This window comes from Toxorhynchites rutilus, chromosome 3 (genome assembly GCF_029784135.1).
Source record: "Toxorhynchites rutilus septentrionalis strain SRP chromosome 3, ASM2978413v1, whole genome shotgun sequence".
Classification (NCBI taxonomy): domain Eukaryota; kingdom Metazoa; phylum Arthropoda; class Insecta; order Diptera; family Culicidae; genus Toxorhynchites; species Toxorhynchites rutilus.
Window position 1 is genome coordinate 290310919 of NC_073746.1, and position 72089 is coordinate 290383007.

A 72089-nucleotide genomic window follows, 5' to 3' on the forward strand; every position below is an offset into this window, starting at 1 on the left:
TTTCATTCAATCATACCCTCTTTCTCAAATGAATGCCAAATAAGCCTGAAAAATACACAATGGCAACATTACAGAGAAGTTCAATTTTCGGTCTGTGACACCGTGCGCGAGTATACGTGTTATGATTTTGCACGCGAGTACAGGAGGGTTAATAGATACGTAAATCTACAACAACTATTCAATACCTGACCGACCGATCAAGATATTTGGCTATTGTTTGAGAGCTGTTGTTGCTCTCTGAATTGAAACATATTGTATTTGACTACAAAAACAAACTGAAAACTGTTCCTTAGCACCCAAGGGCCTCCATAAATCCATTTCTACCCGTTATTGATTTTTTCTATATCTGCACACCAAAAAAAATTTAAATTTTCGAGAAAAAATCTTGAAAACGTATTCGTTAGAAAGACACTTTTTCCTAAATATGTACAAGTTGCGATGCATGGATGAGTTGTAGGGCACATAAAAAAACGTAAAAAATTTAACAATTCGATCGTTTTATATGATTATTAGCAACTAAAGATTTGGGGCTGTTCTACAAACCCAATCTCGTCTTGATTGCATATGATTTTCATGAGTAAAAATCAATTACTAGTATGCGTGAAAACACCCAAAATCGGACAAACGAGAATCATTTACCTTATATCAGGGGTGGTCAAATTTTTGGGCATTACGGGCGACTAATTGTTCAAATGTTAGGCCACGGTCTACCAATGTTGACTGCATCAAAAAGTCACCAAAAAATGAATGTAGTACTATAAAACAAAGTTTTAACTTTTCTGTACTCGCGCGCAAAATCATAACTCGTATACTCTCGCACGATGTCACAGAATGTACTGTAATATTGCCATTGTGTATTTTTAAGTGTTATTGGTATTTATTCATAGCAAAGAAAAATATATAATTATATGAACAAAATATTTTCTCTTCAATCTCAGTTTTCGATAGTAAACGACTATTCAGCCTCATCAAAATAGAATTATTGATTCTCGCTCTGTGAAGCCATATGCTCGAGTATAGGAGGATGAATTAAAGTAAAAGTATAGGTCATATTTATAAATATTCATTAATAAATTATTCTATAAAATAAAAATAATTTTAGGTTACTAAACAATTGATAAGTAATACTTTATTTTCTGTAAAGTCTCATAAATCAATATCGTTGATTTTTTTAAGAAAATTGACATTTCTGGACATACACAACATTTATTTTCCATTTGAAATACACCCAACATGATTATTTAGTATATTCCTCATTTACAAAGAACTATCTATCGGGAACATTTGCCCCTTTTATGTAAATTAAATCGAACGATCAATTTGATCCCCATGACTATCACACGAAGCAAATTTTCGTATTTTGTAAATTGATAGAATCTTATCGAATCGAGTTCTTTCTCGAACGTCATGTGTTGCGAATTACATATTTTGAAATATTTCCAAAATGTTTCCCATAACAAAATATCAGGAATGCCACAAGCAAACGTAACAGCTCGAAAAATTATGCCGACAGCTTTCACCCGACTGTATCTGTTTACAAACAACCTAGAAATCCCAATATGGAGCATAAAAGTGAGTGTTAGAGTGTTGCCTGCTTGCAACTTTCTCTAAACTTTAAGTTAGTAGATTATGGCATAATGTACGAAGGCCATCCCTATAATAGCAAAAAGAGCTAACGAGCAAAACTCTGTTCAACTAGGATTACAAATTAGGGCCCGATATTCAATTTCAGAAAATTCTAATTTGTAATCCATCACTGTTGTTCTATTCATGGCTTTATTTCTTGAAAGAAATCTGCACAATTAATTTACATTACTTATCATGGTTTTAAAATAAAATTAACAATACTTCATTGAAACTCGCATTCGCAGTCTTCGAAGGCGAAGTTTTCTCCAAAAATTTCGTTTTGTTTCATTTTCGAAACTTTATGCCGGATGTTTCTAGTATTTTCAATTGATCATTTCACATGATATGATATGTGCCTGGAGAAAATATTGTTGAAATTATTCATAGTGTCAATTTTTTGCTTTAGTACAAATTGCCCCCCTAAATACCATTAATACTAAATACCAATATTTTTTTATTATTATTTGTGTAATGTAGATTAAGATTTCACTGTACTCCATTGAAAGAAGAGAAGAACTGTGTAGCATTAAAAGATAATTGTCTTACGCTGCAAGAGTATAATAAATAAATAAATAAATAAATAAATAAATACCTAACAATCTGAAAGAAAATGTCACATCGGAAACTTTAATGAAGAAATATCTAACACATTGAGGTTAGCATTAACACCTTACAGAATGATTATGGCAAAATGTGTAGGGATATTTGATCCATTGCTTTTGGAGGTGACACTATGCTAAACCATCTGACGGGCGCCTAGGAATACTTACGCGGGTGACCGGTAGACCGCGGACTACCGTTTGGCCATCCCTGCCTTATACTCATAAACTGATTTGTCGGAACTTTTCCTTCTGCATTCGAGTGAATGTTACATTTGGGTACATGTTGCGTCCCGGTAAATGTTGCATTCGGGTACTGGGTTAGATTCCGGCACTTGTGGCGCTTGGTCGGCATCGGACCGATAACCGCTCGAAAATGGTTTAGAGCGGGTATTTCTCGCTTTCAAGATTACACCTCTTCCGTAGTCCAAATATTGAAAGTCAAACTTTCGTTTCACTTTATTCGAGACTAGCTGACCCGGTAAACTTCGTGCCGCCCAAAATGGATTTTTTATTGTCACAACATTCATGTTTGCTTATTAAGCGAACGTTTGTGGATTCAATCGCAGAGCTATTCATTGATTGATCTTCTAATAGCCCTTTACAATTTTCCTAGTACTTCTACCAGAACTCGTCATTATAATATAAATTTATTTTCAGAGACAGTTAGCGCTCAAGAGTCTTAAATTACTTGAAAATAACATGTTTATTACATGGAATACATTTTGATACAGAAAATATAATAAAATGAAGAAAGCTCAAATCGAACTATTCCTTTCTCGAATTTTGCGCTTACCAATACATTTGGCTATACATTTTTGTTTATGTAGTTAGAAGATATAGCAGTGCGTTTTTTCACCTGAATGTACATTTACACTTACGAATAAAAATCAATTTCGTTGACGCAAACATCAAATGGGGTAAAATCGCTTATCACGATGTAATTGTAGAAAATTTGGGAATTCATGTTTCCGAATTTTCCTATTTTCGTTCGGAGTTTGCCGAAAATTTTCAATTGTCATGTTTATTTGTTAATATGGTTGGTTGAAGTGTGTGTAATTTTTTTATAGGACCCTCCATCTCCTTCCAGAGGAGGGAGGGGTGTCAAACCATCATAGAAACATTTCTTGTACTCTTAAATCCGGTGTCGAACCACCATAGAAATATTTATTGTCCCCTAAAACCTCCACATGCCAAATTTGGTGCAATTTGCTTGATTAGCTCTAAAGTTATACAGAAAGGGCCTGGCCGGGTAAGGGAGTAAAAAGTGCCCCCAAACCAAATCACTATCCGTATGGCAAATATTGTAAAGAATATTAAATAAGAAATTTTGGCGGTTTATTTGAACCCCTATGTGGTTTGACGTAGGATCTATAGTGAAAAACGTACTTTTTCGTTTATTTCATGCCATCCTCAATAGATCCGAGATAAAAATTTGAAAAAATACTAAATGTGCATCTTACTACGGTGTATCAAGAAAAAATATCAAAAAGAAATTTCATCAGAAATTAAAAAAAATATTATTTTAGTACTAAAAAAATATTGAAGTTTTGAAAAAAAAAAATTTGGGATTTAGAGATTCAATACTACTCTAATTCATATTTAAATGTGCTCCTACGGCTTTCTTAGATTGATAAATATCTTCAAACTATTTTTTCATCTAATAATTAAAAAAATAAATACACAGTACAAAGAAATGTTATAGACCTTGTGGCATTTCGAAATTTTGAAAAAAATATAACTTTGAGACCCACATCTGCTCAAATTTTTATTTAAATGCGTTCGTACGTGTCTTTTTTCTACATGTGGCGTAATTTTTCCTGAATTTTTAATAGCATTGCGGCGCACAAAAATAATTTTCTTCATCGTCTGCATTTTTTTAAATTTTTTTGAAATCGATTTTTTTATTGTATTCGTGTTTTCAATTGTCAGATTAAAATATTAAAAAAAGCAAATCGGATTTTTTTAAGTGTTCTTCTCATTAATCCGAATGATCTTTCCACAAGGACTTTATTTTTTTCTCACAGAGCTCTATCATACTGATGAATTTGGTAAACATTCTAAATCCAATGTAAAGATAATCTCATATATTTTAAGATATGAGAAAACAAGTTGTACAGCGCAACGCTCTAAATATACCGACAAAATTTAGACATATGAAAAACAAATTTTTAAAAATATTACAGCAGTAATGGGTCTCTAAATTCAAAATAAATTAAAAATGCAAAAAAAAACAATTTTTTCTTCGCGCAACACACTTAAAATTCAAGAAAAAAATACGCTACAAGTGGAAAAAACAACACATACGAACGCATTTAATTAGAGTAAAATTGGGCCTCAGAGTAATATTTTTTTCAAAATTTCGAAAATATATTTACTTTTTTTTGTACCGCAAAAAACACTCTAAACATTCGGAAAAAAATCACATATACCTAAAATAGACGTAGGACGAAATTTGAATACAAACTAGAGTTGTACTGAATGTCAAAATAAAAAAAAAATTAAATTTAATTTAAAACAAAGATAAAAATTAATTTCAATTTTTTTTTAGTGTTGGATTTTCCGATGAAAAAATTGTTTGAAAATATTGATCGATACACCTAAGTAAGATGTACTTTCATTTTTTTTTTCATATTGTTGTCTCAAAGCTATTGAGAATGACGTGAAAAAAACGAAAAGGTGCCTTTTTCACCATAGATCGTATGGTGTACCATATAAGGACTCATATATATGGTACTATTGTTAAAATGTTTAATTTAGTACCCTATACAATATTTTCCATACAGCTGATGATTTGGTTTGGGGGACTTTTTACTCCCTTACATAGCCAGATTTTTTGGAAATATATAAAAAAGATGTTTTTTGGTACTGCGCAACACTGAAAAAAATCTGAAAAAAATCACACATATGTGGAAAAGCCGTAGAAACACATTTAAATATGAATTAGAGTAGTACTGAATTTCTAAATCTCAAAAAAATCCCAAAATTTCAATATTTTTTTTAGTACTAAAATTTTTGATAAATTTTTTTTTGATATTTTTTCTTGATACACCGTAGTAAGATGCAGTATTTTTTTTTCAAATTTTTATCTCGATTCTTTTGAGAATGGCGTGAAATAAACGAAAAAGTACGTTTTTCACTATAGATCCTACGTCAAACCACATAGGGGTTGAAATAAACCGCCAAAATTTCTTATTTAATATCCTATACAATATTTGCCATACAGCTGGTGATTTGGTTTGGGGGCACTTTTTACTCTCTTACCCGGCCAGGCCCTTTGTGTTTCATTTGTATGTCAGCTCCGGGAATTTGGATGGCAGGTTCTTATGCGTTCAGCTTATAGTCCAGACCAAGTGATTACCACCTTTGACTGTATATGGGGGCTTTTTTTGTCGGCAAAAATTTCAACAGAAGCTTATGAAAATCGAAGGAGTTGGGTGAAATAAAGTGCAATTTGATGAGTTACTTGAAATATGTATCGTCCAGCGGAACAGCGTTTAACACGTTCGACGCCCAACGCGACGTTTTTGAGTTTTTTGCAGAGCCCAACTTGCGATTAAATTATTAAATGAAGATCAAACTTAGTTTGTAGATAACTTTTACATGATCTAGCAATGTTTATTTCCAATTGAAGACGAATTGATGACAATAACACATGCCAAAGTCATATTATAGGGGTTTTGCAAAAAAACTGCAGTACAAACCATCCATACTATAAATTAATAAAAAGTATCGTATAAACAGTATAATATTATGGTTATGATTTTATTATTTTTCTTCATATCCTATAGCTACATTTAGATGCCTATTCTATCATATTCCTTCTAAAAATCCTACTCAATTCGAGCGAGGAAAGTGTCACCCATATCTTGGTGACGGGGCGTCGAAAGTGTTAACACGTTGAACATCGCGTCGATCCCTAGGGACCGACACTGGGGTTTTTGTTACTATAACGTTGATCACTGGAATAAAATAAAAAAAAATAAAAAAATAATGGATTTGTATTCGGATGTGCTACAAAATGTTACTACTTTCTTGTCGAATTGCTGTCTATTTTCTTTTTATACAATAAATATCTTTCGATGCTGGTACCGACACTGATATTGTGCAAGTGCTCTCCATGCGGGCTGAATGGAGAGCGCAGCAAGAACAGTGCGGGGCATTAATATGTTGACTGCCACATCAGTTACCGGTGACTGTCGATATAATATATGATAAAAAAGCAACTAATATAAGCATATAAGCTTATAAGCATTCCCTTTCGAACAAAATACCTTCCACTACGATAAGAAACGTTGGCTCTAATAGGTTTAAAAATTTCCTCATAGTCGCTATAAAACCGTGGCACTCAACGTGTTAACAGCATTATGTAAAATGACGTTCTATGATTCTTGAAGTACACCGAGAAAACGACATAAAACACGGAACCCTGGGGATTTAGATTATATCTCACTCTAGTCATCACCATCCATTCTGCGTTTGAAGATATCCTTTATCTCTCAGACTGCTCAACGATGTCCGGCAATTACAAGCAGACATCAAACCTCACTAATGTACACAGTTCCCAAGCACTGTTGCGCGAGAACCCACCATTATCAGTATTGTCGACAGCGTATTTTCATTATTTGCCTAATCTTGACGATACTCGGAATGGGAATCACCAGGGAAGAGGAATCACGGCCGGCGCTTTACAATACTCTTTCGCAGGGCGATGGATACGACGCAGGTTTAGAGCGTCACCGTGCAGGAACCGATGCAAAGGTGAGCGGCGACGAATGGAATGGTTCCCAGAAGAGTGCTCGAGTGCGAAACGGCACTGGCAGCAGATGAAGTGGTAGTTAATGAGACAAAAAAAAATAATGGATTCATTATTTTCTTTTCATTAGACTCGAAATTATGCTCCTGGAAGCCGGTGCGCCCAACTATGGCGCGGCGCAATGTTCGTTCCAGAAGAAACAAGTGCTTTATTTACGTTTTTCAAGTTATATCTTCTTTTTAGTCCCCTCCGAGCGGCTGCTGTCGAGTTCTAATAGAGGTTCTCATCTTCGTGTGCTTTCGTGTGATGTTTTGCATATGCTGGAATGGATGGTTTCGGGTTGAGCCAGGGTGGAATTTTGTGTTCGCTAGGAAAACCCTTTGCGATCATCTCTCTGTTTTCCTCACTCTACTTAAAGCTCAAGGATGTGCGGCACAAAGGGTTGTTTGTGCTTGAATGGGTATTTTTTCTATCCTCGTTCTCTTATACTATCGCTGCCGGAGATATTGGAGGATGCTGGAATGAAGAAGATGTATTAAGCTAGCGAGCGAGAGAAGGTAGGAAATAAATTCCCCTATGGAGCGGGCTTTCTATCTTTTCATGCGTCATTGAATGGATCATCGTGGAAGTGAATGTTTGCTGAAGAGCTGTGGTTAATGGCCTCGGGTTTATTGTTAAATAACCATAATATCTGACGGAAGTTAATATTCAGGGGAAGCTGTTGTTTGTTGAAGGGAAATGCTCTCGATGGATTGGAAAGGCGAAAATTACAGTGGCAGAAATCAGCTAGTTATGCATTATGCTGTATCCGTCCCACCAATCACTTTGTTTTTTCGTTCTTTTCTGTTTAGTGTAAAATAATATCCGGTGCGGAATATGCTAATTTTGTTTGTTGTCTATATGACAATGTTACAATGTGCACCAATCGAGCACATGGCACTAACTTTCCTAGAGCTATGATACACGCAAGCTTCCATCTTCAAACATAACTAATAAACAGTTAAGAACCGGTGAAAACGAGCGAAGGTAAACTTCTTTCGGACATATCCAAAGCTGGTCGGCGGGCTCGCCGCAGGGAATGCACCGTCTCAAAGGCGCTCGAAAGAACACTAAAAGCTAGGTCTTCTATATCCATGACGAAGGAAAGAAAAACGTTTGCTACTCGAGCCAAGATCTCATTTCCACGTTTGTTTCTCAAGTTTCAAAACATTTGCTCTGTCCTCCACCTCAAAACCGGCGGGGGTTTAAATAACGTCATCCACTTGGCGATGCTTTGTTTCGGCACTTCATTGTGTCTTCTCGTGTTCCACAGGCTAAAGGTCCAAGGATCTCGTTCCCGGTTGCATTTAGGGGTTCACTTGTTCAGAAAGTGAAGGGCTGATTTTGTCATCCAGCGGGCGGAGAATGCCGCACACTCTGTCAACTCGTTGAATGTCGCATGGATGGCCGCAAGTGTTGGAACGGGTTACAAACTCCCTCATCGTTTCGGTTTTCCGTAATAAATTATTCAATAGTCAATGTAAAATGTCCGCACCCTTTGGAACTAGTGCTCTCTTCCAATCATTGTTTCAATTTACGGTGCAATTGGCGGCTATGCACTCGAAATTCTGCAAAGGCATTGAAAGTGCGAAACTGAAGCTTCTTTGTAGCGGTTTGAGAAATACAAACTTCCATTATTTCTCCGTGAAAGGAATCTTTCCGGGGGAGGCACCGACTCGATTCAAGAAATGAATCCGTTGTTCTACTCGGGGCTTTGTTTCAAGGACATTTTGTGGTACAACTTCGACGAAGCGTTGCCGAAAGGGCTCACCACTTGTCATTGTCCCCTCAATTGTCCGGAATATCCACGCAGGAGTTGTTGTTTTTTTTTCCGCCGCAGGTTGTCTCTGAAGCTTTTGCTTTGTTTTCCGCGTCGCTTGCGTTAGCCTTTTAGCTGGCGATTGTTCGTTTTGACGATTCGTGAAATCATTTTAAACTTCTAATTAAAGACCAGAAAATTAGTTATCCACCCACTCTTCCGGTGTGGTTTGATCGCAATGGAGAGAGCGTGGGGTGACGTTGGGAAGAATTTAATAGTCGAGATTATAATTGAGAGCGGATGGCAAATGTTTTACAGAGATCGATAAAATGTCAATTATTCCAAAAGCTAGCCGAGAAGCGACATGATGTTAAAGAGGATCAACGGGAGCTGTTAGTGTGCTAAATAATTTATGTGGTCCATCATGGTTTGCTGGTCGATTGGTCGGATTGTAGTTACTAGAAGCAACCCACCCCCGGGCTTCCCGTTCATAATGCTGTCACGAAACATAGATTACCGCAAATTTATTCAATTTATGGCTTTTATCGATAGGAAATCACCCAGTGGGATGACACTGACACAACGTGGACTGCTTTGAATAATTTAAATGTTTTAAAACTGCTTCTATTGGACGCCGTATTGGCACACGTAGGGTGATTAAATTGAATTCAATTCACAGTTATACTGACAGTCCTCCTAGCAGATTTTCTCTGATAAGATATTTATAGAAGAAGGCACTATTTCCAACACTAACTAAACAGTCTCACAGGTATGAAATTGACGAGCTAGAGCAACTTGTTGCCAAATTTCGATACCATATTTACACACCTTGTATTTACTAGATGTTCTCATCTTCAAGTCGGAAATAATATTTCCTTGTGTGTTACTTGTGCATAACATTGTAAGAACAACGTTCACTCAAGTTTTTTGACGTAAGATTACGTCTTTCGGGAACATATTGGGTGAATATTGAAAAACAAAATCGCGAAAATTGTTCAATGTCCAATTGCTCTATCATTTCCTGATGGATCTACAAGATAATTGCATCAATTGATTAAGGCACTCCCTAACCAATGAAGAAAATAATATATTTTATGAAACTAACTATCGAACAATTGAAAAATGTCAAACAGTATCTACACGAAAACCCCACGTTCAGATTGGTCACGGTTTTGTTTGTTGTGTTAATAGTCCAACTGATATCCGTGATATGCACTAGAGATGAAACGGATATCCGTAACTATCTGGTATCCGGCCTATCCGGCCAATATTTGCTATCCGGCCGGATACCGGATATTAGAACAATACAAATAGTTTCTCATCAAAACAAAATAAATCATATTTTTTTTCAAGATTAAATTAATATTAATTCATTAACACTATTACTTTCATTATGAACTAGCTGACCCGGCAAACTTCGTCCCGCCCAAAATTTGTTTTTCGTTATCAAATCCACGTTTTCTTACAAAGCGCACGTTCATGGGTCCAATCGCTTCAAATCTACCCTTTAAAATTATTTTTCACTATAAAATTTCAGTACTTCTACTTCTATATCAGATTATTTTCAGACACAATTCTCGTGCAATATTTTTCATCCACTTGCAAATAACATGTTCCTCCGATACATGGAATAAATGTATGATACGGAAAATAAGATAGAATGAAGACAGCCCTATATCGGACAATTCCTTCCTCGAGTTTTGCTCTTATCAACACATTCGACAATCCATTTTTATTTATATAGAAAGGAGACGATATAGGAGTGCATTTTATCACATTACAATCCATTTCCCCTTTCGAACGAAGATCTATTTCGTTACCGCAAACATCAAATGAACTAACAACGCTTATCAATAAGTAATTGTACAGCACATGCGAGTTGAATTTTTCGAATTGTCACATTTTTCTTCAGAGTTTTCCGAAAATTTTCAATTGTTATGTTTGGTTGGAATATGTTTGGTTGATATATGTCCATGGTATTTGCAGCAGCGGAAAAATATACCCAAGTGTCTTGTTTGTCAGTTTCCAAAATGTACAGGCCAAAGTGCATGAAAAAACGTATTCTCCCGTACATGGAAGATAATGATGAGCCTGTATGGTTTTGGTATGATTTTACAAACTTGCAATACAGCGGAGAAGTACTACAGATGTATTGACAAAAATTGTGGTGTTTTTAAAATATAACGGATTTTTGTGATTTTTTTCTTCGGATGTTGGAATTAAAGTTGAGTGTTGGGAAATTTTGTAGATTGGTATTGGTGGTATTTTTTTTATATTTTCGATGTCAATACAGTGATTATTATACTGTTGGTAGCTGAGATATTGTGCACTCGTTGCCGAGTGGTTAGCGTCTCACATTATCATGCCGGGTGTTGGGGTTCGATTTCCGTTCTGGCCAGGGGATTTTTTCGTCAAAGAAATTTCGTTCGACTTGCACTGTGGTCACGCGTATTCTAGAGCTTGCCCCTCGGAATACATTCAAGGCGTGTTATTTGGCTTAAGAAATCTCATCTAAGTATTATTAAATGACACTAGTAAATGACTATGCATTAGCATAGGTTGAGACGGCAAGAGTTCCACACGGAACGTTAACGCCATTCAAGAAGAAGCTAAGCGCTTAGATGCTCTCTCTAAAACTGACTCGAAGTGAATTGTAAAAATTTAAAAATGAATTATCTAAATTATCACGTAGCGATTTAACTTTTTTTTTCAACATTAAAAAAACAAGACAATTCTTTATTTTTCGACCTTCCAGAATGGGATCCCCGCTTAATTTTACTATTTTTTATTAAAATTAAAATTTTATTAGAAACTGTTCCATTTATTTTACCAAGACGTATAGAGCACCATTACCAAACCTAACGTTACCAAACGTCACCAGACTTACCAAAAGAAAATATTAATTAAAAAAACATATCGAATGATATCTGTTTTTTGCATTAAATTTAATTAAAAAAAAGAATTCTACATGCGATTTTACATGAAGAACTATATATAACGTTTTATCCCAAGACTAACCGTTCGTAAGATAAAATCAATTTAATATTGTGAAATACAGTGAAGTATCGATTATATCACTAGGCGTTTTTATCACGTCTCATTTTTATCACTTCCGAATTTATCACTGAAATTATTTCGTTTTCATCACGAAATTATATCGAAAAATGAGAAATTATGAGAAAAGTTCAATCTGCTGTTAAATTATTGAACAAAAAATGAAATTGAGACAGAAAAAAAATATTTTTGAGCATTCAAGCCGCCTATCGTGATTAACCGTACTCATGGAAAAAAAAATTCCTGTTGGATTTGTAGCGTATATCACATATTTTTTTGAAAGCTTGAAAGCATATTATTTTCGTATGCTCAGAATTAAAAACCTTGAATAATTATGAGCAACTTTCTCTTCGATTGTGTGGAATGAGTGGAATGCACGACCTATGCCGTTTCCCAGTTTGAGCCATGAAAGAGACAGTCGTAAAGATAATCGGAAATACTGTTTTGTAATAGATTTGTTCTTGTGTAGTGACAACTATGCTATATAAGCTAATGAAAAAAAAAATACAAATCAAAAATCGCTCAACAATTCGGTATACACCATTACTTTAAATGGAAATACAGCAAGCAGAAACAGCAAATTCAGGGTAAGCGGCTGTGGTGGTTGATAGTATCTGCGTCGTTGAGGTTCATCGATTCTTGTCTTAATTTTAAAGTTTGTGCAATGGATAATTTCGAACAACTATTTTACAATTACTTGAAGACTTATGACTTATGCAGAATTATGAGACCGTTGACCAGGTATATAATTGCAACGAAATTGCCCTCAATGATTACCAGATAAACGTTTACTCATTTGGAGGAAAAAAGGCGTCACATAAAACAAAGCTGACAAAAATTCATCTACAATGTTTCTGGTACTCATAAATATCCTTTGATGATAATTGGAAAATCGAAGAACCCTCGATGTTTCAAAGCAGAAGCTATTTCTTGAATGCTTCTGAAATCAGTTTGTTCTGGAAGTTCCCGAAAAAGACTACAACATAAGGGCGTTCCGATAATATATAACTGCATTGCGCACCATTGTTGTGGGGATGAAATTTCCTCTGGCGAAGGACTGATTAAAGACATGAGAAAGGTTGGTTTCATTTTGTATTTGAACTTTTTCATCGTTATTTACTTATCTTTCCCAAACAGTAACACGAAAAAAGTAATATAAGCTATGTTACTGAGTTCTTTCGACATAGGACTATGTGTTTGATTTATATATACAGTCATTCCATGCCAAACCGATGTAGTGGTTCTCAGATTTTCGTGAAAATTTGTTCTTTATCGCAAAACATTTGACCCGTATTTTTTATTTTAGGGTTGTCCGAAAAATCAACTTTTTCCTCTTTTTCCAAACACGACTTTTTTCAAAAATTCATAACTTTTGAACTACTAGACCGATTCAGATGATCGACATATCAAATTAAAGTCAATCACCTTTATTGAAAAAATACTATGCTTGGGGAAAATTCGAATTCTGCTTTCGTTATTATTGATTGTATTCGTTTTTTATTGTTTTCATAGTCTCGGGACCAAAGGCGCTATATTTTTTTAATATTTTTTCTGGAAAGCTGAGAATTTTTCACATAACGTGTGTAAAAAACAGAGAGGCGTTTTTTTTTCGTTTTTGAGTTATGATTTTTCAAAGTTAACATGTTTTCTGGATGTATGCGACTAGAACTCAATTAGTTGGCTAATGTGTCATTTTTTCAAAAAAGGCTAGCTAATTGGCTTTGATTTGATATATCGATCATATGAATCGGTCCAGTAGTTCAAAAGTAAAAAAAAATTGAACAAAGTCATTTTGATTGAAAAATGATTTTTGGACCATCGGTTAACTTTGAAAAATCATAAATCAAAAACGAAAAAAACGCATCTCTGGTTTCGAAATATGTTATGTGAAAAATCCTCAGCTTTTCAGAAAAAATATTAAAAAATATAGCGCCCTGGTCCCGAGACTGTGAAAACAGTAAAAAATTAATGCAATCAATAAATACGAGAACATTATTCGAATTTTCTGCAGCTGTAGTGTTTTAAAAAAAAAAGACCAGGCGATTGGCTTTAATTTGCTTTGTCGATCATCTGAATCGGTGTAGTAGTTCAAAAATTATGATTTTTTGTCATTTTTAGAAAAAAAAAAAGGAAGAAGTTGATTTTTAGGACAACCCTAAAATGGAAATGGTCACTGTTTGCGCGCAACTGATCTGATGATTTCGGATACTTTTCAGAAATTCTTTATTTGAATTTGAAACTGCGAAACTAAGAGCGAACAGTATTGTATTTCACAGATGACCATCTGCCGACGGTACTTTTTTGACTTCTGCTATAATTCTATATTCATAAAATATACTCTTAAAAAAAGACGATTAAAATGAGTATGTTTTTTTTCGATTGCACTAACCACTCACTTTCTTTCCAGACGCAACGAGCAATCTTTTTGCCTACATACAGGCGTTAGCTCATAATGTGAGTTGATGCGTATAATTAATTATTCTCCATTTATAAATAATAGGTATTTATCAGTTATTGTATTGTATGTTGCCCAATCAATTCGTGGTCAATTGACGTTTTTATCGTGTAGGTCTTGCTACTAACAATTTATGTAATTTTTTTTTTCTTTCTTTTATTGATCATAACTTAACTTATTTAATATAATTCTTAATACTATAACAGAGGTATGGGTTTCCTTGCAGTGTGGCTTAACATATTCTTTTGTTTCGAGCAATTATGTACAGAGAATGATTGACGAGGGAAACAGGAAAAATTGAAAAAAACCTGTTGCACGAACTGAACAGAAGAGGGATAGCATGAGAGGGAAAATTTCTATATTACAGTTGGACCTGCACTAGATCTGATATGAGAGTGTTTTCAGACATCGAGCATCCTGTCCAAAATTTATGCAACAGTCTCAACGTCCATTCGGATACTGATTCGATATGTGCCAGTTTATGTAGATCGTCAGTGGGGTAGTTGAATTCAAGATTTAGCATCATCTTGAGTATCTTGTTTTGTCGATATTGAAGGTTTTTCTGTCGACTGCGCGCACAGCTGTGCCATGCTGGAAATCCGTACGTTATCGTTGGACGAAGTATGAGTTTGTACAGTAAAAGTTTGTTCCTAATGCTTAGTCTTGAACGTCGACTGATTAGTGGGTAGAGCATTTTCATTAGTTTGTCACATTTGATAAGGGAAGTGGCTATGTGCTTGTCAAACTTTAGCTTTTGGTCTAGAATCAACCCAAGATATTTAGCTTGGTCAGACCAAGGAACAGGATGTCAAAATACAGTCACTTCCGATTGTGGCAAATATATTGAACTGCGTCGTCGTGTAAAAAATATCGCTTGTGTTTTAGATGGATTGACCTTCATTTTCCAACGTCGTTGAAACTCCTCAAGTGCATCCTGAGCATTTTGTAGCTGGTCTATAACCTTTTGTGGGTTTTTACCTGCAGCAATGTAGCCCATGTCATCAGCGAAAAAATAGTAGCTGATACCATCCACTCGTGGTACATCAGAGACGAAAATGTTGAATAATACGGGACTAAGTACGCACCCCTGTGGAACACCATACGGAACTGGTTTACAGTCTGATAATACCCCGTTAACAATCACTTGGAAATAGCGTTTGTTCAAAAAGATTGCAACATTTTTTGGAGGTATATAGGGAAATTCGATACTCTCAATTTATGCAATATCGCATCGTGCCAGACAGAGTCATAGGCTTTCTCGATGTCTAGAAGAATCATCCCCGCTGATTGTCCTTGATTAAATAGCTGCTTAACGTTTTGAGTGAGCCTGACAAGTTGGTGGTTCGTCGAGTGACCGCGCTTGAAACCAAACTGTTCACTTGGAATTATGTTGTGATTTTCCAAATGGCGTTCAATGCGGGTGAGTATGACACGTTCCAATACTTTACTCATTGAAGGTAGAAGACTAATGGGCCGATAGTTGTTTGGTAGTGAGATTTCCTTCCTGGTTTAGGGATTGCGTGCTTCCATTGGTTCGGAAAATATGACAGACGTAGACAAGCGTTTATGATCCTGGTGCACATTATCAAACCTTTCCTTGGAATATTTTTCAGCAATATATTTCGAATATTTTCTTTCCCAGGAGCCTTTCTTACTTTCGTTTGCTTGATGATTTGTTTTAGCTCATTGGGTTGAATAACTGGAGTTTCATTGTCAGGGACTAATGTTCTAGTGATTAGGCGTACGGATTCTGTTACTAGACTCGACGTCGCCAGATCACTAAGTTGTGTGTTACAGTGAGCGGTAGCAAAGTTATTGGCAAGAAAATTTGATTTCTCCAAGGGAGCTGTCACGAGGGTATTACCTTGTCGTAGTGCTGGGTTATACTTGATGCTCTTCCGCAAAGCTTTGCTAATTCGCCAAACATCTTTTGCACCATTTTCTAGATGGCTAACTGTGTTGGCAAATTTTTTATTTCTGACAGTGTTGCATTCAATACGAATTCTATTATTGAGAGACTCCACGACGATCCACAGGAACGGATCACGTGTACGGTACCATTGCCGGCGACGTTGATTTCGTAAACGAATCAACAGCAGGGTCGATTCAGATAGCATTAATTCATCGTGTGGTCGCACCGGTTTTCTAGCTTCATATTCGGCCTCGATGAGGAATGTAGTGAAAGAGTTTAAGCATCTGTCAATTCCACCAGAGTTTTCTATATTCGCCAGTGATGCAGATAATGAATCGATTTTGTTATTTAAGACATTTTTGAACAGGTGCCAATTAGCCCTTGAGTAACAGTGAACCATCGGCGTATCCTGAGTGAAGGGTGCAGTTAGTTCAATGCTGAACAGAACTGGTAGGTGATCTGATGATAGGTCATTAACTACTTTCGGTGGTGACATGTTGACTAGATTATTTATTCGAAAGAACTAGATCCAATGTCGACGGACGACGAGTGCCACTAGGATGAGACGTGTATGTGTCAGGGTAGTGTACGAAGAAGCTAGACGATGAAGCTTTCCTGACTAGTATATTCCCAGCATTATGTGCACCCGTGGCCGAGTGGTTAGCGTCCCACACTATCATGCCGGGTGTTCGGGTTCGATTCCCGTTCTGGCCGGGGGATTTTTCGTCAAAGAAAATTCTTCCGGCTTGCACTGTGGTCACGCGTATTCTAGAGCTTGCCACTCCAGAGTACATTTAAGGCGTGTTATTCGGCATCGAAATCTCAACCAAGTATTAATGAATGACGCTAGTTAATGAACACGTTGAGACGGCAAAAGTTCCACAGGGAACGTTAACGCCATTAAAGAAGAAGAAGATATTCCCAGCATTATTAGCTTTCAAACAATTCCATTGGCGATGGCGGGCGTTAAGATCTCCAGCGATGAAAAAAGGTGCGCTGCGGTGTACTAGTTTGTTGATATCACTTTGGTAGATATTCCATGAAACATTTCGATGTTGTCCCGAGAAGTAGACGGCAATAATGTGGATACTTCCACTCTCATGATGGATTTGTACTCCGACAGATTCGATGACAGTCGTATTTAGGACCAATTGCGTGAATTTTATTCCTTTTTTGATAGAGATCAGCACACCACCTCCTCGCTCGTTGTCCGTGCTTCTTCTGTCAGCTCGAATGCAGATGTAGTTCGGATGATGGAAAGAGTTGGCAGGTCTAAGCCATGTTTCCGAGACAGTAGCAATGTCCACTTTATTTTTAATTAGAAATTCGAAAAATTCAAGACGTTTCTGAAGCACGGATCTGCCGTTCCAATTAACTACGTTGAGAGTTGTATTATCCATGATAAATATATTTAATCATTAGCTCTGAAAGAGCCAGAAATTGCTGTTGTTTAGTGCGGCAGCCACTTAGGCGGATGAACATATCTCTTGCAAGGGCAAGGAACTCTTAAATGGTGAAAAGATTGTCACAGGCAGACTCATCACCATTCTCGGGGGCACCATAACTGGAATCGGATAATACTTGCGCAATACTCCTCCTACTGGCAGACTCCGATGTTTGTTGAGTAGAAATATGCGGTGCTCCAGGTTTGTTCAATGTCGGATACGTCGAATCGGTCACGCGTGGTGGAATGATATTTAGTTTCTTCTTTCTTTTCTCCAGATCTTTTATATAATTCTGCCTTGCAGGACATCCACGAAAATTAGCCGTATGATTTCCTTCACAATTTGCACATTTTAAGTGTAATTTGGTGTTGTTTTTATCGTCTAGTTGCATCTTCGTAGGCAACTTACATACTTGAGTGAGATGTTTTTTTCCGCATTTAACACATTTCGGTGGCAAATTACAGTTGTTTGATCCATGCCCAAATTTTTGGCATCGATGACATTGAGCTACATCAGAAGGGCGTTTGGTGTAAAATCTCCACGAAACGCCAACATTGAACAAGTTTGAAGTTTTTTGTAGTTCCTGTATTTTCATGCTTCCCCGAGGAAAGTAAAGGAGGTATAATGCAAAATGTTCAACTGTAGATTGGGTAGTAGTTAGCAATTTTATGTCACGAGGGCAGATCTTGTTGATTGCTAATTCGTTTTTCAGTTCAGCAATATCGGTGAGTGGTAATCCAGATAACATGAACTTCGCAGCGACGTTTTCAGAAGTTTCGTGGGTGAAATACTGTACATCATTGGATTTAAGGACAGTAACCACTTTAGTAAATACATCCTTCGATTTCGTTATCAATTGAACCAATTCATTAGTGTGTTTGAGAAAGAAGGGGCAGTTTTCACTAGGAGAGATTCCCGCTTCTTTTAACTTCTGAAAAATATCACTGATCTGCATCTCCATTATATAAATCGGTGGTATTCTCACTTTACGGAATGGTTGGGATGGAGAAGGGTTTGTTTCATTTTCACTTGCATCATTATTGTGATCACTCAGCAGCTGGTAGCTGTTTTGTGTTGATATTGCCGGGCGAGCAGAACGGGTTTTTGGTAGTGACAACCCGTCTACTGTTGGAGCGGTATTATTAGCAGAAGTAGTTGCAGGTAATCTGTCTAGAGAATCGGTCCGAAGATTTCGTCGCAAGTTGTATCGCGGATGAAGCATGTTTGCATCGGTGGCTCTCGGAAAATTTTCGATGAGAAGTGGGGTTAGATGCACATACGGTTTATTGTTGTTGCTCCGGTTAATGTTGTGTAATGTCCTGGTGGTTGCATTTTGTATTTCCTGGTCCTTGGTGCTCTTAGCTTTACCCAGGATTGTAATTCACGATTTTTACACGTAAATGTGAAGAAATAATTTTTTTTAATGAGTTGATAGCAGTTCGACTTGTAAACAAAAGTTCAGTGTTGCCAAAACTCCCAAATTTATGTAATTGTGGTCCAGGATGTCATAATATCGAGCATGTTGTTTATTTATGTAAAAAATTCAATTAATGAATGTTACTGGCTGCTGATTTAGAAGATCCAAAGGGTATACTGACGCATATCAGATTATGATAGCTTGAGTAGACGCGATCTTAATATTATGCTCCTCATATATGTCTTCCTAGCAAACCCGCCTCACTTCCTCGAATGCACATGCCCATTCTCCTTTTACTTTCTTATACATAAGCAGAACTTAGCGCCCAATGAGATCAATTCACTACAGTAACTACACGAACTTCCCAAGAGAGCACTCATAACCGTAGGGATTTTTTTTTCCTTGTTGGGTGTGAACCACTGCGTCCATTAGTTTGAACTATTGTGGTATGCCCCATTTTGTGTACTACGCTTCAGGCTTATCTAAATACTGCTTATTGATGAAGAAGTAGACTGAAAGCTATAGCGAGATAGGTGCCAATCAGGAATAATCTGTTTGATAAAATTTATAGTCCTGATCGGCGACACAGACCAAACTTCCTTGGGCTCCAGAATAGCCTTATCAAGGTGTTGAAATCTGCGTCTTGTTAGTGCTCCGCATTTGCAGAGCAAATGTTCCGAGGTTTCGCTTTCGGCATTACAAAAGCGACAAATATCATCTTGCACTAAACCTATGTTTTTGAGATGGTATTTACTCGGACAGTGTCCTGTTATAAGACCAGTGAATGTGCTGAAGTCTTTCTTATTAAGACTCAGCAATTGTTGAGTAATTTTAATACTCGGCGTGATAATTTTTTTTGACTGGTTGAGTTGTACAGCCATCCAGTTAACCATTACTTCCCGGTCTTCCCATTTCTTCAGCTCACTCTTCAACACACATTCAGAAATTCCACAGAATGGTTCTGGACCAGTGAAGGGTGAGCTTGAGCCGCGTCTTGCGAGTTCATCTGCTTGTTCATTTCCCTCTATACCGCAATGGCCAGGAATCCAGTACAGTTGTACCGAACGTCGTTGGAGTTTGTTTAGCTTTTTTGTAGCTACAGTCTCCTTAGTCTTTGACCACCATACTAATGAGGCATAGGTTATCCTAGGCCGCACAATCGCTGTATAGACCCACATAACCATTTTTGGTATAAGGCCCCATGTTCTGCCTATCATTTTAGAACATGCCCATAGGGCAATGTTGGCCTTACTGATAATTGCGTCTAAGTGTGCGTTCCAGTTTAGTTTAGCGTCTAGGATTACGCCTAGATATTTCACTGAAACGCTGAATTTTATTTCCTCTCCTCCAAGATTTAAAGTCTGCAGATGCAGTTTCTTCTTTTTGGTGAAAGGAACAATTGTTGTTTTTGAGGGATTTATGCTCAGGCCTTCTTTGATACACCATGATTGTGTAAGGTTTAAGGCCATCTGCATCCTGCTCGATATCACATCGTCGAATTTGCCACGTACCATTATGACTAAATCATCAGCAAAACCCACGGTTTCGAAACCATTCGCCTCCAAACTAATCAGAAGGTGGTCAACCACCAGTGACCAAAGTAGAGGTGATAAAACCCCTCCTTGTGGGCAACCTTTCGTTGCAATCACAGATGTCGACGACCCACCCAGCTCCGAGGTGATTTGTCTATTTGTGAGCATGCCTTTGATCCATTCGACTATGCAGTCATCGAAATGTCTTCTTCTCATAGCCATGGATACATAAGAAGCATTGTCGGAAGCCCCTTCGATATCAAGAAACGCACATAATGCAGTTTCTTTTGACGAAAGAGATTTTTCAATTTTAGTCACAAGCGTGTGTAACGCTGTAACTGTGGATTTGCCTGATTGATAGGCAAACTGGTATTTAGAAAAAGTGCATTTGGACATGAATACAGACTTTATGTATTCATATAATACTTTTTCCATAGTTTTCAGCAGTATTGATGATAAACTAATTGATCTGAATGATTTTGGGAGTGATTTATCACGTTTCCCAGCTTTTGGAATGAAGACCACTTTAACGAGTCTCCATGTGAAAGGAATGTGCTCTAGTATCAGACTTGCCTTAAAAATCTCGATTAGAGATGGAATCAGCTTAGATTCTCCTTTTTGAATCAGGGCTGGAAAAATTCCATCTGCACCTGCGGATTTGTATGGTTGAAAGGATCTCACCGCGCTTTCTACTCTGGCCCTCGTGAAAGCCATTCCAGCAACTATCTTTGCGACATCCTTTGCACTTCGAGAGCATTTCATGTCGCGGTTGTAGCTAGGACTGGTGTCAGAATGAACCGATGTAGATCTCGGAAAGTGAGTTTTCATCAGTAAGTCTAAAACTTCTGAGGGAGATTTTGTGAACGAACCGTCGTCCTTTTTGAGGGAACCTAGCCCGTTCGAGTGGTCTTTTGCAAGAGTCTTGCTTAGTCTTGCAACGATTGGGGTACTTTCAATGCTTTCGCAGTTATTTACCCAAGATTTTCGTTTTGATCGTCTTAGTTCTCTGTTATATTCGGTTAGGGCGCTCCTATATTGAGACCAATCCGAATTAATTTTTGCTCTGTTGAACAGTTTCCGCGCTGTTTTACGTAGCCGCTCGAGCCTTTTGTTCCACCATGGAACGTTTCTTGTCGAAGAAACTCTCTTAAGTGGACAATTACTGTTGTAGACAGAAACTATCCTATCATTTAATTCTTTTGAAGTTGATTCGAGCTGTTGAATCGACCTTATTCTTGTGTTAAGAGTTTCTGACTCGAGTTCAAGTGAATATCGTTCCCAGTTGGTTTTTCTTGGATCACGATATTCTCTCTGTACTGTCAAGCCACCATCCCATTCGAAGATAATGTGTCTGTGATCAGACAAAGACGCCTCTTCCGAAACGTGCCAGTTGTGTATTTTCGAAGAAATTACCGGACTGCACAGTGTTAGGTCCAGGACTTCTTGTCTGATAGCGTTTATAAACGTTGGTTCATTGCCTATTTTGGCAATGTCAATGTTGTTTGAAGAGAGAAATTCTAAAAGACAGTCACCTCGACTGTTTATGTCAGTACTACCACACAAAGTGTGATGAGCGTTGGCATCACAGCCGATGATGAAGTCTTTTTTGATTTCTCTGCAATAATTTACGAACGCCGCAACCTCTTGGGGAGGTGCCTCAGGTACGTCACCAGGGAAATAAGCCGACGCAATTATTATGTCGGATCTTCCCTTGGCGGTTGGTATCTCAACTCTGATCGCGACGATGTCCTTTTGAATGAACTCTGTTATAGGAAAGCATTTAATATTTGCTTTTACTAGAACAGCAGTTCTTGGGGAGTCATGCTTGTCGTCGTAGAATAACTTGCATGAACCAGTATGAATACCAAGTATTCTTCCTTCGTGGACCCAAGGCTCTTGAATTAAAGCTAAATCCATAGCGTCTTCAATAAACCTCCTAGACAGCACGCTAAACGCTGCTTTAGCGTGAAGGAGATTTATTTGCAGAACCTTAGTGTTCTGCGTTATTTTCGACCGCTCGTTTTGTTCATTTGGATGTGGATTATTCATAGAAGTCCCACGAGTATCGAGGTAAAGAAGTTCCACTGCATCAGTGACCGGCTTAATGCAGCAAGGGCAAACGATACTGTGGAGGGTGCCCTGGTGCTCCACAGGCTCCGTTAACGGCAAGGTTTAAAACCCCCCCTACCATTCATCCCTCGGCACGGGTCGCTTCACACCTTGGTTTAGGGGTTTATCCATTACTTCCTTTCCATAATAACCATGGATAACAGCTATTACAACCATCCTCCTTTTCTGGGGCTTTGGACCCACTGCTCTGGTTTCTCAATAATTTCAGGTTCTTATTCGGACATGCTATTATTGAGATCCGTCATTCGCAGGCGGAGTTGACCGTAGGGATACTCAATATACATCACCTGTCTATAAAATTATTACAAACCCCTACAAACAATGTTCTGGATAACGTGGCATAGAAAGAGAAAATGCTATTTTTATTCATAATACATTTCTGTAGTCATAGATATTTTTGACTTAGATTTATATTCATCTCAGCTATTTAGACATGTGTTTAAAAATTGTAAATTATAAATAATAAATGGTATTTTGGTTCCGGATTCTACCACGTTACCTCATCTAACACGTAAAGGATACAAGTTCATACAGGAAACGGTTTTTTTTTCAGGACTTCTAGAGGCGAATGAACTGCAAAGTTTAAAGCCTCTTAAAAACAAAGAATTGAATTGAATTCAGGACTCCCATTTGATGTATCAAAAGTGGAAAAATTACAGATTTTGAGCAAAAAAAAAACTCAATTCAAATACAATTACAACACACAATCACAGTCCTATGTCAAGATCCCGTAAGTGCCCCTAGGCCCAGACCCATCAACTTTGTTATGCTTCGATATAATGTATAATTTTGAAAATAAAAGGTACGTTATATCGAAGTTTCTCTGTTATTTATAATCATCTATTATAATAATAAATAATTTGATTAAATAATAATATATACCAACGTCAACAACATCATCGAGTACTAACCACCTCTCTCTATATACATTTTTAAATATATTTTTTGATAAAAACTTCAATATTCTCCAAAAGGTCGCTCACAGGACACATTTTTTTTTTGCTATTTCCCAATGCGTGTATTCAATGGTGATTCACACAATCCCAACTGTTCATGTCAAACATTACCAGCTTTCCAAAGGAACTGTGCCGGTCGGCCGGTAGATTTTTATTACCCATCCAGCTCGTATCTCATAATGTCACGAGTGTTTTGCTAAACGTTGTTCAATTTGTCTTCATCGTTCTGCTAACATGTTATTCCCTTCCCCACGGCAACAAACCCAGAACGGCAAGTGTGCTGTTAAGTGTCTGTCTTTTTCTCGCCCCAATATGAAAAAAAAAAAACTCTGTACGATTTCCTCGATCAGACGAACGGAAGAGCAATGGAAAAATAACAACGGAAAAGCAACACGGAACACGCAAAAACATATTTTTCCGATAGCCCATTCCGACTGCCGGACTGGAATTGTTGTTACGTTAATATCAGGGTACGGGGCTTGAATGTTGGACCGAAATGGGTTTTCGGACGAGTTAGAGGCAGTGTTGCTCCGTTGTTTACACGCTTTCAAGGCGTTGTGCCTTTCAACGGCAGGTGATTATTTCGTAGTAAATCCTGTCGATGGGTTTCAGCTGCTGTTCTCCTGCTCATAAATAGATGGTTTGATATAGTCGGTGGTAATAGCAAACAATCGTTACGAGCATATTGTTTTATTGTTAGAAAATGAACAGATTATAAATTTGTAGTACAACTATGATTGAAGGCACGTGTTTCAAGCATTTAAATTACTTCGTCGTTCCTGATTGAATAACAATAAATTAAAGTAACCACCGTCTAAAGCCGCTCCTTGGATTAGGTTTGGCCGAGTCACATTTCTTCCATCGCCTGAAAGCTGAAAAGTCCCGTTCCGAGGGCGTCCGTCCGCGAAGTGATTTATGATGGGCCGTGCCGGACTTGGCGTAGCCCGTGAGAACATTGGGAGAAAAATCCTTCGCATTCCTCCCCAATCTGCTTTCACCTCGATGGCGGGAGTTTGGAAATAATTTATTTGTTATCAACATTCCACAGAGATAGTCGAGCGGCAGCAGTAGCAACAGAAGTGGCAGCCGCTGTTATAAATTCTGATAAAATCCTTAAAATTATCATACGAATAACCTAGTGCCGCAAGATGGCAGAAGTGGTGGACCGGGCTGGATGGATGGGCCATTTGGAACCCTGGGACCATTTGGTTCCTATGTATGGCACCAGCAAGCTATTCTCGATTCTGAGGGGGTGTAAAATCGATAATACGTACTAATAACAAGCGCTTCAAAGTGCCCTGCTGCCTTTATTTTCGGGTCGTTTCGGTAGCACGGATGAGAGACGATGGTCTTTGTGTATCATATTTTGGAAGGATCGTAAAAATGACGTGGATTCAGCAGGTTTCCTCTCCACTGGAGCAAAAACGTTCTCCTCCGAGCAGATGGTTTTTTCTTGGTCCTGAGGTGCAGCCGTAAGAAGGGGAAGAATTCAATATGGTATCAGGAACGAAACGTGTGTCAGGATGTAAACGACTACCGCTGGGATGAGCTATTGGCACTGTTATGAAGGGAACGTGAGAAGATTTGCGAATAAATTGGCTTTGATGGAAGGACTTGAGAAGTGAGATATTTAGAACCACACACACTCATTCGATATGTAATGAAATCTTCCTGTTGCAAAGCATTGATTTCTTTTTAGTATTACGAATAAACGAAAAACAGCAAGATGACACCACATTAGAATTTTATTCATTTTGATTCTGTCGATTATTTTCACAATTTTTGGTTTGGGATATCGAAGGAAAAAAAAAGAGGTCATAAGCGACCTAAACGACGTTGGCATCTTGGTATCTTGAAAGTATTGCTTACAATCCTTTGCGATTAAGCAAATTAGATATCCAAAGTATTAATTTGTTTTTCGTTCTTCTTCGTTTCAAAAAGGTGTCATGTTTGGAATGTTGTCCGGAACACTACACTGAGCGGAAAAATGCATTTCTGACCGATCTCAGGCAGCTAAATAATTAGATAAAATTGTTTCAGTCAATTCACTTGATATAACTTCGAATGTCATTTCAGAGTGAAGCGAATTTTAGAAATTAAATCTTTACTAGAAAGTTTGCTTCGTCGCTTGGGACACATCAGAAGCCAAATTCAACCCTCGATAATCCAACAGAAACACGAGGAATGAGGTATTCTCCATGTTTTTTTTACATCTCACATTATGAAAAAAAGCGAATCCAACTAAATAGCCACGCGGGCAAACCAGTAAAATACATAGAAAGTTTAATGCTATTTCCTTAAAACTTATGTCACTGAGACTGTAAAACCAAACTAATCATAACAAAAAGAAGGAAATGAATTACCTTTATGAGAAAACGTTCCTCGAACTCTTGGTCAAAACCCTCAAAGTGAGGAGAATATGGGTATGCTCTATTCATATAGAGCCCCACCACAACATAACCTCAGGGTAAAGAAGCATAACATCGAACATTCTCCCATAGATATCGTATAGCCGCATTCACATTCAGGCTAATTTTTCACATTTTTCAAAAAAACAGGAAGTGGGTTATATCTATGGTATAACCGCAAGGGTGACGTAGGACTATCGTTGATTTAGAGATCATTTGTTTGAAGTTGAATCTAAATCCATCCTGAATGAATGAATAAGTAAATATTTGGGTGACTTCAAAAACGAGAGTGTTACTTTGAAGACTCAAGGTTTTATGCATCCAATATTGGATACAAAAAACCTTGTTCTGAAGAATAATCTTCAGAAGCTTTCCTGTTAACTGCACTTGATTGACAAATCACAAAACCAAATGTATGTGGTCGCAGTATTATATGGATAGAAAACATTAAAATAAACTCGCTTGAATGTAATTGGCAGATTATTTTTCAGCAACGATCATTTCTTTCCAGGTTTCCTCTCGATAACCAGCAAACGAAAAGAGTTGCGCGCGTGTATGTGTGTGTGTGTGTGGCGGCTGCTTCTATGTCTTCCCGAGGAATTTCGATGCTGATACTCTCTTGGTCACCTTCTCTTCTCCTTCTGATCGATCGGCTTTTCTGCGCTCCCTCACAGTTAAAACAAACTAATTGCATTTCAGGTCAGGTCAAGCCAGGTAATGAATACCACGATCCCTCGCCGTTTAGCTCGTTCAGTAACGATGTTGTCTTGTCGATGTCCTCAGGCGTCGTGCACAAATTACGTAACGCAAAAATCCGGATTTTGAACCTCCCCCCCCCCCTTTCGTAACGCATTTTCCTATCTCTAATAAACAGAAAGTAACGCAACATCTAACCCCTCCCCCCTTATCGCGTTACGTAATTTGTGCACGACGCCTCACGAAAAATGAATGGGTTTCACCACCAGAATATCATTTCAGTATGCTTTTCGTGCGTGATTGAATCGAGAGAAAGTGTGGTTTACGATGGCAATTTGGAAGGCAAACTAGAGGAGAATGAACTCTCTGAGTATGAAAATTTCGGCGACTGAGCAATAATCGATTGAAAATTATATAATTTTGGCGATACGAAACATTTTCCGTTTTTCATGTTATGCATCCATTATTGGATACGAAAATATCCTACTGATGGGAAAGAATAATCTTCAGAAGCTTTCCAGCTAATTACACTTGATTGAAAAATTACGAAATCAAATGTATTTGGTCGCTGTGTTCGCCATATAATTAGAAAACATTAAAATAAACTCTTTCGCATGGATGTATTCTTCAATTCCCAGGGAACTGGCAGATTATTTTTCAGCAACGATTAGATCTTTCCGGAATTTTCTCGATGCTGTATGGCATCCAAACGAAAATTCTCATTTCAGTTTGGCCTGCAAAAAACTTTTCTGAACTCTAATCCATCAAATTTGGAGCCCTGAAAAACTTTTCTGAACTCTAATCCATCAAATTTGGAGCCCTGAAAAGGGCTGTTGATTATATGCTAAGCTAATATAGCACGCTCTCCTCGGATACGATGGGCCAGCTGGATGTCCTTGGGCATGAGGTGACGCGTTTTGCATGAATAGCACACAAATTGGTATCTTCGAATAAGCCTCCTGCAGCGTCATAACCGTGGAACTTTGGAAGCGCAAGTCGGTTTTGAAGTCCTGAGCAATTCCACGAGCCAAATGCTGCAAAGGTAGCTTGCGGATCACCAATTCGGTCGACTTCTGATAGCGACGAATTTCATGCGAAGTTCCCGGTCGATAGCGATGTGGCTTCTTCACGCTTCCTGCGGCTGATGCGCTTATCCGAGCTGCTTTCGTGGTGCCTTACCACCGAAGGACTAACGAGCTGTCTGCTTAGTCCTGATGAAACGAGTCCTCACGGTGCGAGAGTAGAGTAAGAAATGAACGAAAGCAAGGGAAGTGTCATTTTATAAAACATAAAAGAATCGAATGTAAACCCCACCCTCTTTATTGTATAAGCTTACTGTATACTCACGAATATAATAAGGGTGGGATTTAGATTCTATACTTTTATGGTTTATAAAATGACGCTTCCTTTGCTTTCGTTCATTTCTTACTCTTCTCTCGCACCGTGAGGACTCGAGCTCGTTAGTCTTTCGCAGACAGCTCGTTAGTCATTCGGTGGTAAGGCACCACGAAAGCAGCTCGGATAAGCGCACCAGTAGCAGGATAGTTGGAGAAGCCACATCGCTATCGACCGGGAACTTTGCGTGAAATTCATCGCTATCAGAAGTCGACCGAATTGCTGATCCGCAGCTACCTTTGCAGCATTTGGATCGTGGAATTGCTCAGGACTTCAAAACCGACTTGCGCTTCCAAAGTTCCGCGGCTATGACGCTGCAGGAGGCTTATTCGAAGATACCAATTTGTGTGCTATCCATGCAAAACGCGTCACATCATGCCCAAGGACATCCAGCTGGCCCATCGTATCCGAGGAGAGCGTGCTATATTAGCTTAGCATATAATCAACGGCCCTTTTGAGGGCTCCAAATTTAATGGATTAGAGTACAGAAAAGTTTTTTACAGGCCGAACTGAAAGCAGCATTTAGCGAAAATCATGGTGTCGATGATAATTCGATACCGATAGGTGCCATGGATATGGATTTCATAATGAAGAATATGAAATATATGACATGATGTAGTGTATATATCCGAAGAAATCACTTTGGTGAAACTGCATTATAAAATTATTTGTGTACGAATGCCGCAATCGATATTCGACTCTAATTTGCGCTGGGTAATTTCCTCGGAGGACTCAATTCCTCCTTTGAGCATTAAGAAACTCTTTCTGGTAAAACGAAGTGGTATGAATCACATTATTTGAATGATAGAATGAAGAAGTTTTCTGCCAATTTCCTTCAACCTCCAAACGTATCTTTCTCCCGTTTGTCGTTTTCACGTTCGCTGATCCTTTCTCACAACACCCATTTCTCGTTTGAGAAATTGTTGAGTAAACATCGTTTGCCAGTGCGCGTAGAGCGGGAATTCCTAAAGATTCATTGCACCTCTAATAAATTGCCGAAAGACATTCGCATTCTTACGTTCATTACATTCTTACATTCTTACGTTGATCGCACTTGATTGAAAAAATCCAAAACGAAATGTATTTGGTCGCAGCATTATATGAGTAGAAAGCAAATAATCGCTCGAAAATGACTTGATTTTCGCGATGTGAAACATTTTCCGTTTTTCATGTTATGCATCCAATATTGAATACGAAAATTTCCACTGATGGGGAAAAAAAATATTCAGAAGCTTTCCTGTTAATTGCGATTGATTGAAAAATAACAAAACCAAATGTATTTGGTTGCAGTGTTATATGGATAGAAAACATTAAAATAAACTCTTTCACATGAATGTATTTTTCAATTCCCAGGGGAACTGGCAGATTATTTTTCAGCAACGAGAATTCCGCGCGTGTATATGTGTGTGTGGCGACCGATGTTTCAAGCGGAACCGTGGCATCACTCTCCTCCTGATGGATTCCCTTCTGGCCTTAGGTGCACATACAGGCTCTTGGTGACACCGTTCATTAACGCTTTCATGATAAACGAAATTAGCTTCACAACAACAGCGACAACATGCTCCAATCGCTGTTCAATCATAACTGAGTGGGTTTACGAGCGGCGCTCGCTTATATACCGATTGGTGATTTCAATAGCCTGTTTTGAAAGCAATTTTAAGACTATTGAAACAAGTTTTTGGATCAAAAAGTAACAAGTATATGACGCGTAGACATTTTATCTTTCAAATGAAGTGTTTATCATACCATTTCGTTCAGTTGTTTAAGAGCTATTAACGCTCAAAATCTCGGTCTCCAGCGTAACGCTTTCGTTCTCGAAACTTTGGTTTTACACCCCGGTATAGAAATGAAAGACGTAGTCCTACGTCAAAAAATTTATGAAAAAAACGTCGAAATTTCGGTCGTCACACCGGGCTACTACCTTAACGTTTTTGCGTGGTTTGTTTTAGCTCCCATTCGTTAACATTTGAATAGCGGCATGTGGAAATTGCAACGAATGGATACTGGGGATAAAACACGCAAAACTGTCAAACTGACTTCTTCGTGCATTGATTTATGAAGTGATTCATGTATTAGAATTCTGGAATAATTCTTGATTATGTCCCATAATATTATTCCAATACTAAAATAAGCACATTCAATATAAAAACAACATTACTTTGGTGTTGAAATTGTCAAGTTTTGGTATGGAAAAGTTATTTATTTCCAATTTTTGGGTTTTATTCTTTGTTATTTTACGTGTATCTTATATAAGGCTTGACAAAAATTTGGTATCAATATCAAAATGAGGTATCCTTGAGTACTTCCTCCTGCTCGAGAATGTATTTTTAGAAAAAAAATTACATAGTATGCAAACTTACAAAATAAATAATAGAGTGCAAATGCATTTTATGCAAAGTATACTAATCAAACTGTGCGTCAAATAGTAGAGTTTAGATCATGCGTAATATTAATGCTATTTAGAACTAAAAATCATTTAAGTGACAATGCGAAACTAATATTCCATTGATGTAAACGGAAGCAAGGTTGCATGGGTATAAATACTCATATCAATTGAAGTCCAATGACATTGACTCTATCAGTTAACGCGACACCAGTCAGGCCAATATACGACACTTGCGTTGAATAAAATGCGAGTCATCAGAATATCGATATATTATCACGTCACCCGGATAACATCAACACATCATCACCCCAAACGGATCGTTCCCGAGAAATATTCCAAATTACAAAAAAAATAACTTGAAACTATTTCATTTTACCGATATAAAAGACAGAGATAACCATTGTGAAGTCAGTTCTATCTTAACCAGTGAATAAAGTGGGAGCTTAGCTCCAAAAAAAAATATTTTGTTCAGTCTTCTAAGTCCGAAAGTTATTGACCTATGATCTTCTGAACTTTAGAATGATTTGGAGGACCTATAACATTATTTACATAAGTTTATATAAACTCAAAAGCACGTGAGCTCTGTGAACCATTTTGGGTATAAAATCTTGCTATGAACATTGCACCAGTCGTGGTTCAAATTGTGGATCAATTGGCCTGTTCAGTATTTTTGGAGGACCTAGATCATCGGATATTTAAATAAATTCGAAGACTGGGTAGCACGTTGCCGCTTGGGTAGGTTGTTAAATAAGATGAAAGTTGAGTGTTAGATGGTTCCCTCTATGTCGTATTAGTAATTAACACTAATTGTTTGATAGAATATGTATTGTAAAAAATACAAACTTTGAATGTTTTCTCTGTTTCCTTCCCCTTTTTCGTTCTTCATGGCACTTCTTTTAACCTGTTTGCTTTTTTCCATCCCTTCCGATTGCTACCTGTGAAAAGAAGCGTAGTTTTTCGTACCCAGTGTTTTTTCATCAAAAATGTTCTTCATGTTTTTTTGAGGTTACAAGTTTTTTTCCACTGTTTTTGCAGGGACAGGGAAGGTGATATTTTAACATTGTGAATTAATTTTACATAAAATTGGTAAAACTGAATCACACATTAAAAAACTGGATAAAACTGGATAATATTTTTAAAAACTAGAATATTTTAGAATTTAACTGTTTGACTGGACCTAGGAAAAAACTGGAAAAATACAGTTTAAACCAGAACAAAAAAAAAACAAAACCAAACAAAAATCGTTATATTTACTATTTATTTCTCTCAGTATTAGTCCATATTAGCGTAATGGTGATACTATCCAGCACGTAACGTAACCGGCACGGCACATTTCTTGCAATTATTATTGCGTATGTTTCAGACGAACGAAAGAATTCTCGGAAAGAATATTTTGCCGGTATCGGTACTTGCCGGAGTGCATTTCAGATTGGCTACAGTGTCGACCTTTGGTGGTAATATTCATATAGGAAGGCAGATAAATCTCTGTCGAATTAGCAAACACGAAAACAATTTAAAATTGTTAAAATTTGAATAAAAAATTTAACTTCATGTTATCTGATTATTCAAAACAAATAGTACTTTACTCGGCCGTTTTTATATGAATTGTCTGATGTTTCCATCACTAAAACACATCATTATTAAATTGAAATTTTCTTCAGACGCAATTTTTGAATTAGATTTTTTACCCACTTGCAGGAAAAAACTTGATTTCCATGTACATAAAATACATATTCGATACAGAAAAAGTTATTTTTCATTCATAATTTTCATTTTGAAGTGTATTCATTCTACCTGAAAATCCATTACAGTCATTGTCGCTTCCCAAACTCGTGATACGAAGCTCAATGTTGTCAACGCGAATTCATCTTCTCGCTCCAAAAACAAATATCCTCGCTCCGGTTGTGCTGTCGGTCCGTATAATAATAAAGTATAATATCACCTTAAATGTCATCCTCAGCAGCGATAGTTTTGCGACGGGTGTCAATATCCAAAATCAAATCACACATAACATTCCCGAGAACTTTAAAGTAAGGCTCAAAAAATCGGAAAATTGAATTCCTATATGTTCTAAAATTATGTCGTGATAATCTTTTTTTAGTCCATTCGATGTTTGCGTCAACTAAATTGATTTTTGTTCGAAAGCGGAAATGGATTTAAATAACGCACTTCTATATTCTATATCCATGTAAATAAAAATGGATCGCCAAATGTGTTGGTAAGCACAAAACCCGAGAGAAGAATCGCCCAATTTGAGCCGTCTTTATCTAGTTGTGTTCGTCTCTGCCCGTAGATCAATGTTATGGTGAGAAAATATTTTGAAATCTTTGGAAAAAATCGAGGGAAAGTTCGAAAAAATGAATTCCCATATGTTCTACAATGACATCGATGTTTGTCCAATTAAGCTACTTATTCCGTTGGTGTGAAGCGAAAATGGTAGTGTGTTCTCAGGTGAAATAACGTGCTTTGAAAATAAGAACTATGAATTAATGTTTACTTTTTCTTTATCAAATATGTATTCACTTGCAAATAATATGTTTTTACAAGGATCAAGAATCTTGAGCGAAAATTGTGCTTGAAAAAATTTTTATATTACAATGACGAGTTTTGGTTGAAGTACTGGGAAATTCATGGTAAAGGAAAATGTGAAGGGCCAATTAGAAGATCAATCAATGCAGAGTTCTGCGATTAAACCTAAAAACGTTCGCTTAGTACAAAAATACGTGAATGTAACTTTTGAATATGACGTATCGATTTTAGTAAGAGAAATATTTGATAATTTATATCTCAAAAACTATGAGTCGTACCGAAATAGTGTCTTAGAAAGAGTTATAGAGTATTGTTGGTTGAATATGAAAAAATGTACACTGAGAAAAAAAAATAGTACACATATTTACAAAATAAAATTTTAATTTGCGATAAAAAATATGTATTTTTCATATAAAATGACTTCTATTTTTAGATATTCTATTTTTTTTTATTAAATTTTCTATTTAGAAAATTTAAAAAATGGGCCCAAGATGGCCCACTATTTTTGACGAGCTTTGTGGAACATCGAATTTTTAGGAATTTTCGAAACTTCGTGTTTTTGTATGTTAGTCATTTTTAATCACAAATTATGAATCCCGATGTTATTTAAAACAAAAAAGGTTATTATCAATCTCCTTCTAAATGTAGCCATTCTCGAGATATTAAAAAAAAATATTTGTAATTTATTGTCTTTTTAATAGTAAATAGGCCCTTTAAATATGTTTGTCGTGTTATACCATAATGTTCATGAGATTTTATGAATTCGCTTAACAACTTTTTCAAATACATCGTTATGGTAAAGACATATGTTTAGAAATTACGTTACGAAACATTCGAAGACATGTGGGTTAATAAAAAATCTTTTTTATCTTAATACAAACTTCAATCAATCAAAAAAATTGTTGGAAATCATAAGAGAATTCATAAAATTTCATGAACATGATGGTATAACACGACAAACATATTAAAAAAGATTATATACTATAAAAAAGATTATAAATTAGAAATATTTATAAATTTTCGAGATTATAAATATCTCGAGAATGGTTGCATTTAGAAGGAGATTGATAATAACCTTTTTTTTTTAAATCACATCAGAATTCATAATTAGTGGCTAAGAATGATTGCTAACTTACAAAAATTCGAAGTTTCAAAAATTCCTAAAAATTTGATGTTCCACAAATTTCGTCAAAAATAGTTTTACCATCTTGGGCCCATTTTTTAAATTTTCTACATGACTTCTATTTTATATGAAAAAATTGAAAAAAATATACAAAACTACATATTTTTTGATATCGCAAATTAAAACTTTATTTTGTAAATAAAAAAAGAGTACTAATTTTCCTTCTCAGTGTATATTTTTTTTAAATTAAGCCAACAATACTCTATAACTCTTTCTAACACACTATTTCGGTACGACTCATATTTGTTGACGTGGGACTACGTCTAACCGGAATATATGGAGGGTAAAATGAAAACCTAAACACAGAACATGCAGGAAAAAATGAAAGATTTCGAATGCTTATAGCTCGAACATTTCGTACTGGATAGGAGAGATGTTTGCATCACTTGATAGGGAATATTTCTACGCATCTATCGCAACTAACAAAATGTTGTTTTTCATTAGATAAACAATTGAATAACTGTAAAATATTAGGCGTTATCTAAACGCCCTAACTGCATCGTTTTGATTGGCCCGATTTACGGTTTCCCTAACACAGACATCAAAACCAAGCAGCCTTGGGGAAATCGGCATTGCAAATACATGAAAGTAGGGGGACTTTTGTTTTCATCGAAAAATGTTCCCTAACACAGACTTTAAAACCAAGCAGCGAAATCGGCATTGCAAGCACACGAAAGAGCCTAGAGGCGAGTGAACTGAAAAGTTTAAACCCTCTTAAAGCCAAAAAGAAGAAAAAGAACACACGAAAGTAGGGGGAGCTTTTGTTCCCACCGAAATGTGTTCCGTAATAGAGATTTCTAAACCAAGGTGCCTGGAGAAATCGGTATTTCAAATTCATGCAAATCGGGGGTATTTTTGTTCCGACTGGAATGTGTTTCCCTAACACAGACTTCAAATCCATGAAGCGTGGGGAAATCGGCATTGCGAATTCATACAAATCGGGGGTATTTTTGTTCCGATTGAAATGTGTTTCCTAACCTCGGTTTTGAACGAGGTTTCTGGGGAAATCGGCTCTGCAAATAAATGCAAACTGCGAGTACTTTTGTCCTCGCTTGCCTTTGTGCAGAGTGGAATATGTCTGTCCTAACATGATCTTCTAAACTTAGGAACCTGGGAAAATCGTGCAGCCACTAGAAGCGAATGAACTTCCCAGTTTCAAGCAAATTCGAGATTCGAGAAGTATGTACACTTTTGGGATGTAAACTTCAGAGGGAAATGTAAAATAAAATAATCGTTTGATAATTTTTTTTTGTCTTTATTGGAAAGATTTTCAGCCTTAGGCTGGTTCATCAAACGTTTGATAATTCTTCCGTACATATATTTTGTTCTAGTCATCATACCAAACGTAAAAGGTCCGTCATTAAATTTACTTGTAACGAAGAACAATCAATCACAATAAATGAATTGACTTTACACGGCATTTGTTCATTTTTTTCACTCACAGAGCAAATATATTGAACTCAATTGAATTTGGAAACTGTTTCATTCAATCAAGAATTTAATCAATACAAACGAATGATTGCTAAGCTAAGGTAGTTCCACGTGAACCTTGCGGTTATATCATAGAGATAACCCACTAATTTTTTTTAAATATAAATTATCAAAGATTTCTCTTACTCAAATCGATACGCCCTTTTCAAAAGTTACGCTTGAGTCAAAGATTGAACCATGATGATGTATTTGGAAAAGTTGTTGGAAATTATAAGCAAATTCATAAAATTTCATGAACATGACGGTATAACACGACAAACATATTAAAGGGATTATTTATTATAACAATAAATTAGAAATATTTTTTTAAATATTTAGAGAATGGCTACATTTAGAAGGAGATTGATAATAATCTTTTTTGTTCTATATCACATCAGGATTCATAATTTGTGACTTAAAATGATTGTTAACATACAAAAATTCGAAGTTTCGAAAATTCCTAAAAATTCGATGTTCCACAAGGTTCGTCAAAAATAGTTCTACCATCTTGGGTCCATTTTTTAAATTTTCTGCATGACTTCTATTTTGTATGAAAAAAATTTAAAAAAATTACAAAATATGTGTTTTGGATATTGAAAATTGATTTTTTTTTATTTTGTAAATAAAGAAAAGAGTACTAATTTTTTTTTCTCAGTGTACATTTTTTTCACATTCAACCATCAATACTCTATAACTCTTACTAAGACACTATTTCGGTACGACTCATAGTTTTTGAGATATAAATTATCAAAGATTTCTCTTACTCAAAACGATACGCCCTTTTCAAAAGTTACGCTTGAGTCAAAAAATTCCCAATTGCTGTGGAAAACTTATATTTCCTCTAACCCAAACGAAATACACACTTTCATTCGAATCAAAAATACTCATGTTTTGTCATTTGTCGATTTCATTTGGAATTACTCTATGGTTAATTTTCGAAAGTGTCCCTTCAATTTTCTTTTTTTTTCATATTGCCAGTATTGGCAATGAAGCACAACTCTATACATATTAGCTATTTGTAAGATCGGATTGAATATTTGAACAAATTTGAAAAATAAAATAAAACCTGGCAGTCCAGGAATGTATAAAAAAACTATATACATTTTATTCACAATGATAAAATACTGATTCTAATTCTAAAATCCTTTCGGTTACAAAAGGATAAATATACATATCCATCCATAATATCCCACTTTACAACGCACAGGTTCATTATATACATTTTCGAAAAATAGAGATGATTAACCAGAACAACTCCCAACCAGTGCTTTTAATTTTCGCCTAATTAGGTCGAAAATAGTTCTCAATTGCAAAGTGAACACATTTATGAACCAACTTAACAATACAGCAACATGCGCATACAATGTTTGGTAATCAAAATACCATTCAATCTGAATAATTTCCATCTGCCTGAATCCACTAATTTCATGATTTTGACCCGAATCCTAGCGACCCTCGGTACCGGCAGCAATTATTTATAATAACCAAATTAAACGATTCAACGTCTCCGCTGGCCCCAGCGTAATTATTGGTCTATTCTGTGCGGTACTATAATTCAACCTTGTAGCGCTGCATTCAAAATTAGCAGCACGCGTCCCCACATCCTCACGATTGTCATTTGGGTCCCATCCCGACCGCGTCATATAACCACTAATTTTCTCCAGATCGTAACCCTCGCCTCGTCTGAACTATATGTGTGAGTGTGTTAGAGTGCACACGGCATGCTCGTTCAGCCAAAGCCCAATTCTTCTCCACGGCGTGGAGATTCCCAACACTCTTCCCACAAGGAGCCGGAAAGTGAGTGTTTATGCAAAATTATATAATAATAATGAGAATGTTTTCTTAACTATCACACCTCGGTGTCGCTTATTGTGTTTGCCACCGCTCCTCCTAGGCCCAGGTACGCTCAGTTTTCGGTCGTTCTTCAATGGTTTCCAGGAAAGCATTCGGTGTTAAACTGGGTGATTGCTTAATCCCATACATATTTCATCTCTCGTTGCTGTCGTTGCTCTACGTGCGAGCCAACAGTGCCTCCGTTTGCGAATGATGACGCCTGTACGATGAGGCATACATCATCCAAGTGGGAATCTATAATTTTCGTTCCACATAACTCATGCTGCGGACTCGTCCTCGATACCATCACTGTGCGATGGTTATTCCGTTCCTGAAGGTTTCATGTGATGAATCCTGCGGTGGGATGGTATAAAGTATATTTTTCGACTTCAATCGTTAACTTTTTTCTCCTTCGACCAAAATTCAAAGGGTATTGTATCCGGCAACAACTATATCATTATATAATTATGATTATTCTCAAAAAAATCACAAGGCTTCAGCACCGCGATCCCGTTGAATACGAAAAACTAGACTCCCCAGGCATGGGGCATGAGGTATATGAATGCGGTACACCACAAATAACATTGTTCCTTTGCTCCGCTTACTAAACCTTGTGCTGCTACTGATCACAGTTCCACAGAGGGAAAGTGCTGCTAGATGTACTATTTTAACGCAGGGCTACGGCTTTCATTTCTGTACTGTAGTGTAAGTTCAAAGTTTCGAAAACGCGAGCGTTACTTTGGAGGTACAAGATTTTGAACGTTCATGTTTTTCGGCCAACCTAACGAAGTGGTATGATCATTCGAAAGATGATCATACCACTTCGAAGTATGATCATTCGAAAGATAAAATGTCTATGAGTTATATGCTTGTTACTAACTGAACTTGAGTTTGAGCTTGGGTAAACTGTACACCTCGTACACCGTCGTCGTTGCCACACGTACAGATTTATCTGGAATGGTACAGATTTTTTTCGTTATTTTTGGTACAGATTCTGTACGGTACAGAGTACAGATTTTCTTTAAAAAGTACAGATTGGTACAGATTTTTTCCACGCGTGAAATTTCTTACCATTCTGAATCATATTTCGGACACTTTGTTCTAATATCTTGAAATTCTTTATGCACTGATGATACAACTATTGAAATAATATCACAATTGCTTCTTTACAGTAATCTCTTGGTTTCACTATCATTTCATATGAGAACTACATTTGAATTATAGCATAATCGGCTACATTTGAATTATAGCGTGAGCACGTAGAATTTACCCGTTCATCAGTATTAAAATATCTCCCGTGTTTCATCAGTTCTCATCATCGTTAACAGTTTACTGTGATTGCTTGGTAAGTGTTTCGCGTTTTCGTTCAAAAAATTACAAAATAAAGTGTCCGAAATTTGAATTCAATCTGTCCGAAATTTGATTTAGTGTCCGAAGTTTGATTCTTATTCGCTTCATTTGAAAAGCATTTTATTCGATGATTGTTTTTATGTTTTCAATCAAATAGGTACCAAAGTAGAAAGCTTAAAATCATATTAAACTAATTTATTAAAAATATCAACCAAATAATACCTATGTACAAAGTTTGGACCTGTTTTCTGCATCATATGCCTTAAGCGTCCGAAATATGATTCAGAACGGTACATTTGAACAAAGCAACATTGATGTACATGACGACTTTTACGCCGCAGAATCGCTTGGTGCTGCTGATCATAAAAACATTTACAATGCAATGATTGATCAGTTCCATTAGGACGAAATTCCTTACAAGGATCGTCCGAAAGGAAGATATGGATAATTACTTACGTACCCTAAAAATAAAATTACTCCGTAAGGAAATCACAATTGCAGAAAACGAATGAGTATTTTAGTAATTATATGAATTATTTTTTTCTTCTACATTTTCGATGGTACATATTTTTGGTACAGGTTTTTGGAAAAAACGTACAGATGAGAAAGATTTCTCTGTTACTGATCTAAATGTGGCAACACTGCACCTCATAGTTGCTTTCCGTGATTGACCTGAACCAGCGATAGCTTAATATATTGGCTACCACTTACTATCAAGTTCACTCAGTTTTGTATAACTTTATTCGATTTAAAGCAAGTATGTTTGGAACGTGTTTTTAATTTCAACTGAAAAACCCAATAAAATACAAAATTATGGGAACTTTTCTAATGTACTACTTTTATAAAAGAACATACGTTGCAATATGGGGCAAAAATAGCCGCATACAGGAAAATAACAACCGGGAAAATTGAGTGTTCGAAAAATCGAACGTTGGCCATAATGAACATTTTTTGACGTGGGACTACGTCTAACCGGAATATATGGGGGGTAAAATGAAAACATGAACACTGAACATGCAGGAAAAAATGCAAGATTTCGAATGCTTATAACTCGAACATTTCTTACTGGATCGGAAAGATGTTTGCATCAATTGATAGGGAATATTTCTACGCATCTATCGCAGTTAATAAAATGTTATTTTGCATTAGATAAATAATTGAATAACTGTAAAATTTTAAGCGTTATCTATACACCCTAACTGCCTCGTTTTGAAACCGCTTTACGGTTTCCCCAACACAGACTTCAAAACCAAGCAGCCTTGGGGAAATCGGAATTGCAAATACATGAAAGTTGGGGGACTTTTGTTCTCTCCGAAATGTGTTCCCTAACACAGACTTCAAAACCAAGCAGCGTTGGAGAAATCGACATTGCAAATACATGAAAGTAGGGGGAACTTTTGTTCCCACCGAAATGTGTTTCCCTAACACAGACTTCTAATTTAAGGAGCGTGGGGAAGTTGGCATTGCAAATACATGCAAGTTGGAGGCATTTTTGTTCCGACTGAAATGTGTTTCCCTAACACGGACTTCAAATCCATGGAGCGAGGGGAAATTAGAATTGCAAATAAATGCAAATCGGGGGCATTTTTGTTCCGACTAAATATGTTCCCTCAACACAGGCTTCAGAATCAAGGTGTCTAGGGAAATTGGGACAGCAAATACATGCAAACTGCGAGTACTTTTGTACTCGCTTGCCTTTGTGCAGACTAGAGTGTGTTTCCCTAATACGGTCTTCTAAGCTTAGATACCGCGCGAACTCGATTATATACAGTTTCTGATTTCCTTATACTATATATAATCGAATCCTGTATATAATCGAGTCGAAAAAAAATTTTTTATTCGTTTTTTGCATGTATTTTTTTTTTGTTTTTTGAATATAAAAGAGGAATTTGATTTTCGATTCATCCTCTTGAAGTCAGAAAACACCTTTCTCACATGAAAAAAATAAATTTATCCAGATTCTCTCAGGAGGTGATAGACGATTATATTTTATGAAAAAAAATCCTTCTACGCATATGTTCGAATTTCAACAATCACAGAGTTATAGAACTTTTTTTTTTGTTTCAGACTCTGTTGCCTCAAACTGACGCTATATTACAAAGTACGCTACAGAAGACGATTCTGTTGCTTTCATTTGAAAGATGAGAAAATTTAGTACAGGATATATAGTGGAACATTTTGGAAGTGAAAAACATAAAAGATAAAAATTTTTAATGTGTTATTATTAATTTCATCCTTAAAATTTATATTTAACTAATTTGTTTCTATCAATTAAATTGAAGCTTTTTAACCGCTCTGCAGTCTATTTATTGACACCTAATTTCTTTCTTTCTTAATTTGGCTGCAATATCGATATATACAATTCCTGGTGAAAATTCAAGCGAAATCTTTAAAAAACACGATTTTTACCGCACTGTACATGTAATAGCCACTTAAATTACACCTGAACGTTGAAAGGTTAGAGTTCTTCTTGAAATAAGTCATATTTGAAATATAAAAAAAATATTCCAAACTGTATATAAACGAGTCCAAAATTGTATATAATCGAATCACATATAATCGAGTCCGACCTGTACCTGGTAAAATCGTGTAGACACTAGAGACATGGCATTTGTTCAAACTTTTTAATCACAACGCAAATATATTGAGATCAATTCGTATTGTTTCATTCAATTTCATTCAATTCAATTTAATCAATACAAACAAATGATTACTAAGCTAAGGTAGTCCCTCGTCAACCTTGCGGTTATATCATAGATATAACCCACCCATTTTTTTCTGATGAATTAATACCAATACATCTAACATCTGCAGCGCGTTTTGGTTCATTTACTTTGGAAGACGGGAGTTTTTTCATTTGTTTTTGCATTCTCATTTGTGAATGTTTGCAAATATCAATTAATTCAGTTATTATTATTGAAAATCTGTATGATTTTTTGTCCGTAATAACCTTAGGTAATGGTGACCCGTAGAATTTCGTGTGTAGAGGAACTGGAGGAAATGATCAGTACGTATAACGAGAATTTTAATGAGATTGCTGATGCGAATATTCTTTCGCCGGACCGAATAATAACCACCCCTTTGCAGGTATTGGAAAATGTTTTTTTCGGGAATCTTTTTTTTTCTTTATTATAGTGACTTTCAATACATTCCGTCTGGTTCGTCACTTTTGCTTCCATTTTTGGAAGAATGTCGGGAGTGAGAATTGAACTCGTGATCTCTGCGTGAGAGGTATGGATGTTACCACTACGCCAGATCGCCTCCCTTTTCGGGAAATGGATACTTAGAAAAAAATAATTCTTAAGCATAGATATTTGTCCACGACCAACAATAAAAACATCAGTATATGCCTGCCAGTAATAAGTTGAAATTACATTAAATAAGAAATGTCACATCTCATCTTAGGTGTATTAACTTAGGTTTATACTTAGAGACCTCTATCCTCCTGTGCTTGTTCGTTCGTGAATATAAAATTGATGCATTTGTGAATACCGTATATTTGATAATTGAACTGATTTTCAGTTCGCGGTATGTTTGTGCTTGCAAAAACAAAGTGCGGGTTTCGGCCAATGTTCGATTTTCGTCATTTCCCAGAAAATGGAAAATGGGAAAAAAATAATTCTTGAACATTGGGGTTTCTTTACCATCAATAATCCAAATTACACCAATGGCTTTCGTCAAAAAACAATTTTTTACAGCTTGGTCGTTAATGGGTTAAAGATTTAAGGAATCAAAGAATTAAAGAATTAAAGAATTAAAGAATTAAAGAATTAAAGAATTAAAGAATTAAAGAATTAAAGAATTAAAGAATTAAAGAATTAAAGAATTAAAGAATTAAAGAATTAAAGAATTAAAGAATTAAAGAATTAAAGAATTAAAGAATTAAAGAATTAAAGAATTAAAGAATTAAAGAATTAAAGAATTAAAGAATTAAAGAATTAAAGAATTAAAGAATTAAAGAATTAAAGAATTAAAGAATTAAAGAATTAAAGAATTAAAGAATTAAAGAATTAAAGAATTAAAGAATTAAAGAATTAAAGAATTAAAGAATTAAAGAATTAAAGAATTAAAGAATTAAAGAATTAAAGAATTAAAGAATTAAAGAATTAAAGAATTAAAGAATTAAAGAATTAAAGAATTAAAGAATTAAAGAATTAAAGAATTAAAGAATTAAAGAATTAAAGAATTAAAGAATTAAAGAATTAAAGAATTAAAGAATTAAAGAATTAAAGAATTAAAGAATTAAAGAATTAAAGAATTAAAGAATTAAAGAATTAAAGAATTAAAGAATTAAAGAATTAAAGAATTAAAGAATTAAAGAATTAAAGAATTAAAGAATTAAAGAATTAAAGAATTAAAGAATTAAAGAATTAAAGAATTAAAGAATTAAAGAATTAAAGAATTAAAGAATTAAAGAATTAAAGAATTAAAGAATTAAAGAATTAAAGAATTAAAGAATTAAAGAATTAAAGAATTAAAGAATTAAAGAATTAAAGAATTAAAGAATTAAAGAATTAAAGAATTGAAGAACTAAAGATTGGGGGAAGAATTTAAAAATATGGATCATAAATTATTTCATTTGGGTATTTTACAGTATGCAAAACAAAAGTCTATCCACTTCCCAATTTATCCACTTACCAATTTACATTTTATTTAGTTTTTCTGGTTAAAATCAGGTAAATTTGATGAGTGTTCCTCCATGATTTATCAATTCATTTATATTTATCATATTTCCATTGAAAATATGGCGTTTATATTTTTTCTTGAGATTTTATGTTATGAATTATGAAAAAGGGTAAAAAAATTTCACAAAAAAAGTTTATCCACCTCCAAACGGATATTACGATTTAAGTGTGTTTTACAGAGTTTTAGTGTGTATTCTGCAACTTCCTCGAATGTAAAAATTGTGTCTAGCTGTCATTCAGTGCTCTTGATGTTTTCGTGCTCAAAATTTCAGTTTCGTGTTCAAAATTGGAAGTTTTTTTTTTTTTCCAAAATATATTTTTTATTAAGGCACATGTGGCGTTAGCCTGACGGGGCCGGGAGTCCAATATTTTGACAATTTTTGTCTTACAACTATGTTAGTAATATGTAACCGATTACTCGCGGTTGGCTCGAGGATAGTATTACAAGTGTTCTCATAATTGGTATGTTGCAGTCTTCGATGCTCTATACGTGTGCCCGACACGGGCTACTTCCTATTGGGATGCAGCTGACCATTAATCAGCAACGCTCCGTAGTCTGTACCCCATATCTAGCGTGGTGCGTCTTTCTCGACTCGAGGAATCCTGGATAGAATGGTCACTAGCCGGCGCAATCATCAGTTCGTGTAGAGTTGTCATGAGCGGTACAACCTTTGGCTCTTGTTGAATGATCAGTGGACTGCACAACCTTTGGCCCGTGCATCTGTAAAGAGTGTGTGTATATATTGCCGCGACTAAGTAAAAATTTATCGATCGGATAGGAGGGATATGAAACGGGGAAACAACGAAGGAAACATCATTAAACGTTGACATCGGCGTTTCTGAGGAACAGGTATAGATGAAGCAGAAGATCAGGATCCCGGCTACCTAAGATATCCCGGACGGGGATATCCGATTGTCTGCCTTTTGCTCTCAGTGCTCTAGAGAGCTGAGAGCGAGCAGCATGGAACCGGATACACGACCAGACAACATGCTCGATGTCGTGGTAGCCATCGCCACAATCACAAAGATTGTTTGCTGCGAGCCCAATGCGATTGAGATGCGCGTTTAGGTTGTAGTGATTTGACATAAGCCGAGATATCACGCGAATGAAATCACGACCTACATTCAATCCCTTGAACCATGCACTCGTCGAGACCTTAGGGATAATCGTGTGTAACCAACGACCGAACTCATCTCCACTCCACATGCGCTGCCAACTTACGAGCGTATACTGACGAGGAATGTGGAAAAATTCATTATAAGCAATTTGCCTTTCAAAAAGTGTGCCTTCTAAAGCGCCCACCTTAGCTAGCGAGTCCGCTTTCTCATTCCCCGGAATCGAGCAATGAGAGGGAACCCATGCTAAGGTAATCTTGAATATTTTTTCGACCAAAACACTCAATAGTTGTCTTATTCTTGTTAGGAAATAAGATGAGCGTTTATCAACCTTCATTGAGCGGATTGCCTCTATTGAGCTGAGACTGTCTGAAAAAATAAAATAGTGGTCGATGGGCAATGTTTCAATGATCCCCAGTGCGTAGTATATCGCACCCAGTTCAGCAACATACACGGAACAAGGATCTTTGAGTTTGAAGGAGGCACTGGAATTTTCAGTGAAGATGCCGAAGCCAGTGGACCCGTTTATGAATGAACCGTCAGTAAAAAACATTTTATCAGATCTAACTTTCCCATATTCTGCCGAAAATATCGGCGGAATAGAATCGGAGCGTAGGTGATCTGGAATTCCATGGATGTTGTGTCGCATGGACAGATCAAAAATGACAGAGGAATTGCAGAAGTATGGGAAGCAAACTTGGTTGGAGATGCCTGGTGAAGGGTGCACGTCGTGGGTAAGGTACTCATGGTATAAAGACATAAAACTTGACTGAGTCATCAGTTGGAGTAGATTTTCGAAGTTATCAATCACCAATGGATTCATGATCTTGCAACAGATGAGAAATCTGTAGGATAATTCTGTGAACCGAAGAGTAAGCGGGGGTACTTCTGCCAAAACTTCGAGACTCATCGTATGTGTCGAATGCAAACACCCCATGGCTATACGCAAGCAACGATATTGTATCCTCTCCAGCTTGAGAATATGAATCCTGGCAGCTGATCGGAAGCAAAAACTGCCATATTCTAACACTGACAATATCGTTGTTTTGTACAACTGAATGAGGTCTCCTGGATGGGCACCCCACCATGTTCCGGTAATTGTTTGGAGAAAATTGATTCTTTGCTGGCATTTCTGTTTCAAATACGCAATGTGTCTCCCCCAGATACACTTAGAATCAAAATATACACCCAGGTATTTGAAAAACATAGAGTGTTGGATCGTTTTGCCGGATAGGTGAAGCTGGAATTGGGCGGGTTCGTGCTTCCTAGAAAAAACGACCATTTCAGTTTTCTCCGTAGAGAATTCGATACCCAGCTTGAGGGCCCACGTGAACAGATTGTTCAGGGTATCTTGCAACGACTTTTGCAGAACGACGGGATTAGTACCCGTGATGGAAATAACTCCATCGTCTGCAAGTTGTCTCAGCGTGCAGTCTCTAGTTAGACAATCATCTATATCATTGACGTAAAAACTGTACAAGAGGGGGCTTAGGCAGGAGCCTTGCGGTAGGCCCATAAAACTGTAACGAGAAGATTTTGAGTTGCCATGAGAGAAATTCATGTGCTTTTCTGACAGTAAATTGTACAGGAAAAAAAACTTGACTTGAAAATTGGAAGTTATTTGTTGCAAAAAACCCGCAAAGTACGAATTTGGATCAGCATCCGAAATTTGATTATTGAACATCACAAACTGGCAAAAGCTACCGTGATATTGCCGATATTGGGCCTGATCACGAACGTCACTTCACGGTGAAAACGAAGTGAATTGTATACAACCTTATTACGGCTGTCACCGTGTGTGTAGAATCCAGAAGAGTTCATTCGTCGTGACAACTTTGATGAACTAAGTGTTATTATGAATACCACGATACTGTCATGTCACGGGAAAACACAGGTATATTTGTCACTTGTGTTTCAGATGGTGAAAGCTAGTCACGCGAAACGGAGTAAGTATAATTTCGTATTTATTTAGCTTTTTTGCTAACATTTTGAATCTTGTATTGTCCTGTTTGAGAAACAAAAGATAAACAAACAGCAATTTACCCGCCTGATGGCATTTTTAGAACGAACTTCTGACGTATCTTCTGACGTTTCTATTTTTAGCATTAGACTAAGAGAGAGAGTTGCAACACCATAAAATGGCAATGGAAGCCACTGGCCCAAATACGATCATTATGATTAATTATGTATAATATTGATTTGTTGATATTTTGAATATAAAATAATAACTGTAAAGTTTTTCCAGCATTGCAGAGCTAGTTTTTTGTAATTCAAACATTCACAATTGGCGGACCAGACCAGAATCAGGACGATAGTTATAACTTTTTACATTATAGATATTTTCAACGGTACTGTTTTGAAGACATACTTTGAATGAAAGAATATTAAAAAAGTGATAATAAGTTTCAAACATGGAGAAAATGTGTCAATCATTGCAAAGCATTCACAAGGTACTGTTTTTAAATTCTTCTCTAGTTCTTTTTCCATAATTTTGATATCCGTCTAAAGAAAATCTGAATCACTTTCCGCTTTTGTAAAATTCCTTGAAACCCATCAGATGTTTTCTATGAGGATTATGCTTCTGACCGACGCTGCTGACCAGTTTCTGTTTAAATAATTAAATCAAACAAAATCATGTCTCGTATATCAAATTACACGAGAATGGGAAGGATAAGAGGATTAAACTTCTGAATCCCATATGGGAGTAGCTCAGATTATACTGATCGTGAAGTGAATAAATTCAGGTTTGTTCTGAGAAATAGAAGATATTCTTATTCATCAAAATTGTAGGAACGGTTCATAAAAAATGATTCTAAATATTTCTCACTATTCAAACGAGTAAGACAGAGTTAAGTACAAGAGCATGCGAGATTTCGATTATTAAACATACTAGTCATGTTTTATCTCTAGCGTAAGATTACATTCCCATATGTTCAACAACTACATTATTCCCGAGCAACCAAGTATTCCTCCTCATCTTTGAGCCAGCATTTGATTCAGCAAACTAATCATCTAGGTATAATCGCAAACTTGTCATTCTGAAATATACGATTGATTAAATGGAATATTATCATAGGCGTTCAAACGTCCGAAATTTTGCAACCGACACAACGTTCAAACACCCGACATTATGCAACCAACATGTCTCTTATAAACGGAAATGAACACTTTCACTTCACGGAGTTCATTTTTACACGCAACTGTCCGTGACAATGACGATAGACACAAAAGGATTAAGTGAAGTGTAAGTGACGTGAAAGCGTGCGTGGCAGTGATGTTCGTGATCAGACCCATTGTCCAGCTTTACAAAGATACAGTCGCTAGAATTATGCAGATGTATAGAAAGTGGAGCTGGACCGGGGACTATCAGCTCCGAAAATTGCGAAACAGATTGAAAGCGAGTTTTCCATTTAACTGACATCAATCCAGAGTAGCACTTAAAACATTAAGGACCGCACGTTTTCAGGCAAAATGTTAATAATTGCTGTAGTCAGCAAATCTAAATTCAAAAAAGTTCCAACGGAAACTGTTTTTCGTTTTTTCAACATCTGGGCACCCTGTTCAAAGCGTCCCGGCAAAGACTTATCCACAGCTGACTCCCCGGAAAATCCCCGCACACATCCATACGTAGACATAACGGTGACAAACTAGAGCGTATCATAATTTATATTCATTAGCATGAATTATTGAATTATTGTGAAATTAAACGTTACCAGTGACTTCGAGGATAATCCGGGGGTTGGCAGAAGAAAGGTTTTTGTCTCCGTCGGTTAATGCCTTGACTGGGTGACTTCTGCCAGCAAGCGATGGTTTCGAACGAGCAGCCGTCGTGATGTCTATTCTTTTTCTCTCTATTTTTTCCGTTTGCTTCTGTGTGCGCTTCCTTTGTGCAACCCGAGCTGCTTTTTTATGCCATTTCTGAACTCTGTCAAATCAATTTGCATCCGAATCAAGAACGGATATCAATGGAGCGACAAAGTGAACCCTCAGCGAATCACAAAATGTTGGAACTGACGTGGGTTGCAACAGCGAATGGAAAAAGCAATCAAGCGAACTAACGGCATTAGCTTCCAGTTTGGCTTTCGGAATGATTGGAGCGGGGGGGTGGGGGGGTTCATAGGAAATCATATAATGATTTCATGTTATTATTTTGTCTGAGTCTGGCAGGGTAACAATGTAAAATTAAACTACGCCCGGTTGAAATGCGATAATCGGTTGAATTTTGCTGACACAGACTTGCACAATTGTCTAGAGATGTTTATGAATATAGACCCAATAATGTCCGTTTTGTTATTTTTTTCTCAGTGGTTGGAACAAACATGTTATTTTTCACATTCACCAAAATGGGACGACCAAAAGCGAAATCGATCGATAAGTTGTCTCTGAAATCTGTGCGAACTGTGTTGTTGCCTCTACCACTGTTTGCTTCCACCCATAGTGTCGTAAAATTCTTCGGAAAGTAAAACCGACATTAGATGGGAAGATAGCGTCGAATGATAGCGACAGCCGTCTTCCGGAAGCCATTGAAATCTTATCCATTCATTTACATAATTCGGTAGATAACAGCGGGTGTAATATTCCGCAGTCAGTGGTGAATAAATCTCGGTGTGAATTGATCGGAACTGTTTATGGCAGTGGTTGGAGGATAGCTCCGGAATGGAATGCCACTTGTCAGCGCTCCTATCGAGAAGTCGTTGGCATTGAATGTTGCTTGGGGTCAAAGGAAACGATGTATTGATTGCATTTCCCTGGTAATTACGGAACCCAAAGGGGCAGTAATCAAAGTGATCAAACATCGTCCCGCCGAGATTACACACTATCGTTTTTGTTCGGTTCCGTTCAGTTTCAGTTGCTCTCATGTTTCAATATTCATTCTAACTCCCTAACTCCACAAAAAGGACCGTTTTGTTTTTTCGACGAACACTTCAACTGATTGCCAAATTTCAGTTCAACCATCAGACATGTTTCATGTGTTAATTATTTGGAATGAATAAAACATCAAAACTCGTTTGCCTATGACAAGTCGATTTTTGTGGATAAATACAAATTATTCAAATTTTAATTTCGGTGTATGTTAATAGCAAAATTTCTGGAGAACAGATAAAGAAATATTAGATGGCTTGTGTTAAGAATGGCTTGCCTGTTAGTTTTATGACTTGTCTCATAAAAAATCATGACGTTCTCATAAGACAACTGTCAAAATACAAGTTTTTTCATCTCGGAAGCGGCGGCCTTTCGCAAACAAACCTGTGTTCCATCGATTGCCCGGTTAGTTTGAAACATAGGAGACGATCCTTTAGTTAGGTCCGACCGAGCGTTAGCGAGCGTCGGACGGCATACGTTTGCCCGGTTAAGTAATTGCTATCTATTGTATTTCGACTCCGGTGACGCTGGTACGAAAGTACCAAAATATTATTTGAGACTTTTTGATATAAAATTTTTGACCTCCAGCTAAAGACGAGGAGTGCGTACACCTGGATATTTTTGAGCTCTGAGTGAAATAGTTGAAAAGGAATAAAAACTTTATTAACCTTAGATTATTCACTAATAATAAAATTTTCAAAACAAAAACAAAAAAATGTAAGGGGTTGTATCTAGGAGACGACCGCATGTTTTCGACGTAGAACTACGCAATTACATTATGCAATCAACTTGTTTATCACTTCAAATATTATTTTAGAATGCATCGAAATTTTTGTAATAGATTATGTTCTTCGTTACAAATAAATTTGATGAACGTCCTTTTACGTTTGTAATGATGCCTAGGACTACCAAAATATGTGAACGGAAGAATTGTCAAACGATCATTGTATTTTACATTTTCCTCTGAGATTATAGCACATCTCATGTTTACGTAGTTCTTGAACCGCGAAAGTTCATTCACCTCTAGTATCTGAAATGACGATTTTCCCAGGCTTCTTATTTTAAAAGTACGTTTTAGAGAAACATATTCCGGTCTGCACAACGACAAGCGAGTACAAAAGTACTCAACACCAAAAAATACCCCCGACTTGTATGTATTTGCAAAGCAGATTCCCCCAGGCACATACATTTTGAACTCCGTATTAGGGAAACACAGCACAATGGGAAAAAATACCCCCGACTTGCATGCTTTGGCAAAGCGGATTCTCCCAGGCACATTGATTTAGAAGTCCGTGTTAGGGAAACACAGCTCGGTGGGAACAAAAATTCTCCCGACTTGCATGTATATTTGCAAAACGGATTTCCACAGGTACATCGATTTAGAAGTCTGTGTTGGGGAAACCGTAAATCGGGTCAATCAAAACTTGGCAGTTAGGGCGTTTAGATAACGCTTGACATTTTACAGCTATTCAATTGTTCATCTCATGAAAAATAACATTTTATTAATTGTGATAGACGCGTAGAAATATTTCCTATCAATTGATGTAAACATCTTTCCGATCTATTAAGAAATGTTCGAGTTATTAGCATTCGAAATACAGGTAGGGTTAGCACACAAATCGGCAGAACAAATGATTGTGACAAAAGAAGGTTTTTCCAGTTTTCATTAATTTAAACCGTTTAGAGATTAGCGAATTGTAATGTATAGCATATCAAACAAATCATAGAGAATTTACGATTCGATTGGTATGCAAGTCATGAGAATTCGTTCACAGTGAAAATAGTTATTAACGTTAACTTTATTTCTTAAAAGTGTGACCTGTTTTCTGATTTGGCACCCTTCCTGAAAGACGTAGTTCTACGTCAAAAAAAAATTGTAGATGTAAACAATAAATAAAAAAAAGAGAAGAGAAACACACACACATACTCATCCAAGAAAGTGTACGGACTTGAGAGAATCATAAATCAACGAGATAGTAACTAGACTGGGTGGTGCGGGGGGCACAAACCGCATCCGGGAATTATCCGAAAAATTCAATAACAAATTCTGAAAGTAGGGAATACCTTGCTATTCAGCATATACCATATACAGAAAGCTTTGAAGACATTGTTGCTGCTTTACAACTTCTTTGCGATCCAAGGGAACAAATGAACAGGAAAGGTACCGCCCATTCAAACTGAGCTTCATCCATCTCTTCAATTACTGCACGCCAAGATTGCACTAAACGGATGAAATCAAAATCGCACATACCTACCTACTGTAGATGAGTTTTTTTACTCGATTATATACAGCAGGGGTGGCCAAACTTTTGGACATTACGGACGATTTATTTTTTAAATGTTTGGTTGCGGTCTACCAACGTCGACTGTGTCAGAAAGTAATTGAAAAATGAATGTAGTACTAGACGACAAAACAAAGATTTAACTCTCCTGTATTTGCGCGCAAAATCATGACTCGTACATTCGTGCACGGTGTCATAGACTCTGCGTATCTCTGTAATTTTTCTGTTGTGTATTTTTAGGCGTTATTGGTATTTATTTAAAGTAAGAAAAAATACAATTAAATGAAAAAAACTTCAGAAAATATGTATTCTTCGACTCCATTCTGTTCCATTTGATTCAGCCTCCTCAAACTTTTTTTTTTATTCTCGGTCTGTGAGAGAGTATGCTAGAGTATAGGAGGGTAAATTAAAGGAAAATCATAGGTCATACCAATAAATATTTAATGATAAATTGTTCGATAAAATAAATATAATTATCGGTTGCTAAATACGAGGGTCACTATTTATATTTCGGGAATTGGCAACACTGATGTCATGTGAGTCCATCTGACGGTTCCATCGTAAAGTTTGACATTTTTGACGATATAAGTACTCAGAACATTTCGTCATACGGACGCTATTTGTTTATTTTATATTTAGTTGAAAGTTTGGTCTCGGCAAAAAAAATGGAACTGAATCGTCAACATTTTCGTGCGATGATTTTTTACGACTTTCGACGTGGATTATCACAACAAAAGTGCGTCAATCAACTTAATTTGACTTTTAGCGATGAAGCTCCATCAAAAACCACTGTGTATCGCTGGTATAGTGAATTCAATCGTGGTCGTAGTTCGCTGTCCGACGAGTTTCGTGAAGGTCGTCCAAAATCGACTGTAGTGCCAGAAAACATCGATGCTGTGCACGAAATGATTAAGCAAGATCGTCATGTAACCTATTGTGAGATTGAGGCATCCCTATGCATTAGTTCCACCAGCATATATGCGATTTTACATGAACAATTAGTTGTGCGAAAATTATGTTCACGTTGGATCCCACATAATTTGACAATCGCTCAAAAAAAAGGCTCATGTCGATTGGAATAAATGCTTTGAAAATTGGTTTAAGCGCATGCAGTGTATCGATCATCGCGGCGAGTACTTTGAGAAACAATAAAAATATATTCGCAGCTTAACTATTTGTTTTTGTTCCTATTCCCAAAATATAAATAGTGACCCTCGTAATTGATAAGCAATACTTTATTTTCTGTAAATTCTCATCAATGAATATCGATTTTTTAAAGGAAATTGTCATTTATGAGCATACAAAGTATTTATGGGTGTAGTTAAGGTGTATAAAGGATACCGAGTATTAGAAAAAAAATCATTAATTTCTTATTAACACAAGATAAATCATATGTTTTCAAAACTAAGTCAATACAGTGGTAGACATTCGTTTAGCCGCACCCTATTTTTCCCCAATATTTTTAAAAATAGGCCAATTCTTTGTACAGTTTTGCTCATAAAAGACGATTATTGTTTATTCTCATCGAATTCATTCTATAAAAAAGTATAAATTCACTTTTTGTTTTCTAAGTAATTCAAATATGTGGAATTAGGGTGAACATTCGTTTAGCCGCATCCTAAAATCTATAGCAGACTAACTGACCCGGCAAACCTCGTTCCGCCAAAAATTTGTTTTTTGTTATCAATACCTTCAAACATTCACGTTTTCTTACTATGAGCAAGTTCATGGGTCCAATCGCATAACTGTACATTGATTGATCTTCTATTCGTCTCCGTTGAATTTACTTTTTACTATAAAATTCCTAGTATTTCTAACAAATCTCATCATTATAATATCAGATTATTTTCAGACACAATTCTCGTTCAAGATTTTTCGACCACTTGTAAATAACATGTTTCTCCGTTACATGGAATAAATGTTTTATACAGAAAATATGATAGAAAAATGACAGCCCTAAATCGGACAATTCCTTCCTCGAGTTCTGCTCTTATCAACACATCTGGCGATCCTTTTTTTTAGGAATAGGTAGAAGAAGATATAGGAGTGCGGACAATTTAACCATCATAAAAACATTTATTGCACCCTAAAACCTTCACATGCAAAATTTGGTTTCATTTGCTTGAATAATTCTCGAGTAATGCAGAAATTTGTGTTTCATTTGTATGGCAGCCCCCCCTTAGAGAGGGGGGTGGACAATTTAACCATCATAAAAACATTTATTGCATCCTAAAACCTTCACATGCAAAATTTGGTTTCATTTGCTTGATTAATTCTCGAGTAATGCAGAAATTTGTGTTTCATTTGTACGGCAGCACCCCCTTAGAGAAGAGGGAGGAATATCTAACCGTCGTAAAAACATCTTACCACCATAGAAACATTTATTGCACCCTAAAAACTTAATATGCCTAATTTGGTTTCATTTGCTTGATTAATGTTTTTAGTATTGCTGTTTAGGTCCTGTCCGAAGAATCGAAGCCATTTCTTCCGGATGGTCACATCCCTCGGGAATCGATGAAATGATAATTTGTGGTATGTGTTTTCAAAATTCGAAATGGATTCGAGCCCGGGTATCAATGATCGAACGCTCATGCATCCGGGCGTCACAAATCCAGCCATAGATGTCTGAAAATGGAAATATTTTATATATATTCCTTCACAGTCGAGCCGCCGTAAAAATACCAGTTTAAAAAAGCAGCACAGAAACAACACATCCTGGGTACTAGTTCCGTTATTTTAACTTTAATGGTTCCTAACTCCTCTATCTCACGTATTATTGGCGTTTTTTCAGAAAAAAGTAGCAGAACACGTAATATTTGCAACAACAAAAAACACTTGTTATGAATTGCTTTGCGATCGCTGCTTTCCGTCAAAGATAAGATGTCACAGTTGAGAGTGTATAAGTGAATCGTGTCGTTACACGCTTCGAGCCCAGGATACCTTGTCATAAACGTATAAACGGATCTATGCATAATCTGCTGAAAAAACGACATCCTCGGTGGCGTTATTCTCAATATGGCCAATCAAAACTCCAAAACTCCTCCAGTAATTGAAGATACTTTTCGGAGTTCATTCGGGTGCAAATGAACAAATGAGAAGCTTGCTGGCTCGGCTCCCCACACTGTCTAACTTCCGCCCCCAAAGTTTCACTTCGATCTCACGGCATGCCGTTGGCTTAAATTGTACCAATAGCAACTGTAACAGTCCGGACCATCCAAATTGATTTTTTTTCGTAGGAAAATACAACATTTCTCCATTCTAGTTTCCATTCCATGTATTGCCGGGCGAAAATGAGATGGTCCTGCTTATGGGTGGCGGTCAGTTTCGGCTTCCCTTGAGGTTTCTTCCACATGATGTTTGATGACTCATTCAAGATGCGCGCAATATACCTCTTTATTACTGGAACAACCGATTCTGCCTTAATGTATGAGCCGCACATCGTTTCCTGGTTATTAATTGAACATTCCCAAGTTTTTTTTTTTTCAAAAAACACAGATAAAGGCTTGGTGATTATGCAAAAACTCGATTTTTATGCCCTGCGGCTAAACGTATGTCTCGGGAAAAAACGACGTTTGAATGTTTATATCCACCGATGCCGCCTTGTGTGTGTGCGATTGTGACGCACGTCCTTTCAATAAAAGTGACTTAAATATACTATCACTACAGCAAGTAAGTATCCCGATGAACAGAACATTCCATAGTTATTTTGTAAGTGTTTCAATTTTTTTTCAAGTGCGGCTAAACGAATGTCTATCACTGTATTAACTCATAACATGAATTCATTAACACTATTACTTCTATTATAAATTTTTTAACCAACCGATTACATGCGTCGTACACCCGGCCAGTTTCAGATAACAGTCCCCTTTATTCTGCGCGGGAAAATGGCTGTCATTCTCAGCATCAGGTGTAAGGTTTAAGGGGGTATTCTAATGTAGGAACACGAATTTCGAACGTTGTTTCGAGCTCCGTAAAAATGGAACAAAGAATATTTTTACTATCCCTTATATCATTATTTGTTCATCTATCTTTTGACAATAAAACAAGAACTAAACGGAGAAAAGAAATTCATAACTAGAATAGTTAAGACCTGATGAAGTGAGAGGGTTAGAAAAAAAGTTGTGCCATGGCGTACACGATTTCAGCCCTTCTGGTTATCTTAAACAAAAAATCGAACAGATTCTGAATCAGTAAACATGCCACTATCGCATGAACCTCGGACATGTCAAAAACATTTTTTTTACAAAATGACGGCCGTTAGAAAAATAAAATGCGGTTTAAAAGGTTTCGTTTAATTTGAATCGTGGTGAAGTAAATGTACCCTCTCTCTCAGAGTATCATCCTTGAAGACAGTTCCAAGTTTTTAATCGTGAATGGAAAAAAATGGAAAATTTAGACTTAAACAAATGAAAAAAATTACAAGCCCGTCTAGGTGATTTTAGTCTGCCTTTTTGTTCGATCATTTCCATTGCCTATTTGAAGACCTCCAAAACTTATACTTATACATAAACTTGGTGTCCATCTTTCCCGCCAAGTGTCCGTCTTTACAGGCTCAACCTTATTTTTTCAAAGATACATTCATTTTACAAAATTTCACCCTCGAAGAAAAAAAAAATTATAATAAGAGAACTAGAGTATCATTTTGTGGTGAGGTAGCTATATTTTTTTTGTGAAATTCGCGAAAAAAAATCAACGTTTACTCAAGGTGTCCGTCTTTACCACCCTTCCCCCTGTGCAACATCAACGCATTATTTTTGCTTACACCAATGCCAATAATGACCAATGACCGCTATTCATCATTTTATTGGATTTTTTTTCCTGAAAACTGATGCTCGTTGTCAGCACAACCTGATACTAAAGCTGAGATTAATCAGCCTCAACGAGACAACAAGTTTATTGCTTGCATAGCTGTCCAGACGTATACACACTTACAGATCCGATGGTTATTGAAACGATAAACATATCGTGGCATGGAGTTCACAATGTGCAAATCATCTTCCTCTTGGTTGAAACGCTTCAAGGGTGCGCATCGAGAGCAATCACTCAGTCTATTATCGTCAAATGGAAGGGACTTGACATGCGGTCTTGTGATACGTATCATTCATAAAGCGTTCCCTCTCCACACACCAAGTATTGTGACCCGTAACACGGATGGTTCAATAGCATATATGTAAATTAGCCAGCCATAGACGGAGCACGGATGCCGGACGGAAGATGACCGGCGCGTTATTGAATTGCGAACAAGCGGATGTGTACGCGTTGTTGATTTGTGCATACAGTAAACACAGCCACAAAAGGGTGTGGGATTCACATTTTGTCTATCACCGCTGAATGCTGATTAATCATACCCAATATCAGAGCGTTAAACCACATTTTTCGTAATGTGAACCAGGGTACCGTAGATTATCTTCCTAGTTTATGAATTAGTAATCAATTTCGGATCAGTTTCTACCGGTTGACATCGGCATCAAACTTGGAAACTTCGTACTGAGTCACAAAAATGTGTTCCCGCTTGTAGCAGAAATCGGCTTCGTTTTGAATTATACGTCATTACCACCAGTATTCTCTCAGACATCGAGCCATCAGGGATCCGAAAGTGACCACCAACCGCTCTGCAAGCCAAAAGTATCTATCTTTAATAACACTATCAAAAGCCACTCGAGCCGCTTCTGAGAACACATTTTTTCTCAGCACCTCTTAGCGCACATCGTAGATGTTTCGTGGAGAGTGGAACTTTTAAAAATGTCTTCACTTGTCTTGTCCCATTCCAGTCGTATCCTGTTCCGTTCAACAAGCAATTATTTGAATTCCATCACATCACACCAGTCAGATGGAAAAAAAGAAAGGGCGAAGGATGGGTTGCCTGTAGCTCTGAGCTCACGTTGACGAACGAAGATTAGTACAACCGAGACATGGAATGTTTCAGTACCATGCAATTATCCTGTTGTGTCCCTGTTTCGTGTGATGCTGTCGCTGCTTGGTTTTAGATTTTTCCTCTTCGCTTTTCTGTCCGTCTTGCAGCTTGTAGTGCAAACTGCACTTGTAATGATCATTTTCCATTATACGAGAAAAGAAGCGACGAGAATTTTGAGATGAACATCCGTACTCTAGTTTGGTGCGCACCGTTGAAATTTCTGTGTGTAGTTGACGAGGAACTACGTCTAACTGAAGTGAACCGGTGAAATGAAAACCTTAACAGTGAGCATGCGGGAAAAAAATAAAAATTTCGAATGTTATAACTTGAACATTACTTAATAGATCGGAAAGATTTTCGCGCCAATAGGAAATATTTCTACGCATCTATCACAATGATTGGCCCAGTTTACGGTTCCCCCAATACAGCCGTCAAAACCTGGGGAAAATGGCATTGCTGACATATGTAAGTTGGAGAAACTTTTGTTTCCTAACACAGTCATCAAAACCATGGTGCTTTATATTGTTCAAATTCTTTACGTTTGTTCAAATTCTTTACATACAAAGCAGATATGTTGAATTCAATTGAATTTGAAAATTCTCGCGTAACTTTTGAAAAGGTCCAATGTAACATTTTCATCAACTCGAGAAAAACGAAGTTGAAGACCCGAACATTATTCCACGAATTGTCTTAAAAGGTATCGATCTTTATCTAGCAGTCAATAATAACTTTGAAAAACCATTCGTAACTGTTGTTTCGTGATTTAAACTTAAAGTTGAAGCCTCTGAGCGAAAAATGTTACATTGGACATTTTGAATGCCCACGTTTGCACATTGGACATATTGCGTTGCACGATAAGAGTTTGAAACTAACTACTAAACAACAATCCAAATATCAGCATATCGTTCTAAAGACTAAAGATTATTATTGTTATCACTCGTTGAATAGCACTGAAATCGATAACAACACCTGAAAGAAACAAAAACTCAAAACGACCGAAGTACGACTTCCTTTTGTTTTGACTGCTTTGTTACTTAGGACTTTTCGAGCGTCAGAGGAAAGTGGCGCCCGAAGTAACAGCCGAGTGCTCAAAATCCGAATATGTACATTGGATATTTTTTGTATCGGCGATAAAAAGATGAACAAGATAGATACGTGAACGATTGTTTTTGTAATGCATTCATTGATTGAAAACTAATGGCGTGCATCCTTTAACTCGATTTGTTTACATTTGTTGTATAGGACCTTTTCAAAAGTTGCGCATGAATTGTTTTATTCAGCCAATAATTTAATCAATAAAAACAAATGATTACTAAGCCAACGATAGTCCCACGTCAATCTTACGGTTATATCATAGATAGAACCCACCCATTTTTTTTGCAGTTAATTCGTGATGCCTGAAGATGATGTCTGTCAATTATACAGTTGTGTAAGTTCAGCTCAATAATTGGTAATACTCCTTCCAGGCAATTTGGTTTGATGACATAATTAGACTTTAATTTAATCGAATCAGATCAGCAATGGCTCATTGAACAACAGTCGACCATTACTGGCACTGTCGCTACGAGAAGGGTCACTAACAGTTTGTGTTAATCTATAAATGATTGATTTTTTAAATTCCACGTCGAGCATATAATTGCTGAGATGAAAATGCGCAAACACTTGTGCCAACGGTAGAAGAAATAGTTGAAGTAAAGGTTGATCCACCTAGTAAAGGAACAAAGGTTTTTACAAGAACAGGAATTTTTGTCGAAAGTGTTTTAGAAACAATCATCACGCAAGAGAAAAGGAGAAAAGATTGTGCTCAACCACTGGGAAAAACCAATGTGGCCAATGTGTTGAATTTACCTAGAAATGCCGTGTAGCGCGTACTTAGAAAGTATAAAGTAGGAATGTCATAAGTCCCACGAAGATCAAGCCAAACATTTCGAATCGTGATTTGGCCAAAACAATGTTGCCGCCCGCAGTACAGTGCGAAGAATTTGTCTCCGACAAGGTTTTAACTCATGCCGAGCCAGCAAACAACCTATTTGATCACTTAAACAAAATACTGTGGCCAGACTTCGTGTCCGAATGCAATACAATCAGCTGCTGAAAAAAACTCGACGGGTGTTTGTTCGAGAACGATGGAACCCATTTGAAAGAATTGTTTTACACTTATTTTCTAGACAAAAACTGTCTTCGACAAAGTTGTTACATATGATGGAGCACTTATTTTCATGTTGTCAAAAAATAGAGTGACCAAAATTCTAGGTGAAATCAAAAATCTAACTTTCTTGTCTTCATAGATAGAGGTAAACATTGTTTCACCATGTTTTAGCTTCAGTTATTTTAATCAACTTTATTTATCGAAAATAGTCAAAAAGCCGGGGCTACAACATTGTCGAATTATATTATTCACCTCCATATATAAAGATAAGAAAGTTGGATTGTGGGTTTCATCCGAAATTTTGGCTACCATATTTTTGACAACATGAAAATGAACCCTTCATCATATGCAACAACTTTGTCGAAGACAGTTTCTATCTAGAGAACAATGGTCTTCGACAAAGTTGTTTATAGCGCTTTTTATCTAAGTAGCATTCGGGTGACCATGAAAAAAAAAGTGTTTTTGCTCCAGCTTTTATATTTTAAATTCTATATCAAAACTGTCTTCTAACGACTTCTAGAGCTCATCAAAACGAACCTATTGCAAAATGGAACTTGTCAATCGATTAATCCTACTCAAAGTTATTACAGTTTTTTCTCAGGAAACTCATAATTTCGAACTCATAATAATCAAATACTGAAAATTTGAAAAAAAATTCCTATATCAAGTGAAGTATGCCCTTTAAAATGCCGCCAATTAACAATTATTTGTCATTCGATATCCAACTCTTGACGAGTAAAGTTCAGTGTCGTTATTGTGCGTTGCCACTTTTACTATTGTGCGATTGGTATAGTGTACGAGTGAAGGTCATTGCTGTCCGCTTTCGAATTGACCTTTTGTGAAGTGGAACAAAGGAAGCAGCGCTCTTGCAGCTTGCAGCCCTTGGCGGCTGTTGAACATCGGAATAACGGGATCGCCATCGTGTGGCTGTCGTTAACGGGAATTATCATCACGTGACCGTGTGAGCTATTCTTGCGCTATTGTGTTGATCCATAGCGCGTAGCCTCTGTCTCTCCCTGGTTAGGGCAGTAGAGCGCAGTATCGGAACAACTTTTATATTAAGGTACACCTATTTAATATTAATATTATTATTCAACTCATTTGTTCATTGTTTAATGTTATTATCATAATTTATTTTTGTTTTGTTATTTTTTTTTCGAGATTATTGTTAAAATCAATAATATATTAGAAATAAGACAGAAATTTTTGTAAAATGGAGGATAGTGGAGGATCTCCAGAGATGGAGATCTCCGATAATGAATCCCATTTAAGATCTGGGAAAAAACATAAACGAGTCCCTCAAAAAGAAGATAATTCTTCTGGGGACGAATCTGCTCATCCTTCCAAGCCCCCATCTAAGAAAATAGCAAGCCTCCCTTCTGAACCGACTGTTACTTCCACTCCCCCTCTCCCATCATCGATTTCGCTTCCCCCTTCTGATGTTTCCGATCCAACCCAATCCTCGTCCTCGTCCTCGTCCTCGTCTTCTCCCTCTGTTGTTTCCGCTCCACGTGTCAGAGTTTATCCAGAAGATGCACCTGGAACTGGCCCGTGGGTTGTTTTCCTCCGGCCAAAACCAAAAGGAAAAAGCCTTAACGTGATTCAGATCATGAAAGATCTGGCCAGATACACTTCTGTATCTGAAATTCGCAGGGTTAGACCGAACAAATTGCGGGTTGTCGTGAATGAACGGAAACACGCAAACGAGATTGTTGCTGACCAACACTTCACTCTCGAATATAGAACATTTATACCCCTCCTTATCCCTTGAGGGGGTGATAACTGAAACGGGTCTGACGAGCGAACAAATAAAAAAAGAAGGAAAAGGCAAGTTCAAGAAGCTTCCCTCAATGGAAGTAAAGATCTTGGACTGTCGCCAACTCGGGAAACTCTCCCATGATGGGGACCAAACGAAATTTACGCCGTCCGACTCGTTTCGAGTCACCTTTGCTGGTGCCGCCCTCCCTGACTACGTTATGGTGGACAAATTGAGATTACCTGTGCGACTCTTCGTGCCAAAGCCCATGACTTGCAACAAATGCAAGTCAGTTGGTCACACTTCAGATTATTGTGCCAACAAGGAGCGCTGTGCCACTTGCGGAGAGCAACATGAGGGGAAATCCTGCAGTGCGACTGAGCATAAGTGTCCATATTGCGGAGGATCCCCACACGCGCTCTCAGCTTGTGAAACTTACAAGAGTCGCTGGGAGAAACAGAAGCGCTCTTTAAACGAACGCTCGAAGCGCACTTTTGCGGAAATTTTAAAGGGCGCTTCTCCACTGGCCAAACAACAACAACAACCAATCTCAACACACAATACCTTTTCCACGTTGCCAGTTGATGAAATGGAAGCGGACACAGCTAGCGGGGGCACACCGTTTATTTTCAAAGGGAATCCCCGGCGCAAAAATGTGACCACTCCCAAAGTTCAAGAACAAGTCCCCCCGGTGATACCCCCAGTTAGCTTGCCTAAAAAATCGAGTGCAGCGGACAAGCAAAATCAGGTTCCTCCTGGCTTCCGTGGGAATAGTTCACCTTCGAACGACCCAGCACTCGAGGGGACATCAAAAACCCCAACTGTCCCTGTTTTTCCGTCCAGCTCAACTTCTCAATCGGGATTTATAAAGTTGTCTGACCTTTTGGATCAAATCTTCAAGTGTTTTAATGTTTCCGACTCCATTAGAACCCTTGTCTTCTCAATGCTTCCAGTAATCAAGACAATTTTACAGCAATTGATGCAAACATGGCCCCTCCTTGCAATGATTATCTCTCTTGATGTCTAATTTAGATAGAGAGGTCGGAGATATCACTGTTTTACAGTGGAATTGTCGTAGTCTTATCCCTAAATTGGATACATTCAAATTTTTAACTCATAACTTCAATTGTGATGTTTTTGCTCTGTCCGAAACTTGGCTTTCTTCGCGAGATGATATCTCTTTCCACGATTTTAATATTATACGCTTGGACCGCGATGACAGATACGGAGGGGTACTATTGGGGATCAATAAGTGCCACTCATTTTTTCGAATTGACCTTCCACCTATTGGAGGGATCGAAGCTGTTGCTTGTCATGCAAACATCAGAGGCAAAGACCTCTGTATTGTCAGCTTGTATTGGCCTCCGAGAGCTGCGGTTAGCCGCAAACAACTTGATGACATGTGCTCACTCCTTCCTGAGCCACGATTGATCTTGGGAGACTTCAACTCTCACGGAACTGCCTGGGGGGAACAGTACGACGACAATCGTTCATTGTTGATATATGACCTTTGTAACAGCTTCAATATGACCGTTTTGAACACTGGGGAAACAACACGTGTGCCTAAACCTCCTGCTAACCCAAGTGCTCTTGACCTCTCGCTTTGCTCGAATTCACTATCGTTAGATTGCAAGTGGAATGTAATCCAGGACCCCAACGGTAGTGATCACTTGCCAATCAAAATTTCCATCACCATTGGTTCGAATTCTTCTGAATCTATAAACATGGCATATGACCTCACAAGACACATTGACTGGAAAAAATATGCGGACGCGATTGCTCTAGCCATCAATTCCAGAGATGGTTTACCTCCATTGGAGGAGTATAACTTCCTTTCTCGTTTGATCTATGACAGCGCGGTTCGCGCTCAAACGAAACCCATCCCAGGCTCCACTATTCGTCGAAGGCCTCCCAATCTATGGTGGGATAACATATGTTCCAAGCTTTATGTAGAAAAATCGAATGCATTTAAAGCTTTTCGGAAACGTGGAACCCCTGAAAATTTTCAAACGTATTTAGCCCTTGAAGATCAATTTAAAAACTTAATCAAAGGGAAAAAACGTGCTTATTGGCGAAATTTCGTGGGAGGTTTGTCACGAGAAACGTCAATGAAAAAATTATGGAAAGTGGCTCGAAACATGAGAAATCGCTCTTCAACGAATGAAAGCGAAGAATATTCACATCGATGGATTTTGAATTTTGCACGGAAGGTTTGTCCTGATTCCGCTCCTGTGCAAAAAATTGTTCGAGATATACCACAAGATAGGTGCGATCTTGATTCCGAGTTTTCGATGGTAGAATTCTCTCTTGCTCTGCTTTTATGTAACAATTCTGCTCCGGGATCGGATAGAATTAAGTTCAACTTGCTGAAAAACCTCCCTGATGTGGCGAAACATCGCTTGTTGAATTTATTCAATCGGTTTCTGGAGCATAATATTGTTCCAGATGATTGGAGACAAGTACGAGTTATAGCTGTTCAAAAACCCGGAAAACCCGCGTCCGACTTCAATTCGTACCGCCCAATAGCAATGCTGTCTTGTATACGGAAATTGTTGGAGAAAATGATCTTGTTTCGCCTTGATCGATGGGTTGAAACGAATGGCCTACTCTCAGATACACAATATGGGTTCCGCAGGGGCAAGGGGACGAATGATTGTCTTGCGTTGCTTTCTTCAGAAATTCAAATAGCTTACGCCGAAAAAAAAACAAATGGCTTCAGTATTCTTGGACATAAAGGGGGCCTTTGATTCTGTTTCAATAGAGGTTTTGTCAGACAAATTACACTCTCGGGGTCTGCCGCCTCTATTGAATAATATGTTATATAATTTGCTTTGTGTGAAACATTTGAACTTTTCTCACGGAGATTCGGCAGTAAGTCGGGTCTCTTACATGGGACTCCCCCAGGGCTCATGTTTAAGCCCCCTTTTGTACAACTTCTATGTAAGCGACATCGACAATTGCCTTACACAAAATTGCAGCCTAAGACAACTTGCAGATGATGGAGTGGTGTCTGTCGTAGGATCAAACGAATCCGACCTGCAAGGACCCTTACAAGATACTTTGAACAATTTTTCAACCTGGGCCATTGGGCTAGGGATCGAATTCTCCACGGAGAAAACAGAGATGATGGTTTTTTCTAGGAAGCATAGACCAGCAAAACCAAAGCTTCAACTTTTGGGTAAACCGATCACTCATGCTATGTCATTCAAGTATCTTGGGGTCTGGTTCGACTCCAAATGTACTTGGGGGGCCCATATTAGGTATCTGAGTAAAAAATGTCAACAAAGAATAAACTTTCTCCGTACAATTACCGGCACCTGGTGGGGAGCCCATCCCGAAGATCTTATTATGTTGTATCGAACAACTATTCTCTCAGTGATGGAGTATGGCAGTTTCTGTTTTCAATCAGCTGCCAAAACACACCTCATTAAACTCGAGCGAATTCAGTATCTTTGTCTCCGTATTGCGTTGGGATGTATGCCCTCAACGCATACCATGAGTCTCGAGGTTTTGGCAGGCGTACTCCCACTAAAAGATCGCTTCAATTTATTATCTCTTCGGTTCCTCATCCGGTGTAAGGTTATGAATCCATTGGTGATCGGAAATTTTGAGCAATTGATCGAGCTAAATTTTCATTCTAGATTCATGAGTTCATATCATGAATTCACCTCTATGCAGGTTGTTCCTTCTTCGTATATTCCCAACCGTGTTTGTTTTCCTGACTACATCAATTCCTCTGTACATTTCGATCTGTTCATGAAGGAGAAAATCCATGAAAATCCAGATTATCTTAGATTGGGGTTCGTTCCTACAATCTTCAATGCAAAGTATGGGCGTATCAATTGTGATAATATATACTTTACTGATGGGTCCTCTATGAATGAGTCCACAGGATTTGGAGTGTTCAACGTATTTTTTAGCACCTCACACAGTCTTCAGAATCCTTGCTCGGTATATATTGCTGAATTGGCAGCGATATACTGGGCGCTGGACAGCGTCGCCTCACGACCTGTTGAACACTATTACATTGTAACGGATAGTCTTAGCTTTGTCGAAGCTATCCGTTCAGTGAGGCCGGAAAAGCACTCGCCGTACTTCCTTGAGAGAATACGAGAAATTTTGAGTGCTTTATCCAGACGCTGTTATGTCATTACCTTTGTCTGGGTCCCTTCACATTGCTCAATTCCGGGTAATGAGAGGGCTGACTCATTGGCAAAGGTAGATGCAATTGAAGGCGATATATATCAGCGTCAAATCGCCTTCAATGAATTTTATTCTTTAGTTCGCAAAAATACCATCGCTAACTGGCAACGCAAGTGGAATGATGATGAATTGGACCGGTGGTTTCACTCGATTATCCCAAAGGTTAGCCTCAAACCGTGGTTCAAAAGTCTGGATTTGAGTCGGGACTTTATTCGCACCTTCTCCCGACTCATGTCCAATCACTGTTCGTTAGATGCACTACTCTTCCGTTTCAATCTTGCCAGCAGTAATCTCTGCGTTTGTGGCCAAGGTTATCACGACATCGAGCACGTTGTTTGGTCGTGCGAGGTGTATCTGGTCGCCAGATCGAATTTAGAAAACTCTCTTCGGGCCCGAGGAAGACAGCCCAATGTGCCGGTGAGAGATGTGTTGGCTCGGTTAGACCTTGATTACATGTCCCATATATATGTTTTCCTTAAAGCTATAGATCTTCGTGTGTGATTGTCCCTACATCCTTATACCCTCCTTTCCTTCCTTTGCGGGTAATTCGTCCCCTTGCTATAAATAGTAGAATAAGTTGAAATGTAAATAAACTATAGATATACGAATAGATTTAAGAATTGAGTGCTCATCAACATTGTTACAATTTCCTTATATCCCATCCTTCTCCTAAAAATATGTCACCCTTCTAAACTCGAGCACACCGCGAGTAATCGGTTTTCCACCTTACTAACCATAGATGTAAGAAAATTGTTTATATATATATATATATAGTTTTAAAAATATATTTAAGAATTCGGCTCCTTTAATCTTAAGTAACTGAGCCTGTAAAAATAAACGAATTAATAAAAAAAAACAATTATTTATGTTTGCATCAGAATGACGAACAAATGAAAAGAGCGTATTTTTAGGAAAAAAAAAAACATCATTAACTTTGAATATGATCAATGTATTGACAGATTCTGCATTGCAAAATATTTTACTTGATAAGTTATAAAAGTCGCCCGTTTGAAAAACATATAAAATTTAGAGCAAAAAAAGTATTTTTTTTTCAATGCAAATAAGATAACAACGCTGAATCAATTACATTGAAAAGCAGAAAGAAAAAAAATGCAGGAAGGTTGTGTCTGAGGCACGACCGCATAACTAACGTAGAATTACTTTGAAATGGCCGTTTTGTTTGCCTGTTAGGAATTATTTGTTCACTTCACCAGTGATGCACTCGAGTGATAATGGCAGAAAGATGTTGAAACATGTTACTGCATTATGAATTACACATATGTGAAATGGAAAAAGGAATTTTCATTCATTATTTTGACGTGGAACTACGTCTTTCATTAAGGGTGCCAACTCAGAAAACAGGTCACGTTTTTATGAAATAAAGTTAATGTTAATAACTATTTTTGCCGCGAACGGATTAAGACGCTTTACATATTAAACGAATCGGAAATTCCCTATTATTTGTTTGTTATGCTATACAATACCATCCCCTGATGTTTATTTATTTATTTATTTATTTATAATGATACTACATCCCATTGAGAGATTAGATCTTCTTCACAATTTTTCGCCAATAGTCCCGATCCATGGTTGCAGTTCTCCAACTCCCGGCTGCACCGATTCTTGCCAAGTCCTGCTCCACCTGGTCCAACCACCTCGCTCGCTGGGCTCCTCTCCTTCTTGTTCCTACCGGATTCAATGCGAACACCATCTTTGCAGGGCTGCTGTCCGGCAATCTTGCAACATGCCCTGCCCATCGCACTCGTCCAGCCTTGGCGACTTTCTGAATGCTGGGTTCGCCGTAGAGTTGCGCTAGTTCGTGGTTCATTCTCCTTCTCCATACTCCGCTTTCCTGTACACCACCGTATATTGTTCTGAGCACTCGGCGTTCGAAAACTCCAAGCGCTTGTGAGTCCTCTTCAAGCATCGTCCATGCTTCGTGCCCATAGAGAACAACCGGTCGAATTAGGGATTTGTACATGGTACACTTCGTACGGGGTCGGAGTTTGTTGGACCTCAAGGATTTGCGGAGTCCATAGTAGGCACGACTTCCATTGACAATGCGTCTTCGAATTTCACGGCTGTTGTTGTTGTCAGTTGTTATCAACGAGCCAAGGTAGACAAATTCCTCTACCACCTCGAGCTCGTCGCCGTCGATCACAACACTACTACCAAGAAGAACTGTGTTGCGATCAGTCCCTCCAGCTAGCATGTATTTAGACTTAGACGCATTGATCCCAAGCCCAATCAGCCCTGCTTCGTGTTTTAGTCGGGTATACAAGTCGGCTACCGTCGCATGTGTTCTTCCGATTATGTCCACGTCGTCGGCGAAGCAGATAAACTGACAAGACTTGTTGAAAATCGTGCCCCGCATGTTGAAGCCCGCTCTCCGCATAACACCTTCCAGCGCCACGTTGAAGAGCAGACAGGAGATTCCATCGCCTTGTCGAAGTCCCCTGTGAGTCTCAAATGATTCCGACAGCTCACCTGAGATCCGCACACTGCACCGCACACTGCACCGCACACCGTTCATCGTTGCCTGAATCAGTCTTGTCAGCTTTCGGGGAAAGCCGTGTTCGTCCATGATCCTCCATAGCTGTCGTCGGTCGATTGTATCATATGCGGCCTTGAAGTCGACGAAGATGTGGTGTGTAGGGACCTGATACTCGCGGCACTTTTGGAGGATCTGCCGCAGTGTAAAAATCTGGTCCGTCGTCGAGCAACCGAGCATGAATCCGGCCTGATAACTTCCCACAAATCTACTTACTATTGGCGATAGGCGGCGGAAGAGGATCTGAGACAACATTTTGTAGGCACCATTCAGGATTGTGATGGCACGATAGTTCTCACAATCCAACTTGTCGCCTTTTTTATAGATGGGGTAGATTACCCCGTCCTTCCACTCCTCCGGTAGCTGTTCTGTGTCCCAGATCTTGACTATCAACCGGTGCATACACTCTACAAGTTTTCTCGGACCTCCCTTGAAGAGCTCCGCTACGAGGCCATCCTTACCAGCTGCTTTGTGGTTCTTGAGCTGATTAATGGCCTCCTTAACTTCACCCATCGTCGGGGGTGGTACGTCGTCGTTGTTCATTGCACCGGTGTAGTCCTCCTCAACGCCGTCTAGGTCTCCTGTCTGCGCGCTGTTCAGGTGTTCATCGTAGTGCTGCCTCCACCTTTCGATCACCTCGCGTTCGTTCGTCAAGATGCCTCCTTCCTTGTTTCTGCACATTTCGGCCCGCGGCACAAAGCCTTTGTGCGAGGCGTTTAGTTTCTTGAAGAACTTCCGCGATTCTCGAGAACGATAAAGCAGCTCCATCTCCTCACACTCTTTCTCTTCCAGGCGGCGCTTTTTTTCCCGAAAGGGATGTGTTTGCTGCCTTCGTTTCAGTCTGTATCGTTCCACGTTTTGTCGAGTCGCTCGTTGCAGCATGGCTGCGCGTGCTGCATCCTTCTCGTTCAGGAGCGCTCGGCACTCGTCGTCAAACCATTCGTTCCGTTGTCCTCGTTGTTCATACCCGATGATGGTCTCTGCTGTGCTGCTAATTGCTGATTTTAAGGAGTTCCAGCATTCATCGAGGGGAACAGCATCCAGTTCGTCTACCCCCGGTAACGCAGCTTCAAGACGCTGCGAATATGTTGCAGCAACGTTCGGCTCCTGTAGTCGTCGTAGGTGGTATCGTGGTTAGCGCTGGTGTCTTATGTTATTGACGACTGACAGTTTAGAACGCAGTTTGACCATCACCAGGTAGTGGTCTGAATCGATGTTAGCGCCACGATAGGTTCTGACGTCGATGATATCCGAGAAGTGCCGACCGTCGATCAAAACGTGGTCAATTTGTGTTTCTGTTTGCTGTGGTGATCTCCAGGTGTAACGGTATTGGAGGCTGTGCTGGGAGAAGGTGCTACGTATGGCCATGTTCTTGGAGGCAGCGAAGTCGATAAGTCTTAGGCCGTTTTCGTTGGTTCGCTGATGGGCGCTGAACCTACCAATTACCGGTCTGAATTCCTCCTCCTGGCCGACCTGAGCGTTCAAATCACCGATGACGATTTTGATGTCGTGTTTTGGGCAGCGATCGTATTCACGCTCTAGCTGCGCGTAGAATTCTTCTTTATCGTCATCGGTGCTAGCTAGATGGGGGCTGTGGACGTTGATAATGCTGATATTGAAGAAGTGGCCTCTCATCCTCAATCTGCACATTCTTTCATTGATCGGCCACCAACCAATCACCCGTTTTTGCATCTCCCCCATCACGATGAAAGCTGTACCCAGCTCGTGTGTGTTGCCGCAGCTCTGATAGATGGTATATCCACCATGGAACGATCGCACCATCGAACCTTTCCAGCACACCTCCTGCAGCGCTACGATGTTGAAATTGCGGGCTCTCAATATTTCCGAAAGAATTCGGGTACTCGCAAGAAAATTGAGAGACTTGCAGTTCCATGTTCCGAGTTTCCAATCTCTAGTCCGTGTTCTTTGCGTAGGTCTAGTCCGATTGTCCTGTCTCGAATTTCTTTGAGAATTTTCCTGTGCGTTTTATTTTTACGGATGGCTTGCAGGGCCTGCACCAACCCCCTGTCTCGCCGGAGGACCGTCGTGCACAGCTCTTTTTAGAGTCCCCGCTGGCACAAAGACAGTGATCAGCCGCCCCTAACATGGGGATCAGACGCTGTTTTGAGCCGCACCTCCATGGTGAACAGACGCTCGGATAGGCCCCCTTCCCTGTCAGCATACGACCAAGATCCCACCGGGGTTGGTTACCCGATCTTCACTATGGTTACTCGTACCCCAGCCGGTACCACGGGGAGGTAGGGATAGGAGTTACTGGACAGGAAGCTAAGGACCACGAATGGGGTCTATTTTATGCCTGCAGGTACGCGAAGTACCGATGGTACGCTTAGTCCAGTCATTTACCAATCAATTTAATCAATTTAAACCGTTACACATCCCCTGATGTGTAACGGTTTAAATTGATGAAATTTAGAAGTATTGCCATTTTCCCATACATTTATTCTGTTCATTTGTGAGCTTCCCTACCCATGCCGTCAATCACGAGTAACTTATCGAAAAGGAATGACTTAAAGTCACCGTGAACAAAGAAACGACATCACATGTCTTCGTTTCGGATTGAGCTGTGGATGCGACCAAATTACTTACTCGCTGATGTCTCTGGCATTGCAATGATTACATCAATCTGACGCCATTCCATTAAGGTTTTGAACTACACAATTGCGTGGGAAATCATCAAATCAGGCTATCATCGGCTCACCAAGAAAATAATTGTTCAGGAATTTTATGTGTCATTTGGTTTCGCACGACTATCACCACCAAGGATGACAGCTAAGCTAATTGAGACCGGAAATTTTAAAAGAAAGAGCAAAGCGTGTGTGTGTGTGTATGTGTGTGTGTGTGTAAAATGATTGACGAAGTTATTAACAAGCGACTTGAACAAAATAACAGCGTAGTTCTACGTCAACAAAGTGGTGGTCGTGTCTTTTTGAGGTATGTCCATTCGATTGCCATTTACGTTTAAGACCAACGGTACACAAAGTTAAATGCCTCAATGCTAATTTCAGTTGGACTAACAACACCTAATACAATATGTACAATGTATAATATATGGGAAATCATTTTCTCGAGTATTCTTACACTTTTCCTTAAGATACAAATTTAGATTTATTTTTTTGGAATTAATCGTATCACTTTCCATAGTTACAATATATAAAAAAAAAGGATTCGTATCAAACTCGCGGATTTTAAGACATTCTCATACAATGAGCTTAAAGGTTTCATTAAATGTGCTATCAACCAATACTGGTACAGCATTTTCTCAAGCGAGAGGGGAGTTTGTGTAAAAAATATATGTCATAGCAATACAAGAGAGCAAAATAAGAGCAAAAAACTGTGTAAATAATGCGTAAGGTAAGAAAATTTGTTTAAGCTTTTCCTTTTACTATCAGCAAAAAAATCTCTTCGTGGTTTTACGGCGCAACAGCACCACTGGTTATGTGAATGACGTGATTGTGTGAAACAGTCTTACAACCCAGCCGACGTTGGTTCGATCCCAGCTTGGCATCGTTTGAAATCTTTTGACGTGGGACTACGTCTAACCGGAATATATGGTTTAAATTGAAGAAAAGGTAGATTTCGAATTTGTTCTTTCGTAATTATTGATTGATTTTGTTTTCTT